Here is a 72089-nt window from a genome sequence, read left to right on the forward strand (position 1 = left end):
GACACAGAGGAGAGGTCCATTGAGCCCACTCCCATACTGCCAGAGTCTTGTCTGGTGGCACCGGTGGTGTGGGAGGTCGATGCGGAAATCGAGCGGGCGTTACGCACCGACCCTACTCCTCCAGAGTGTCCAGTGGGAAAGACGTACGTTCCGCTCGAGATTCGGGATTGTCTCATATATTGGGCTCATACGTCACCCTCCTCTGGACATCCTGGTATTGGCCGGACAGTGCACTGTCTTAGCAAAAAGTACTGGTGGCCAACATTGGCTAAGGACGTGAGGGTTTATGTCTCCCCCTGCTCGGTGTGCGCTCAGTGTAAGGCGCCTAGACACCTGCCCAGGGGGAAGATACAACCCCTTCCCGTTCCACAACGGCCGTGGTCTCACCTCTCGGTAGACTTTGTCACGGACCTTCCCCCCTCCCAGGGGAATACCACCATTCTGGTCGTTGTGGATCGGTTCTCTAAAGCCTGTCGTCTCATCCCAATGCCGGGTCTCCCTACTGCCCTACAGACTGCTGAGGCTTTGTTTACCCACGTCTTCCGGCACTACGGGGTACCCGAGGATATAGTGTCTGATCGGGGTCCCCAATTCACCTCTAGAGTCTGGAGGGCGTTCATGGAACGCTTGGGGGTCTCGGTTAGCCTTACCTCGGGTTTCCACCCTGAGAGTAATGGGCAGGTGGAGAGAATGAACCAGGATGTGGGTAGGTTTCTGAGATCATATTGCCAGGACCGGCAGGAGGAGTGGTCGGGGTATATCCCCTGGGCGGAGATTGCCCAGAATTCTCTTCGCCATTCCTCTACTAATCTGACCCCTTTCCAGTGTGTGTTGGGGTATCAGCCGGTTCTGGCACCATGGCATCAGAGCCAGATCGAGGCTCCTGCGGTGGATGAGTGGTTTCGGCGCTCGGAGGAGACATGGAACGCTGCGCATGTACATCTGCAGCGGGCTATCCGTAGTGAGGGTCCAGTGAGGGTCCAGTGTACGCACCTGGAGATCGAGTCTGGCTCTCGACTCGAAACCTGCCCCTTCGCCTGCCCTGCTGGAAGCTGGGTCGGCGGTTTGTGGGGCCATTTAAAGTCCTGAGGAGATTGAACGAGGTATGTTACAGGTTACAACTGCCTAATGATTATCACATTAACCCCTCGTTCCATGTGTCTCTCCTCAGGCCGTTGGTAGCTGGTCCACTCCAGGACAATGAGATACGGGAGACTCCTCCGCCCCCACTGGACATCGAGGGGGCTCCGGCGTACTCAGTCCGGTCCATCGTGGATTCGAGACGTCGAATGGGGGGTCTGCAGTATCTCGTGGAGTGGGAGGGGTACGGTCCGGAGGAACGGTGCTGGGTGCCGAGGAGGAACATTTTAGATCCCTCCCTCCTGACGGAGTTCCACCGGAGTCATCCCACGCGCCCTGCTCCGCGTCCTCCTGGCCGTCCCCGAGGCCGGGGTCGGCGCACGGCTGGAGCCGCACGTCAAGGGGGGGGTACTGTCACGGATGCCGCCGAGGCTGCTCCTCCTCCTTGCTCGGGCAGGCTTCGGCGTTCGTCATCCCCGGAGTACTAGCTACTACCGTTTGATGTTTTCGATGTTTGTTTTGTCATGTCTAGTTAGTGCACCTGTTTCCTATTCTGTATTGATTATGTCACCTATAAGTTCCCCTATGTTATGTTTGTATTTTGTGTGTTATTGTCCGCCTGTCATGAATGTATAGGTTCGGTACCTTGGCATTTCGTGTGATTTTACGCACTCGCGTATTTGTTTCGCCTCTTGTGTTTTTGAGGTCGTTTATTTGTGTGTACCTATAGAGGTGATTAGTAAAGTCGTCTTGACTTATTCCTCTGTGTCCTGCGCTTGACTTCACCACCACATCCACATCAGCACCTTGACATGGCCATTGTGGAGAGGTTGGAGTCTGTTTGATTGAGGGTGTGGACAGGTGTCTTTTATACAGGTAACGAGTTCAAACAGGTGCAGTTAATACAGGTAATGAGTGGAGAACAGGAGGGCTTCTTAAAGAAAAACTAACAGGTCTGTGAGAGCCGGAATTCTTACTGTGTCACGCCCTGACTCTAGGACTCGTATTTGTTGAGTCAGGGTGTGTATTTTCTGTGTTGTGTTGTGCTATGTTTATTGTCTATGGTTAGATCTAGTATGTATAGATCTATGTTGGCCTAAGGTATGTTGTTTGTATGCTACCTTGGACTTCACGTTTCGTTTGTTATTTTTGTCGTGTGTTTAGTCGTTAATAAACATGAATGCATATCACGCTGCGCCTTGGTCCTTCTCGTTCGTAAACGATCGTGACAGAAGATCCCACCAAAATAGGACCAAGTAGCGTGTTCAGGAGCAAACGCCGGGAATTCAACGGGAGGTTACATTAGTTGATGTCCTCCTCGGTTGGGGGAGAATTACGGAGGAAGAGGCCGTCCGTTACCGGAGGGCGATGAATGAGGATGCCCAGGTAGGAGAGGAGAAACGGCGCCAACAGTGCAGACGACGGAGACCCGAGAGGCAACCCCAATAAAAAAAAAATTGGGGGGGGCACACGGTGTGGACGACGAGGCAGCAGGAGGAAGCGACAGGGCGATTCTGCAGGTTAGGAGAGGAGGCCACCAGGTTATGGGGGCTATTGGTTCAGAGGGAGCAGGAGTTATACGGTCAGAGGGAGGAGCTACAGGAGGCTATAAGGGAGAAGGAGAGTGTAGAGGCACGTCGAGAGGAGCTAGTTAGGCAGCAGAAGGTGCGGGGGTTTATAAGGGAACCCAGTCCCGCTCCTCGCACCAAGCAAGTGGTGCGTGTCGCCAGTCCGGTCCGGCCCGTTCCTGATCCCCGCACTAAGCCAGTGGTGCATGTTCCCAGTACGGCCCGACCCATTCCTGCTTCCCGCACTAAGCCAGTGGTGCGCGTCGCCAGCCCAGTCCGGCCAGTTTCTGTCCCTCGCACCAAGCCTGTGGTGCGCGTCGCCAGCCCGGTCCGGCCTGTTCCTGCCCCTCGCACCAAGCCAGTGGTGCGCGTCGCCAGCCCGGCCCGGCCTATTCCTGCCCCTCGCACCAAGCCTGTGGTGCGCGTCGCCAGCCCGGCCCGGCCTGTTCCTGACCCTCGCACCAAGCCAGTGGTGCGCGTCCCCAGCCCGGTCCGGCCTGTTCCTCTCCCTCACACCAAGCCAGTGGTGCGCGTCGGCAGCCCGGCCCGGCCTGTTCCTGTCCCTCGCACCAAACCTGTGGTGCGCGTCGCCAGCCCGGCCCGGCCTGTTCCTGTCCCTCGCACCAAGCCAGTGGTGCGCGTCGCCAGCCCGGTCCGGCCTGTTCCTGTCCCTCGCACCAAGCCAGTGGTGCGCGTCGCCAGCCCGGTCCGGCCTGTTCCTGTCCCTCGCACCAAGACAGTGGTGCGCGTCGCCAGCCCGGCCCGGCCTGTTCCTGCCCCTCGCACCAAGCCAGTGGTGCGCGTCGCCAGCCCGGTCCGGCCTGTTCCTGCCCCTCGCACCAAGCCAGTGGTGCGCGTTGCCAGCCCAGCCCGGCCCGGCCTGTTCCTGTCCCTCGCACCAAGCCAGTGGTGCACGTCGCCAGCCCGGTCCGGCCTGTTCCTGTCCCTCACACCAAGCCAGTGGTGCGCGTCGCCAGCCAGGTCCGGCCTGTTCCTGCTCCCCGCACCAAGCCAGTGGTGCGCGTCGTCAGCCCGGTCCGGCCCGTTCCTGCTCCTCGCACCAAGCCAGTGGTGCGTGTGTCCAGTCCGGCACGGCAATCCGCTCCACCGGGGTCCAGTCCAGCTCCGGTCAGCTACTCCACTCCGGAGCTAGAGCAATCCGCTCCACCGGTGCCTGATCCAGCTCCGGTCAGCGGCTCCACTCCGGAGCCAGAGCAGTTCGATCCACCGTCGTCGGGTCCAGCTCCAGTCAGCGGTTCCAGTCCAGACCCAGACGTCAGCCCCTCTCCAGGTTTGGGGTCTCCCACACCAGGGTCCAGACAGGGCTTGGTACGTCGTGGGAGGAAGGAGAGGGGAAGCAGCGCGTCGAGGTCCAGACCAGACCAGGGGCGCAACAGGGAGGTGGAGAGTAAGTGGTGGTCACGCCCGGAGCCGGATCCGCCTCCGAGGCGGAATGCCCACCCGGCCCCTACCCTGTTATGTTTATGTGGCGCGGTCGGAGTCCGCACCTTTGGGGGGGGTACCGTCATGCCCTGACTCTAGGACTCGTATTTGTTGAGTCAGGGTGTGTATTTTCTGTGTCGTGTTGTGCTATGTTTATTGTCTATGGTTAGATATAGTACAGGGGTGTCAAACTCATTTTAGCTCAGGGGCCACATGGAGGAAAATCTATTCCCAAGTGGGCAAGACCGGTAAAATCATGGTATATATAACTTAAAACTGTCATGAGCCCTCTCACTCCACCGGGTTACCACCTTAATTTGTTTCCACTATCTTCCACTCTGCTCACCACTCTCTCTACTCAGCCTAACTAGCTCCACCTGTCCCTGCTCTGCTCTGCTCTAATTACTCTGCCAGCTGCGCTGCATTACCCACTAACCTCTCCCAGTATTTAAAGCCCTGTCTTTCAGCTCTCCTTTGTCAGATCGTCTGCAAAGCTCACACCCGGAACCTGTTTGCTCGCGCTTCTGGCTCACCCTGGTTTTGTGACCCCGGACCTGCCTGATTTTTGGATACTCTTCTGCCCCAGGAGATCCAGACCTGCTTCTGCCATTACGACTCCTGACTACTCTTCTATCCCGGTAACTCTGACCAGCCTTCTGCCTTGCTACTACGTATTTTGGATTTCCCTTGAACTGTACTGCTGCCTTGTTTCATTCCGCCCTGTTGTGTCTGTGTCTCCCCCCCCCCAGGACTTCTGGACCACCCACCACCGGCTTCATAGGACGCATCGCTGCCACTGGGGGGGGCACAGACCCAGCACATTGGACGGGATCCCTGTTACCCCTGGAGCCTTCATTCACTCCCTACTTCCCTTTTCCCTTAAGTTTTAATAAACTTTCTGGTGTGACGCAATTGTGGTCCTCTGGTCGTCTGTCTGAACCGTGACAGTACGATCTGACCATTATGGACTCAGCGCACACTTTCCCCGACATGGAAACCGATGAGCATGAGCAGCAGTTCCAGCAGCAGCAACAACAACTCGCCATGATCATTCAACTCCTCACCAACCTTACCCCAGCCAGTCTGCCCACCAGCCCTGCCCCCGAGTTACCTGCCCCGGTCATTGCAGCCGCTGCTCCGGAACCCAAGATTGGAAACCCCGAGCGGTTCAACGGCGATTCAACCCAGGTCCGGCCATTCCTGACTAGCTGCCGACTTCAGTTCTCCTTGCAGCCAAGGACCTTCGCCACGGAGGGGGCTAAAGTTGGGTATGCCATCACTCACCTGACGGGCCGAGCTCGACTCTGGGGAACAGCAGAGTTCGAACGTCAAACCCCCGCATGTGCAACCTTCGACCTGTTTGCTGAGGAGATGCTGAAGGTGTTTGACCTGGATTCACCAACCGCAGAGGCGTCTCGTGAACTGTTCAGTATTCGACAAGGCAGACGTACAGTCGCAGACCATTCCATCGACTTCCGAACCCTGGCTAGACGAAGTTCTTGGAACACACCATCGTTGGTGGACGCGTTCTTCCATAGTTTGGCTGACTATATCAAGGACGAGTTGGTCTCCCATGAACTGCCTTCCACTCTTGATGAAGCCATCGCACTGACTGTCAGGATCGACAGAAGGATACAGACCCGTCGTCGTGAGAGGGGGCGCCAAGTTCCACCTACTACCGGCATTCGGAGAGATCCGACTGGGCTCCTGTCATCTACTGCCACTCACCCAGGTCAGCTTGATCAGTCTGAGCCTATGGAGATTGGGCGAGCCTCTCTCACTCCTGCAGAGCGCCAGCGCCGCTTCACCTCAAACCTCTGCCTCTATTGTGGAGGTGATGGACATCGTGTGGTAACCTGCCCTTTAAAGGGCCGAAGCTCACCGGGCATAGGGGGAGTCCGGTTGAGTTCAATGACCATCCAGTCCTCCGACCGCAAACCCCTGCTGCAAGTTCACCTCCGCCTCTCTGACTCAACTCACACCCTGGCTGCTCTGGTGGATTCTGGCGCCGAAGCCAACATAATGGACATCAAGCTGGCACGCCAACTGGGACTGGAGAACCTCCGTTTGACACCTCCTATTCCTGCCCGGGCACTGGACGGACACTTACTCGGATCGGTCACTCATGTCACGGCCCCGGTCTCGATGGGTCTGTCCGGAAACCATCAAGAAACTATCCAGTTTCACCTGCTCCCCTCTCCAGGCCAACCCCTCATCCTGGGTTACCCATGGCTCCGCCGGCACAACCCTCAGCTCGACTGGGTGACCGGGGTGATCAGGGAGTGGGGAGAGGACTGCCACCGAACCTGCCTGCTTGCTGCCGCACTACCCCCTCGGCCAGTACCTACTAACTCCGCTCCTGACCTCTCCAATGTCCCAGAATGCTACCATGGTCTCAGAGAGGTGTTTAACAAAGCAAGAGCCACATCTCTGCCCCCTCACCGACCGTACGACTGTGCCATCGACCTCCTCCCTGGAACAGCCCCTCCAAAGGGTCGTCTTTATTCGTTGTCTGCTCCTGAAAGAAGGTCCATGGAGGACTACATCAATGGCTCTCTGTCCGCAGGATTAATCCGTTCATCTTCATCTCCTGCTGGTGCTGGCTTCTTCTTTGTGGGGAAGAAGGACGGATCTCTTCGCCCCTGCATCGACTACAGGGGACTCAACGACATCACAGTGAAAAACCGTTACCCTCTGCCTCTGCTCACCTCTGCTTTTGAGTTGCTCCAGGGAGCCACTGTTTTTACCAAGTTGGATCTCAGAAACGCTTACCACCTAGTGCGGATCCGGGAGGGAGATGAATGGAAAACCGCATTCAATACACCAACAGGCCACTACGAGTATCTGGTTATGCCTTTTGGCCTCACCAATGCTCCTGCTGTGTTCCAGGCTCTAGTGAATGATGTACTGCGGGACATGTTAAACAAGTTTGTCTTCGTTTACCTGGATGACATCTTAATCTACTCCAGAAACCTGTCTGAACACACCCGCCATGTCCAGCAAGTCCTTCATCGTCTTCTGGAGAATTCCCTCTACGCCAAGGCAGAGAAATGTGAGTTTCACGTCAAGACAGTGGCCTTCCTGGGGTACATAGTGGCAGAGGGAAGTATCCAAATGGATCCTGCCAAAGTATCAGCAGTCACTTCATGGCCAGTTCCGGAGAACAGAAAGAAGCTGCAACAGTTTCTGGGGTTTGCTAACTTCTATAGAAAGTTTATCCGGAACTACAGTACCGTTGCTGCCCCTCTCACTGCTCTAACCAGCACCAAGCAACCCTTCACCTGGACCCCAGCAGCCGACAAAGCCTTCAGTACCCTCAAGGTGAGGTTCACCTCCGCTCCCATCCTCCAGATGCCTGATGTGGACCGGCAATTCATTGTGGAGGTGGACGCCTCGGATGTGGGAGTTGGTGCTGTGATTTCTCAGTGGGCTGCGGAGGATAGGAAGCTCCATCCCTGTGCCTTTTTCTCACGTCGGTTGTCCCCCTCTGAGTGCAATTACGACATAGGGAACCGTGAGCTGCTGGCTGTGAAGCTTGCCTTGGAGGAGTGGCGTCACTGGCTGGAGGGGTCCACCATTCCATTTCTCGTTTGGACCGATCATAAGAACTTGGAGTACATCCGCACGGCCAAACGGTTGAACTCCAGGCAGTCCCGCTGGGCCCTGTTCTTCACCAGGTTTAATTTCACTCTGTCATACCGGCCTGGATCACGCAACACCAAGCCAGACGCCCTCTCCCGTCAATTCCAGAAGGATGACACCCCCTCCAAGGACCCTGTGTCGATTCTGCCAAGTCCCTGCATCGTTGCAGCTCTGACCTGGGCTGTTGAGGAACAGGTGCTGGAGGCTCTCCGTAACCAGCCAGGTCCCAGCACTTGCCCAGCTGACCGCCTTTTTGTCCCCGAAGACCTGAGGTCCCAGGTCGTTCAGTGGGGACATGACTCCCGCCTAGCTTGTCACCCTGGCTCCACCCGCACTTACAACCTGCTCGCCCAGAGGTTCTGGTGGCCCTCTCTGAGAAAGGATGTACGGGAATTCGTCCAAGCCTGCCCCATCTGCAACCAACACAAGTCGTCCTGCCAGCCCCCAGCCGGATTGCTGCAGCCCCTGCCTGTGCCCAGACGTCCCTGGTCTCACATCGCCCTTGACTTTGTCACGGGGCTGCCCCCTTCAAGTGGCATGACCGTCATTCTCACCATAGTTGACCGTTTCAGCAAGATGGCACACTTCATTCCCCTCCCCAAGCTCCCAACCGCCAAGGAGACCGCCCAGGTGGTCCTGGAACACGTCTTCCGGATCCACGGACTGCCAAAGGATGTAGTTTCTGACCGTGGTCCACAATTCTCCTCCGCTTTTTGGAAGGAGTTCTGTCACCTGCTGGGAGCCACAGTCAGTCTGACTTCCGGATTCCATCCCCAATCCAATGGGCAGTCAGAGCGGGCTAATCAGGAGCTCGAGAAGGCACTGCGATGCATGACTTCACGCAACCCCCACTCCTGGTCGCAGCAATTGACATGGGTGGAGTACGCACACAATTCTCTGACCTGCTCTGCCATCGGTATGTCCCCTTTCCAATGTGTTTATGGATACCAGCCTCCTCTATTTGCCAGCCAGGAAGAGGAGGTTACTTGCCCATCTGCACTTGCTTTTGCCCGTCGATGTCGCCGCACCTGGTCACAAGCCCGAGCCACACTCCTCAGATCCGTTGCCAGCTACACTACCGGGGCCAACCGTCGGAGAATTCCTGCTCCCACCTACCATGTTGGTCAAAGGGTGTGGTTGTCATCGAAGAACCTGCCACTCAGGGTGGAGTCGCAGAAGCTGGCACCTCGGTTCATTGGCCCATTCCCTATCATAAGAGTGATTAGCCCAACTGCTGTCCGGCTCCAACTGCCTAATTCCCTGAGGGTGCACCCCACTTTCCATGTGTCTAAGATTAAGCCCATCCATGAGAGTCCGCTGGTCCCTGCTGCGCCTTGTCCTCCTCCTCCACGGCTCGTCGATGGTGGTCTGGTTTACACCGTCCGCCGCCTGCTTCGGTCCAGACGGAGGGGTAGGGGTCTCCAGTACCTCATTGACTGGGAGGGCTATGGACCTGAGGAAAGGACCTGGGTGCCAGCTAGTCGGATTGTGGATAGGACTCTCATCACCGCCTTCCACCAACGGCATCCTGATCAACCTGCAATCCGTAGGGGCCGCCCCAGAGGGGTCCCTAACCGTCCTGCCCGCTCGGCTTCCTGTCCTGTGCCTGATCCTGTCTCGGGACCTGTCCCATCTCCCGACCACGGCCCTCCGGCTTCCTCCGAGGATGAGGACGTTCACTCGGACCGTTCGGAGGAGTTCTAGCCCTCCTCCGGCTCCCCTCCTCCCGCCCGGCGTGGTGTTGCTCTTGGGACTTCTGGGGCCGTCCCTTGGGGGGGGGGTTCTGTCATGAGCCCTCTCACTCCACCGGGTTACCACCTTAATTTGTTTCCACTATCTTCCACTCTGCTCACCACTCTCTCTACTCAGCCTAACTAGCTCCACCTGTCCCTGCTCTGCTCTGCTCTAATTACTCTGCCAGCTGCGCTGCATTACCCACTAACCTCTCCCAGTATTTAAAGCCCTGTCTTTCAGCTCTCCTTTGTCAGATCGTCTGCAAAGCTCACACCCGGAACCTGTTTGCTCGCGCTTCTGGCTCACCCTGGTTTTGTGACCCCGGACCTGCCTGATTTTTGGATACTCTTCTGCCCCAGGAGATCCAGACCTGCTTCTGCCATTACGACTCCTGACTACTCTTCTATCCCGGTAACTCTGACCAGCCTTCTGCCTTGCTACTACGTATTTTGGATTTCCCTTGAACTGTACTGCTGCCTTGTTTCATTCCGCCCTGTTGTGTCTGTGTCTCCCCCCCCCAGGACTTCTGGACCACCCACCACCGGCTTCATAGGACGCATCGCTGCCACTGGGGGGGGCACAGACCCAGCACATTGGACGGGATCCCTGTTACCCCTGGAGCCTTCATTCACTCCCTACTTCCCTTTTCCCTTAAGTTTTAATAAACTTTCTGGTGTGACGCAATTGTGGTCCTCTGGTCGTCTGTCTGAACCGTGACAAAAACAACTTCAGATTGTTTTCTTTGTTTTAATACTATCAACATAAAACATAAAGCTGGAACCTGAGGACAGTGTGTCCAAAATAGTACAAGCACAACATCACTATTAATCATAAAACACCTCAAGTTTATTTGAAAATTCTAAAGAAAAAGAACACACAAACACACAATGCCTCAGTGATTCACAGAACTGTTTCACAGATCACAGAACTATATCAGGGTGTCATTTCTCAGGCAGAAATGTAGATACAAATAATGAAATCCTGTTCCCCAAACAAGTGCAAGAACCACAGAGTCAAGAATAGGTTAAATATACAAATAAAATAAAAACAATTAAAAACAATAGCACATCAACATAAAAACATATAAACATAAAGCTGGAGCAGATCACAGAACTATATCAGGGTGTCTCATGCAGCACTTTAAGTGGGGTTGCATAGTTTATTTGACTCCTGATACCTGGCATCTTTTAGCTTTCACCAGCGCATCAATATCAGGCGTCACATCCTGAGTGGCAGCCAACTTCAGGATGTGATTCAAGTGCTTGTGCGTGAGCCTTGAGCGCAGCTTTGTTTTATTTATGCTCATTACAGAGAACTTGCTCACAAAGATATGTGGTTCCAAACATGCACAACAGTTTTGCAGCGAGGGCTGTCAAGTTGGGGTAACCTGGCAAGAGATTCTGATAAAATGTGTCCAAGCCAGCTGCGGCAAATTTGCCCTTCAAATCCGAGTCACACTGCAAGTCTATTATTTCAAGTTGGATGCTGACGGGCAGATCAGAGGGATTCACGGTGAATGGCGAACAAAAAACTTTGAAGTCTTTCTCCAGTTCACCAAAAATCTGAAAGCGTTGCTCAAACTCCCTTAACAGTCCCGTTATTTTATCTTTGAACCGCTTCATGTCTGCCACATGTTGGGTCGCGCACACATTTTTCAGACAGGGGAAGTGAGCTGCATCACCACCGGCGAGTTGCGTCTCCCACAATGACAGCTTCAACTTGAAAGAACGTATGCTGTCATAATACTGCGTGGCAACTTTGTTGCGCCCTTGCAGCTGTTTGTTCAAGTTATTCAGGTGCTCTGTAACATGCACCATAAATGCAAGGTCCTGCATCCATTCTGCGGAATGAAATTCTAACACTGGTTTGCCCTTTTCTTCCATGAACTGTTCAATTTCTTCTCGTAAATCAAAGAAACGCCTCAGCACAGCACCTCGGCTTAACCATCTTACCTCCGTGTGGTATGGCAGGCCATAGATGTGGTCTTTCTCTCTGAGAAGGCTGTCAAACTGACGGTGATTCAGGCTTCTGGATCGGATTAAATTAACAGTTTGGATGACCACCTTCATGACGTTATCCATCTTTAATGACTTGCAACACAAAGCCTCCTGGTGCAAAATACAGTGAAAAGTCCAAAAATCACGTCCTCCATTTGCAGATTGCACTTTCTCTCTGAACTTTGTCACAACGCCTGCTTTTTTCCCAATCATTGAGGGCGCACCATCTGTAGCCAGGCTGACAGCGCGGGACCAGTCCACTCCGACCCTGTCCAGCGCACCGACGAGTGCAGTGAAAATATCAGCTGCTGTCGTTGTATCTGTCATCGGCACCAACTCCACGAACTCCTCGGTGACGGTCAATGTGTCATCAACTCCGCGGATGAAAATGGCCAGTTGTGCAACATCTGTAATGTCCGTGCTTTCATCAATTGCAACCGAAAACGCAATAAATGACTTTACTTTTTGCTTCAACTGGCTGTCCAAATCCACTGAAAGATCGGAAATCCTGTCTGCAACTGTGTTTCTTGTCAGGCTGATATTTGCAAAAGCCTGGTGCTTTTCAGGGCACACAATCTCTGCTGCCTTCATCATGCATGTTTTTACAAATTCACCCTCACTAAATGGTTTTGAAGCCACTGCGATTTCATTAGCATTGAGGTAGCTAGCTTTCACTGCAGCGTCACTGATGTCTCGGCTGTGAGTAAACACAGACTGCTGTTTCTTCAGACCCACCAACAGTTCATTCACCTTCTCTCTTCTCCGCTGTCCTTGAAAGTTGTCATATTTGTCGGCATGAAGACTCACATGGTGGCGACAAAGGTTATATTCTTTCAGCACTGCAACATGCTGTGAACACACCAAACATACAGCTTTCCCATTCAATTCCGTGAATAAATAGAAGGATAACCATTTTTCTTGGAACACTCTGCACTTTTTTGACAGAGACATATTGGGGCAATGAGGGTGCCAAAGCACATAATGTTAAAAGTAGAAGCCGTAATAAATATTGCGGGCAAAACAAAGTAGCTCATCCGGACTGGCTGCACTTGCTTGACCTATTTGCTCTGCCCCAGTATAAACAGTTTGCTTGCTTAACACAATTGCTATTGCGCCATCCAGTGGACACAATTGGAACAGCAGTTTCTTTTATTGAAAATTTGCAGCTCACAAAATCATCTCGCGGGCCGGATTAAACCCATTTGCGGGCCTGATCCGGCCCGCGGGCCGGACGTTTGACACCCCTGATCTAGTATGTATAGATCTATGTTGGCCTGAGTGGTTCCCAATCAGAGGCAGCTATTGCTCGTTGTCTCTGATTGGGGCCCATACTTAGGCAGCCTTTTGGCACCTGTTAGTTGTGGGATCTTGTTCCAGTTAAGGTATGTTGTTTGTATGCTACCTTGGACTTCACGTTTCGTTTGTTTAGTCATTAATAAACATGAATGCATATCACGCTGCGCCTTGGTCCTTCTCGTTCGTAAACGATCGTGACATACTGGTTGGTAGATGATCAAATACTTATGTCATTCAATAAAATGCAAATTAATTACTTAAAAATCATACAATGTGATTTTCTAGATTTTTGTTTTAGATTCCGTCTCTCACCGTTGAAGTGTACCTATGATAAAAATTACAGACCTCTACATGCTTTGTAAGTAGGAAAACCTGCAAAATCGGCAGTGTATCAAATACTTGTTCTCCCCACTGTATGTGATGATATTGAAAGTGAAAGTTTCTTCAGTTTAAAATTAAGCTTCCAAACAAATATAAAAAGTCCCTGCTCTGCGCAGTGATTCATTACATGCCGCGATCACGTGCTAGTCGGAACTAGGAAATGCAGAAATGGGAATTCGGTAAAAAATAAAAAACGAGGTCAAATCATGTCATGCATGGCGTCAGTGATCTTCATGGTGGAAAGTGGGAGCTCTAGAAAGAGGCCCAAGTTCGCGACTTGGAATTCCGATATGGATGACCGTTCAAAAAAAATAATCAAGTCGGAGCTCGTCGGAGATTTCAGAGTTTCCTGTTATTTTTTTAAACCAGAGTTTCTAGTTCCGACTACCACGTGAAAGTGGCACTATTCCTAGTTGAACAATAGCCCGATAATTGGCTCAATAACGCAATTCGCAATTGAATGTCTATTGCATTTCCTTCTGATATTTAGAAAGATTTTGTTGATGAATTAAAAAGTAGTTTGCGTCAGTTCCATCTCATATTGGACTGGTGAAAATAAGTGAAGAAAAATATAGCCTAGGCAACTTTCACTTTCTGTATCGCAGCAAATATATAGCTTGCAGGGCGTTGTTTCTCTGCCATTAAACTCAGTTGGGTTGGAGAGGACTTTTGGAGAATTCGTCTATGTAAGTAGGTTATGACCGGCGAATGCTGTACCATAACAGGAAAACAATTACATTTTTGAAGACGAATTTCATAATGAAATTGAAGCTGACATTGGACAATATTTTAACTTCACTTTAACTAAATGTTGTATGCATATGGCTAGGCTGTTTAATTGTGCAGATCTTTTTAATAATATATTGACATAGCCTATGCAGTAGTCCTAGGCTATATTGACATTGTGAGCTTAATTTATAGAAGGAATCGATAATTAACTTATATCAATCATTCACCTGAACTATATTTAATTAATCATTTTATTATAGATTTAATATTTCTGGGAGCTGTAGGCTAATCATCCTGTGAAGCCACTTGACTATGGATTCCCCAATGTGCCTGGTCGAAAACGCAGACGGCGAGCTTCATGTAGTCCCTGGGGCCATCAAGTACCTGATGGGACTGAACCAGCAAGTCGTAGTGGTGGCAGTGGTAGGGCTGTACCGCACTGGCAAGTCCTACCTCATGAACAAGCTGGCTGGAAAGAGAAAGGGTGAGACTGATGCTGAGAGACAAATGAGAATTTGCAAACTGGTTTGGGCATCAGCTGTATCTCAATAGTCAATGCCCAATTCATTAAAAATATATTTTGCAAATGTATTACATTTTTTTCTTCTTAAAATGGTCTTTGAAATATTAATTTAGGTTTTGCCCTGGGAGCCACCATCCAATCCAAGACTAAGGGAATCTGGATGTGGTGTGTGCCTCATCCTGAAAAAAGAGACCACACCCTGGTGCTGCTGGATACAGAGGGGCTGGGGGATGTGGAGAAGGTGGGAGGTCAAAGTTCAGTCTCTTTACATTTCACATGAATAATCCAGCACAGTGAACACATCTAAACACACATATTTTAAATAATTTAATTACATTTAGCCAGATCACCAATACATGTTGCTGTTGTCATACTTGATTCAGGGGGATTCTAAGAATGATGCCTGGATCTTCTCCCTGGCCATTCTGTTAAGCAGTACTCTGGTCTACAACAGTCGAGGGACCATCGACAATCAAGCCGTGGAGAACCTCCAGTATCCTTTAAACCTAAATCAATTTCCCCATGGCAATCCTCCCCTGTTTTCTCTCCTATTGACTTTAACAGGTGTACATGTCACATGTGTGGGGGATATTTCCCCCAACCGGGCCATTTCTTGGAAGTCCCTCTCATATTGAAAGTGAAAGTGCTGTATGTTTGTATATTTATTTGACGCTGAGCAATATGTCCTTATAGACCCGGAGCAATAAATTGTGTTACTGACAGCGTTAATTACATGTTTGCAGAATGTTGGAACACACTGTACTTTGTTGGATCCATTCCCTTAGGGGTCAGTCCGTGCATGTGGACACAGTCCATTCAAAAAGAAACTGAAACTACTCGTATGCTATAACTGTTGTACAGCAAGTCCTTGTACAACTGTAGCAGGCGCATTACAATTCGGACCCACATAGTTTTGTAGCTTTTATCAGTCAATCCTCAACCGGCTCTAAAGATATGTTAGTGAGCTGACAGAGCGGATCAAGGTGAATTCTTCCGGTGCAGCTTCATCCTCTCACGATGAGGAGGAAGGAGGGGACGCCCAGTTTGTGCAGTTCTTTCCAAATTTTGTGTGGGCCATCAGAGATTTCACTCTACTACTCGAGATCGATGGCAGAAACGTCACCGAAGATGGGTATCTGGAGCATTCCCTGGAACTCAGAAAAGGTGACATTAGCACTAGCCACCACCCCAATGATCAACTGTGCACAATGTCTCTCCATTGAATAGTGCACCATGAACAGTTATACAGTTGGAATAATCATTATCTCACAAAGAACATAGGGGTTGAAAAACAAGATGATTGATATTGGCTCTAACGCTTGCTAAATTACACATTATAAAATCATTCCTATGAAAATGTATTCTAGGATTAGACTCATAATCAAACAGACTCATAAACCAAGTGACATAATTATTTTATCCAATTTATTGGTCATAATGTTAATTTAAGCATATCTCTTGATATGCTTTTCTGTTAATGATTGTGTGTTTGGATGGTGAACTCTAAGGGCCTGTCTCCCAGACACAGATTAGGCCTCCCAGACGAGATTCTCCATTGAACACACTTTTTTTTCCAGCCCAGGACAAGGCCTAATCTGTGTCTGGGAAATTGACCCTAAAAATAGAGTAATGTCAACTGTAATGGTGAATGCTGACTATCATTCAGGTGGGGGTAGACAGAACTTGATGTACAACCTCCCACGAGAGTGCATCCGGAACTACTTCCCCTCGCGCAAGTGCTTTGTATTCCCCACCCCTACAACTCCTGCCAACATGCCCCACCTGGATTCCATGGATGAGGCTGACCTCTGTGGAAGCTTCCGAAAGGTTGCAGATACTTTTTGCCGCTTCATTTTCCAGGAGAGCCGTACAAAAACTGTCAAAGGGGGCCACAAAGTAACCGGGAGAAGTAAGTCAAATATCTGAAGATTCTGCACAGATGTATTGAATGTAGCCTATATTATTGTACCACCAAATGTATACACTTATATTTTTCTTCCCGCATCTATCTGATTTCAGTGCTCGGCCACTTGGTTAACACCTATGTGGAGACCATTGCCAAAGGCTCTGTGCCCTGTCTGGAGAATGCAGTGCTGGCCATGGCTCAAATTGAGAACCAGGCTGCTGTGGATGAGGGCCTGGCGGTGTACCAGAAGGGCATGGAGGAGGTAAAGGCCTTATTCCCGGTGGACATGGGTCAGATTTCAAGTCATCACCTCCGCTCCGACCACCAGGCCACACAGGCATTCATGAACCGATCCTTCAAAGACGGAAATGGGGATTTCTTGAAAGCATTGGCGGTAAGGGTCATCATTTGAGATCTGTGCCTGGTACAAACACTGACTTATTTCTTAACTCTGTCAAGGACCACTTTTTACAAATGCTTCCCTAAAAAAGTCTCAACTCTTGCAGGTGGCCATTGCAAAGCACTACGCTGACCTTCTCATCCAGAACGAGGATGCCTCAGAGAAGAAGTGTGCGGCCCTTCTGGAGAAGCTGTCTGCTCCGATGGCCCAGAAGATTAAGGAGGGGATCTACGCCACACCTGGAGGATATGAGCTTTACTGCAATCACCATGACAACATGGTGGCACAGTACCGGGCCGAGCCCGAAAAAGGAGTTAGGGTAAGAGCTTCAAGCTGAAATCTTGCTAGGGCTGAAACATTCATCAAAAAATCCATATTGAACACTGGAGCTGTTCTCATCTTTCAGGCCGATCCACTTAGTTTCAATGTCGTAGATAGGTTGCTGTTTCTATCAACCTCAGTTACTGTTATGATTCACATTAGCTTCCATAAAGTATTTTTAGGCATCTACAGCATCATACCAGAAACACATCCAACCGGTTTTAGATTGCCATCAAACAATGATAAAACATGTAGCCTTTGGGGGGGGGGGTTTCTGCAGGCTGAGGAGATTCTGGAGCAGTTCCTGAAGGAGAAGAGTCTAGAAAAGAATTCCATCCTGCAAGCTGACAAAAAATTGACTGAAAATGAGAAAAAGATCCACGGTAAGTCCAAAATATAGCATGGGATGTTATTTTCTGGTTGAATTCAGGTTTCTGGTTGGAGTGACTTCTCACAATATATTGGTGATAATCTTGCACTAAGTCAACATAGATGTGGGATGTTTGAAAGAGTACGGATGCGGGCTAAAGTTTAACCTAGAACTTAAGGCCTACTCCAGAACTTGGAAAAGATTAGGGGCTGTCTGTTGCGTCAATTTGAGAGAGAACATGAGTAGTCTAGAAGCTAGTGTTTTCCTACCTCAAATGTTCCTTTGGACCATGCAGAGGAGAAGGAGAGATCAGCTGTGCTGGAGCAGGAGAAGAAGGCTGCTGAAGAGAAACGGGTGGAGATGGAGCGCACCATGGAGGACGATCGCAGAAGCAAAGACGAGAAGTTGAGGCAGATGGAAGAGAAGATGAAGGAGGAGATGAAGCAACAGGAACGGGACTTCCACAGGGCCTTGGAGTGCAAGATGCAGGAGCAGAAGGATCTGCTGGAGAAGGGCCACAAGGAGAAGGCTGACTTAATGAGACAGGAGATAGAGGAGTTCAAGAAGAGCAACACACCTGAGAAGGAAGGAGGTGGTTTCCTTGAGTCTACAGTCATGCCTGTTCTTCGATTTGGAATGGACGCTGTCAACACTATCCTTCAATATAAGCTCATGAAGGGAGCTTTTATGAAGTAGAGACAATGTGTATTACTTGAGCATATGTACACATTTTCTAGCAATGTAAAGTGAAAAGTCAAATTGATAGCCATGCTTAGAATCTGTATAAGCTTTATATGCAAGAATGATGTATTATTTTTCTTATACAACATATGTATTTACAGATTTTTTTGTGAAATTAACACTGTTCTAGTATAGCGCTTCAATCTAGGGGCTTTAATACAAACATTTCTGGACTATAACGAAGACTTCTTTAATCATAATATACACTGAACAAAAATATAAACTCAACATGAAACAATTTCAAAGATTTTACTACAGTTACAGTTCATATAAGGAAATCAATCAACTGAAAGAAATCTATGGATTTAACATAACTGGGAATACAGATATGCATCTGTTGGTCACAGATACCTTTTTTTTTTTTAAAGGTAGGGTGTGGATAAAAGAAAAACCAGTTAGTATCTGGTGTGACCACCATTTGCCTCATGCAGCGTGACACATCTCCTTCGCATAGAGTTGATCAGGCCGTTGATTGTGGAATGTTGTCCCACTCTTCAATGGCTGTGCGAAGTTGCTGGATATTGGCGGGAACTAGAACGTGCTGTCGTACACGTCGATCCAGAGCATCCCAAACATGCTCAATGGGTGACATGTCTGGTGATTATGCAGGTCATGGAAAAACAGGGACATTTTCATCTTCCAAGAAATGTGTACAGATCCTTGCGACATGGGGCCATGCATTATCATGCTGAAACATGAGGTGATGGCGGCGGATGAATGGAACGACAATGGGCCTCAGGATCTCGTCATAGTATCTCTGTGCATTCAAATTTTCATAGATAAAATGCAATTGTGTTTGTTGTCAGTAGCTTATGCCGGCCCATACCATAACCCCACCGCCACCATGGGGCACTCTGTTCACAACGTTGACATCAGCAAACCGCTCGCCGACACGATTTATCCGTGAAGAGCACACTTCTCCAGCGTGCCAGTGGCCATCCCTTAAAACTTGATACATCTGTGGCATTGTGTTGTGACAAAACTGCACATTTTAGAGTGGCCTTTTATTGCCCCCAGCACAAAGTGCATCTCTGTAATGATCAGGCTGTTTAATCAGCTTCTTGATATGCCACACCTGTCATGTGGATGGATTATCTTGGAAAAGGAGAAATTCTCACTAACAGGGATGTAAACACATTTGTGCACACAATTTGAGAGAAATAAGATTTTTGTGCATATGGAACATTTCTGGGATCTTTTAATTCAGCTCATGAAATATGGGATCAACACTTTAAATGTTGCGTTCATATTTTTGTTCAGTATACTTTTTATGTCTTATATTCTTTGAGAACGTTGTCTATTGAAGCAAAATATAATGAATATGGATATTATATCATTTGAAAGAATAACCAATCTCTGAAGTTGACTACAAAATGCATATCAGTTTATAAATAAATTGTTTTGAATCCACTTTGAATCTGTTAGTGTTTATGTAAGTAGTAGTAGTCTTACTGACTCGCATCTGGAAAACCCCAATTATGCCTTCGTGGCCTGACGCTTCCCTTTTTGTTATTAAAAAATATATATATATATATATATATTGAATATTAAAACATACAATCTACCTGCAGTGAAGCCACTCAACATTTACATTACATTCAGTCATCTAACAGACTCCCATCCACAGCGACCCACAAAATCAATCAGCGTCAACGCCCTGCCCAAGGGCACGTCGACAGATCTTCCACCAAGTCAAAATGGGGACCCGAACCAGCGACCTATCGGCCACCGGCCCAAGCTCCCAACCGCCAGGCCAACAACCCTCCAAGATTTCCCTTGTTTTTCTCTTTTGTTCATTTTGGTGGTGCATTGGGGGACGGTGGCTTTGGGGGGCAAAGCCACCGTCCCCCAATGCACCACCAAAATGAACAAAAGAGAAAAACAAGGGAAAACAACAGAAAACCTCATTGCAAACACAAAATACATCAAGGACGCTCCTCTTACTTTTATCTCAGATACTGGGCCACATTTTGATGTTCAAATGGTTTTCAGGCCACGAATAAGTTTGCACTTGAGAAATAGCCATTGGCTACTGTCTTTTCTGACACAGAGGAGCAAGAGAAGAGAGCCCTGGCTGAACAGGCTGTGAAGATGGAGGCAGAGAAACAGCACCAGTTAGAGAAACTGATCCAGGAGAGGGAGAGGAGTCATCAGGAGGGCATCCGTCAGCTAGAGGTATGTATGGACACTTTAAACATATTTTTTTTTTGTATACCATGTCTCATAAAATAATAATATTTAATATTTTTAACTATAACCACAGATTGTAGTAACTGAGGGAGGTGAACACAGTAGTCTTTGAGAAAATGCATCTTGCTTGTTATGTTGTCCCTCTGCGATTCTAGGCTAAGATGGTCCAGGAGGCAAAGGAGAAGCAACAGGAGTTGGAGAGAGCGCTGGATAGCAAGCTCCATGAGCAGGAAAAGCTGATGGCTAAGGGCTTCACAGAGAAAGAGGCAGCCATGAAGGAGGAGATACAGAGCCTGAGAGAGAAGGAGGAGGCCAAGCGCGAGGAGAAGGAAGAGCAGTCTCGTAACTTCAGAGCCATAGCACAGGGTGTCATAGAGAGTGTCAGCAATGGCTTAGGTCATTACTATAACTATAGGAAAGCCCGTGAGGAACGCAAAGCGATTGTGTTAAAGGAGTCGGTCAGATCCACTTCCAAACTCAAATCAGGTAGTGTTGGCAGTATCCCTGATATGGAGCGCATGACACTCAAGCAAGACAAGACGACCACGCCCAAACTCAAAATGGGAGCCGTTGGCAACTCTAAAGATAATAAAACTCTGCCCAAAGTCAACACAGGTACAACTAGCAAAAGCCCTGGCTCAGAGTTCTAAAGGATGCGCCAGAGATTAGTTAATGGTCCAGATCAGCAGCCACACCTTTCTCCAGTCTCATCATTAACCAGAAGAGCCCAGGAAAACTACTAGGAAATAGTGCAACAGAAACACTGCTGTGCAACAATGGTACAATGGGGCCAAACCAGCTGTCACTTCACAGAAGTCAGTTCCTCAGTTTATAACCATTAATTTCTCATTCTGATAACCTTTAAATATTATTAAATGTTATTATAGATCAGTCTTAGAATTGGAGAGTTAAGATTTGTGCTTTCTTTTGTTCTTGGATGTAGGGTAAAATAAATGAGCATGCTGAACTTGTCTAGAGGTCAAATTTGTTATATATTACATTTACATTCTACATTTTAGTCATTTAGCAGATGCTCTTATCCAGAGCGACTTACAGTTGGTGAGTGCATAAATTTTTCATACTGGCCCCCCGTGGGAAACGAACCCACAACCCTGGCGTTGCACGCGCCATGCTCTACCAACGCAAGGCTAGAATGGAACTACTCATATTCAATGCGCTTTTCACTTAAGGGTTGACCATTATCTTTTGTAATTGTGATTGTTTGAATAAACCTTGATTCATCTCTATTCGATAACTTTTCACATTTTCTCTGATAGGGTTAAGGATAAAGCTAAACTTGTTTTAATAGAGATATTGATCGATGGGGAGAACTGATGAGCTGAATCTCTACAAGGAAACATAAGCACAAGCATTCACATGAAAAAGAGACATCCTGTCTTTCAGTCACCTATCAATTTAATCAAATACAAACATGAGTACATCAGCAGCAAGACAAGAAGAGGAACTGTAATTATGGAATGATATGAACACATATCTCTACTCAGATCAGCTTTAGGGCCAGGATGATAAATGCAGGAATTATATTCCTATCAGCTAGAGATCTCCAATAGTCTGCTGCTTGGACACACCACACACACACACACTTGAGGCGAATGTCACAAAGCACGATTAAGGAGTTAGCCACCTAACTTTGATAAACAGATATACTGTAGCTCTTGATTTTCTGGTTCCAGATCCGGCTTTGTGATAAACCCCCCTGGAGTTACACACACAGTACAGCAACCTGTAAGAATCATACTACACCACACAGAAGCACTAGTCTGGGAGCCAGACTGACAGTTCCTGCATTAACAACACTGTTGCCAATGACAACACGCTGACATAAGCAGAGAAAGACAGACTGGTATCCAGGCTACAAAAAAGAAAAAAATATGATCAAGTTTATTTCAAATCATAGGGGCAGTCATTCAGATAATGTAAATCAGTCTTGGTGTATGAATCAGCATGTAACTCATACATATTTTTACCTCCAACAATGATAACAGATATTGTTCTTTACTGTACAGAGGGCATTCAATGAGGAAACGGATAGCGATAGTATAATTCTTTAAGCCAGTGGTTGACTACTACTGTAAATAGCATTAGAGCATGATACAGCCATTCTCCACCAGTAGATATGTATTAGCCTAGGCCCAAGATGTGTGGCTTCACTGATTATTAAATCAACATGCTAGTACTCATGAAAAACGACCATGGGTAATTAGGTTATCAACATGCAGACAGATTGTTGTTTTACAATAGTGGTTCCGCCTAAAAACAAATCCAGTGCATGAACTTAACTTGAACTATAGTATATCCATGATGACCCCTATCATAACCATCAATACACTTTGAGAATGTTAAAGCGTAAAAATAATATATATTACACAAAAGTCCTGATTCATTAGCACACTATCAGTCAATGATTATGACCTTGATGACACATGTAGTAGGCTACATGAGAGATGTCTAGCTTTGAGGCAACAGTAACACACTGCAATAAATAAACTCATCATAACACAAATACATTTATGACACACACAGCCACTAACATATCACCAGTTTGGTATACATACACCTCAAAAGAAAATCTCAAATATTTTCAGTCTACAACCCTGTGTCATTTGTAGACAACAACATATTGTAAGTATGTATTGGACAATAAAAAGTGCTTAGCTATGATTTTGTTCTCTTAGAAATCAAACCGTAACAACTGAAGTGCAGAACCTAGAGACTACAGTGGTGAATAATGTTTTAGTCCACCACCAAAGTCCAAAGAGTAGTAAGTGACATTTCAATAGCTCTACAATAGTGTAAAATAAAAATCATAAAAATATGATTGGAATGTACTTGTTCTTTACAATTTATCATTTCAATTGGCAAGCCTAATCAAGAACTTCAGTTTGCAATACAATATTCATAGAAAATAAAAATACTAAATAACTACATTTTTTCCTCCTTGTCTCCTACATCTGTGCTAGTCAACCGTTACCCGACAGTGAGATACCACATGTTGACTTGTTCACCAGTTGTGTGTATGTTTGATGACTCTAGGATCCTATAAGGTACAGGTAACTGCCAAAATAAATGGAAACACTTGAGTAAACGAGGGATACATAGTATATTGAAAGCAGGTGCTTCCACACAGGTGTGGTTCTTGAGTTAATTAAGCAATTAACATCCCATCATGCTTAGGGTCATGTATAAAAATGCTCAGTTGCCCATTATTTTGGCTACCATGGCTAGAAGAGATCTCAGTGCCTTTGAAAGAGGGGTCTCAAATGAGCATATTAAAGTGTGTGTGTCTCAATCCCCAGATCTCAACCCAATTGAACACTTATGGGAGATTCTGGAGCGGCGTCTGAGACAGCGTTTTCCACCACCAGCAACAAAACACAAAATTATGGAATTTCTTGTGGAAGAATGGTGTTGCATCCCTCCAATAGAGTTCTAGACACTTAGAACATGTATAATCTATATCAAGGTGCATTGAAGCTATTCTGGCAGCTTGTTGGCCCAATGCCCTATTAAGACACTGTTGGTGTTTCCTTTATTTTGGCAGTTATCTGTATGTACAGTAGGCTATGACCCTTCTGACACCTCAACTGAAACAGGGTCCACCCAGAGACAGGGCTATTCTGCCCTCCACATGTTGCTGCTATGTCCAGCAGCTAACAAGCAAAGAGACAATCCAAACAACAGGATGAGTGGTATAAACGTTGGGACCTTCTTGAGTTGCATGATTATATTAGAGTCTTCCATCTTGCTACTGTACATACTCCAGGTTACATAGCTCACTGATATTCATAGAACAACCCAGTAAATTGTCAAAAAATGTTATTTTACAATTGGTTTACAAACCTATTTTTTCATGCTTTCCGTTTGCCGTAGTGAAAGCTACAATATGATTACGAGGAAGGCACTTAAATATAATCTTTATAATTGCCCGACTAGCTGTATTTGTTGTTCAGCAGGTAGCCTACACAGAATTCCCTTTACTACGGACCCATTGTTATAAATATAATAAACCAAAGAATATAGGGAATTATGTATGCACAATAACATTTTCGTTCACGTTCTAAAATTGATTTCCAGAGTTTGACATACTGTAGGTAAGGGGGATCCATAAAACAAAAAAAACTGCTCTTTCATAGTCCTGATACAGCATGCACACCTTTGTCCTCTTTAAGGTGTCTCCACTGAAATTCTTTCCATCCATATCAGCAGCCAGTGTAGATCTCTTCCTCTGCACATTTAGTCACCAAGAGGGACAAGGGCAGGCAAGAAAGGCCTGGTATTTCTAGGTTCTGTGGATGTTGCTCAGCTGTTGTTGTAGGTTCTTTAGGTTGTTGTTATTCTTGTGGACATTACCTCCTCCTCTCAGTATGATTGCCACCAGGATGTAAGCGCTCACCTGATAGGTGGATGGAGCTCCATGATGCTCCAATGTCAACGATGACCTTCAGGACACCACTGGAGTCATGTCCCAGAGCTGTAGACACAAGCATAAAGGTGACCGACCGGCTCGATTCGGTTTTATGTAGCAACATTTGAAATTGTGCTTTTTACATTGAATAAAAGTAGAGACTCAGAGCTAGAAAATGGTATATCATACACTACAGTTGAGGAACAATGGGAAAGTAATTATGTCATGAAAGTTGATAAACTTGTAACCTCACTTTTGAGAAAATGGCCTTTGAATCTGCAGGTAGCTAACCAACCAGGTTCAATGTTAGCTAGCTAACATTAGACTATAACTAGCCAAGCAAATGGCTCTGAGATACGAATAATAAGATCATACACGTAACATTACCTAGTGAGCCAGCCAGCTAACGTTAGCTAGCTATCTAACAGTACACTTTAACATGAAATGAAAACGACTGTCAAAATCAGAAACGTGTAATATCTGAAAATGTAGCTAGCTAGACTATCTTACCCGTATACATCATGGTTGGATGCTTCTCCCTGTCACGGATGCCATGGTTGCCCTTAGTTTGAAGATGTAATCCGGAGACAGGTGTCTCCTTAGCTATCATACCCTAATTCCACTGATTTCAAAACTCGGTCCTCCAGAAAGTGGAGAGCAACACTTATGCAGTTCTAGTAAGCAATATTTTTTTTTTAAGCCACATCAGACATAATTACCTACACATACTGACCAGCTCAAATAGACAGAAGCATGCTATATGGCAGACCAATCTGAACTCATCTCTCTGCATGTCCAGGTCACTCATTATCTCAGCCAATCATGGCTAGCAGGAAGGTTGCTGTCTTTTTCTGTGGCTAAACCAACTAGGCTCGTAATTTAACCATTTTATTAGTATTTACAGATGGCATACAAGTCTGTTATTAAGGCACATTAAAGTTCACGTTCCAGAAGGCATTTCTGCCAATAAACACATTTTGATAAAAATAAAAAAAAGTTTCCTGTGAAGTAGTGACCCGCGACATACGCCTAGTTTCCTGAAACTAAGGTGTACAAAAAAAACACTGCCTCCTTCATACACGTATACGCACTGTCATTAAAGGTCATTGTATCAATGCATCCCATTTCCTGTATTAGGCTACGTTTACACAGGCAATTCCAATTCTGATATTTTCTTCACTAATTGGCCTTTAGACCAATCAGCTCAACTCAAAAAAATATATCTGATGTGAAAAGATCTGTGATTGGTCAAAAGACCAGTTAGTGGAAAAAACATCAGAATTGGGCTGCCTTGTCTAAACGCTGCCTTAAAGACATAGTGTCTGTCTCACCTTGACAACCTTGTCTGCCCCAGAGGTCAGCAGCCAGCCTGTGGTAGGCTCGTAGTGCATGTAAACTATGCTATGTTTGCTGTCATGGAATGTCGCCGTGGGCGCCCGGCTGTAAGACAGGGGGTGGGGGGGAAAACACTTATCACCATGGGAACAAACTATAGGAAAAGATGTGATGACCAGAGGATGTTATTTGAGGATTTTTTGTGCAGTCGTGTGTGCGTGCGTGTTACTCACTCCTCGTCCGTGATGGACTCGTGGCAGCTGTCACACACCCGCACCTCGAACTCGAAGCCCATGAGAGGGATGGTGGAGCGCTTGGCCGAGCACTTCCCACACACTGCCTGCCCACACTTCCTGCAGTGGTGCTGGGGGAGAGGAGATAGGAGACACTGAGCCTTGGGTTCGGCCTACTCGGCTTGCAGATAAGGCCATTGTGCATCCATCTCACTTGCCCTCACTCATGTAGTCAATCAGCGGAGGCCACACCAGGGCTATATTTCTGCATTTCACACTGCCATAGAGGGTTTGGTTGTTTAGCAACAAAACTGACGAGTGTGCGCAATTATGGGGCAAAACAGGCGGGGTTGGCTTAGATTGTTCACAACATGTAAACTATATTTTGTCTCCAATATTTATTGAAAACAAATTCATTTGCACAATGAGCACTTGTTGTCTTTCAAATACATCGTTACGGTTGTTGGTTTGCTAGCAAATGTTTTGCCATATTAGCATAGACATGACATCAGTCAAAACAAGACATGGTATCAAGAACAAGATAAAACTAGCTGAAACAAGCCATGATTCCCCGCATGGCAGCTTATTGTCATTGTTGCTAGTCATCTGGCCATCCAGAATCACAACAACAAACTTGTGCCCCATTGAAGCATGAGCATTGTTTTCGTGATGTTCTCAGCTAACCCATTTACAGGAACAACATTAACTATGTTTTTTTCCTGCCCTCTTGTGGACAATAGGTGAACTACACCCCACAGTGACAGTATGGAGCCCACTGTACCTGGCGCAGGCCGATCGTCTTACTGTCCCACATCTGTTTGAAGTTCCAGAAGAATGGCTGCTCACACTTCTGACACGAGTCACTGTCCAGCCACTCTGGGGTCTGAGGGAAGACAGACAGGTTGAAAACAGACCATAAATACTGCTCTAGAGTCAGCTTCTCCTTTCTCAATCCTACCTTTAACCATCAGGAGTTTTAAAAGGAAAGTAACACAGATTCAGTGCTTCGGTATAACCTAAGTGAGAGAAAGAGCCATAGGTAGTCTACACGGAACACTAATTTAATTCAGAGTTTGTCATACTCTCTCTGTACGTGTTCCTATGGCTGTGGTTTAAATCAGTCTATTTCAGGTACCCCTCCATTGTGACAGAAACAGCCCGACAAAGCACTCTTCCATACCATGTGGTCAATGACAGAGGTGACATTGCACTCACAGAGCTGTGACTGGCCCATATCTAGGGCTAGACAGATTCTATGGAAGAAAGGTGTGCATGTGTCTGAGGGACACAACGCTGCCCTGTGCTCCAGCTAATCCTATACACAGCCCTGCCCAACACTCAGGCCTCACTGCAGACTTAGCTCCATAGCACATACATTATGCCGCTCATTCTCCTTCCCTCACCCACTCTCTCCCTGAAAGTCCTATTGCATCCAAGCTCCTTAAGGTTTGTGGGGTGTGAACCTTTGAACCTTTCTACTTCACACACATCTCACTGCCTTGAGGTTTTGTCTTCCTCCCTCCTTTTTCTCCATCCCTCCATCTTTATCAGTCCATTCCTCCCTCACCTCCTGTCGGGTCAAGTCCATGTTCCAGATGACGATGCCTCCATCTGAGCTGCAGGAGATCAGCTGACGTGTGTGTGGCGCGTAGCATAGGCCCTGGACCTTCTCACTGCATTGTTAACACACACACAGGCAGTGGAACACGCCTAAGAGTATGTGGTACACAAACATTGTAGATTCTCCCCACCACCGCAATGACATCCCTGGTTGTGACATGAGTCACTTTACCCCTACTTTACAACTCTCCAACAACATGACTGAACGTTAAACAGCCTGGAGTTATGGATAATGACTGAACAGAAGCGCCCCAAAAGGAGACTACTAGGGGCATTTCAACAGTTTCTAAGACCGTATCATATAGATTAAAGGCCCATGTTTTTTTTATACATTTCCACACTATGAAGTTGGAATAATACTGTGAAAATTATGATAATGCCCTTTGAGTGTAAGAGCTGTTTGACAAGACCGCCTGAAATTTCTGCCTGTTTTGGTGGGATGGATTTTGGCCTGCCTGGTGAGATCACCAGGCGGTAAATTAATTAACAGACCAATAAGAAGGAGAGTTCCAAACCTCTGTCAATAACAGCTACTTTTCCCTTTTCTCCTCCCCACTCAGACCACTCCCAGACAGTCCTAGCTAAATTCTTTCTTGATAAATTGGTCTTTGCTAAGAAGCTATTTTTGCTTCTTTTTGACCATTTTAATTGAAAACAATTACAGTAAGGTACGTCATTGTTACCCAGAAATGATTTGATATTGAGATAAAAACTGCTGCATTGGGCCTTTAATACACTGCTCAAAAAAATAAAGGAACACTAAAATAACACATCCTAGATCTGAATGAATGAAATAATCTTATTAAATATTTTTTTCTTTACATAGTTGAGAATGTGCTGACAACAAAATCACACAATAATTATCAATGGAAATCTGGAGGTTTGGATTTGGAGTCACCCTCAAAATTAAAGTGAAAACCACACTACAGGCTGATCCAACTTTGATGTAATGTCCTTAAAACAAGTCAAAATGAGGCTCAGTAGTGTGTGTGGCCTCCACGTGCCTGTATGACCTCCCTACAACGCCTGGGCATGCTCCTGATGAGGTGGCGGATGGTCTTCTGAGGGATCTCCTCCCAGACCTGGACTAAAGCATCCGCCAACTCCTGGACAGTCTGTGTTGCAACGTGGCGTTGGTGGATGGAGTGAGACATGATGTCCCAGATGTGCTCAATTGGATTCAGGTCTGGGGAACGGGCAGGCCAGTCCATAGCATCAATGCCTTCCTCTTGCAGGAACTGCTGACACACTCCAGCCACATGAGGTCTAGCATTGTCTTGCATTAGGAGGAACCCAGGGCCAACCGCACCAGCATATGGTCTCACAAGGGGTCTGAGGATCTCATCTCGGTACCTAATGGCAGTCAGGCTACCTCTGGCGAGCACATGGAGGGCTGTGCGGCCCCCCAAAGAAATGTCACCCCACACCATGACTGACCCACCGCCAAACCGGTCATGCTGGAGGATGTTGCAGGCAGCAGAACGTTCTCCACGGCGTCTCCAGACTCTGTCACGTCTGTCACATGTGCTCAGTGTGAACCTGCTTTCATCTGTGAAGAGCACAGGGCGCCAGTGGCGAATTTGCCAATCTTGGTGTTCTCTGGCAAATGCCAAACGTCCTGCACGGTGTTGGGCTGTAAGCACAACCCCCACCTGTGGACGTCGGGCCCTCATACCACCCTCATGGAGTCTGTTTCTGACCGTTTGAGCAGACACATGCACATTTGTGGCCTGCTGGAGGTCATTTTGCAGGGCTCTGGCAGTGCTCCTCCTGCTCCTCCTTGCACAAAGGCGGAGGTAGCAGTCCTGCTGCTGGGTTGTTGCCTTCCTACGGCCTCCTCCACGTCTCCTGGTGTACTGGCCTGTCTCCTGGTAGCGCCTCCATGCTCTGGACACTACGCTGACAGACACAGCAAACCTTCTTGCCACAGCTCGCATTGATGTGCCATCCTGGATGAGCTGCACTACCTGAGCCACTTGTGTGGGTTGTAGACTCCGTCTCATGCTACCACTAGAGTGAAAGCACCGCCAGCATTCAAAAGTGACCAAAACATCAGCCAGGAAGCATAGGAACTGAGAAGTGGTCTGTGGTCATCACCTGCAAAACCAGTCCTTTATTGGGGGTGTCTTGCTAATTGCCTATAATTTCCACCTGTTGTCTATTCCATTTGCACAACAGCATGTGACATTTATTGTCAATCAGTGTTGCTTCCTAAGTGGACAGTTTGATTTCACAGAAGTGTGATTGACTTGGAGTTACATTGTGTTATTTAAGTGTTCCCTTTATTTTTTTGAGCAGTGTATATTGGGGTTTTAATACTACAATGGAGACTACATTTGAAGACTGTATTGGATGACTCTGTTGAGGTTCAGTGTGTGAATCTTACTTGTGTCCCTGAAGTTCGATGGCGGTACCTTTGCGTCCCCCGATGTCCCACATGATGATGGAGTGATCGGAGCTGCCGGAAAACAACACTCTCTGGACCGGGTCCCAACACAGCGCTGTCACATTGCCTAAAGAGAGCAGAACACATAACACACATTCCATCACTGGATCTTAAACTTGACCTGGTCAAGTGGAACAAACACAAGAAACTAAAAGGCCTCAATGATTAGAAAGTGGACAAAAGTGACTCTGAGCAAATTCAAGTTGATTTAGACAAAGTTGAATTTTAAGAAAGCAAATTCAATAAACAGACTTTCTCAATAATTGCCAAGTCTTTTGCTTTTAATGAACCACAATTCATCCCTCTTGAGCCATGCTAGAGCACCCCCTTATGTCTAATTCAAAGGGAAATATGTTCCAGTGCTTTTCACAGGCAGATATTTGCATAATGACAAACATTTGTAACCCTACTGATAACAGACAGGCCTGGAATAGTGGTGATGTCAGCAACATTGTCAGTCACACGCTCTTCTGTCAATATAGGAAGTAGAGGAGATGTGAGAGTGCTAAAACAACTGACCCCAGATCAGAACAGAGGGTTTATAAATAGCTGTGAGGGTTGTCCTCTGGAGTGTACAATGTCCCACACTACACCTCTGTCACTGCTGGCGAGTGGCCGAGTGGCCAGGAGGGACAATCAGTTGGGGTGAAAACATGGAAATAAATAAAGTGGGTAATAGACCGATTTATAAAATCTCCATGATTTTTGAAGACCTGGGTCTAAAATAGTATGTGTTTTCTTTCAAATATTTAGGGGCTTTATTTTGCTTCCTCTGCGTATTGGAACCAATGGAGTAGTCCCAAAAGGTGGTGTTTCGAGGATGGGGTACTATGGGGTACTATAGGTAGGGGACGAGTGTTGTTTTGTAACATGGGGCGTAGTAGTAGTACCCGTGTGTCCTTTGAAGGTGGTGACCAGACTACAGCTGTCCTGCTCCAGCTTTAGGATGGTCACCTGACCAGAGTAGTCACCCACAAAGGCGTGCCTCGTCTCCACGTCGAACCTGGGAGGGGCACGGTCAAGGATGGTCTGCAGCAAAAACATGATAGTGGCAATGACCGTTTAACTCAACTGTTTGCATCTGAGCAACTTGACGGATTTGCACACACTGTATTTATTCTATTCAATCAGTGTTAACTGGTTGAAACCTACTCGTATCTGATCTGTATGTGGTTCATTCTATTCAGTGAAGGACTGACTGCATTATACTTCTTAATTTCCAACAAAAACAATCCACATCAGTAAACTTACCACCACAGTTAGCTGTTCATTAGCTACAAAATCATATGTATTTAGTCTCAGATCTCAAGAGAGACCTTTCAGTGAGAGGCCAGAATGATAACAAAGCAATCAACAGAGAGAAAAAAATAAGACAAATCTTTTCACAGAGCATAATCTAATTTCTCCTCCTTCTGAAAAGGGTTGCTGTACTAATCTGATTCCAGGCTAACTCAGAACTGTGGTTGTTTAGACAAATTTGCTGGATGATATACTAAAGAAAATACACATTCCAAGTAGTTCTTTCATTTCAACAATTTTGAATAACATACAATGACTGCTCTGGGTTTGTAAAAAGGCATACAAAGCCAAAACAAACAAGATGGCTGCCATATGTCCGAACATCGTTTTGTTTGTTGTATTTAACATTGGAATTGTTTATCCCTGTCTTTGAAGCATAAGTCAGTCTTAAGACCTCACATAGCTAGTTGGTATTGAGAGCCCTCCACAGCGGAGTGGACCCAAACCTTTTATCTCGACCATTACAGAAATCTCCCGGACCATTGCCTTGGACTGCATGACTGAAGGCTATCGTTAGCCTCCCCCATTAAGAAAAGCTACTGGGACGCTTATCTGGCTCCCTCTCTGGTCTACTGCATCGTGGGAGAAAGCGGCAGAGGGCCATGTCCCCCCATAGCGCCTTGTTGTCATAAAAAAATACACTTGTTTGAGGTGAAGGAGACACAGTCAAGTGCTGTTATCACTTGAAATATTGTCTGTGGCTTTACACTTCACACACAGGTAGTATTTGTTAAGATATTTGTGACATAGCAACTACGGCTGGAATTGCCAGGGACCTCACGATACAATATTATCACGATACTTGGGTGCCGATACGATATTTTATTGCGACTTGATGTTCCAAACATATTGCTCACTATACGTCTTCTGCAGAGAGACAAGAGAGAGCACGAGAAAACTAGTTTTGATCAGTCAGGGAAATAAAAAAGTGCTGAAATCATGTTGGCTCAGTATTTAAAAAGAAGGGATGAAAAATACCTGAATTTTTCATACAGCCGACTAGCGCTAGCTAACGCTACCTACAGTAGCATATTATTCAAAAAAAAAAAAAAAAATAATATTATTTTTGACAAATCGATACTTGGAATCAAATATCATTCAAAACTCATATTGCGATATGTAACTGTAATGATTTCCCCCCCAATCACTAATAGCAACAGCATGTGAATAGAACAGAATGAATAGAATAAAATAGAATAGAGAAATATGGTTTGTAACAGCCGAAGGATACTGTAGTCCAGAGACCCAGGCGGTGGTGCGGTATAACCCAAGCTGTGTTCCACTCTCAGAGCAGTGCCAGGTGAAGTTCTTGTCCTGTCCTGTACTGAGGACCCACTCCATCTCCAACACAAACAGCACCACTGTCACTCTGCCCTGGTGGGCTGACACAGAACACACACAATGTCATGTTAATAAACAAAAGATACTGGTGTAAATATGACCATAGACTGTCATATACTGTACATAGTATAACAGTAGACAGATTGGTGTTCTTCGCATCCTTTAAAATTGATCAAAACAGACAAGATTGCAGTCGTACAGTAGAACTGTTGGCAGCAAGCTCAATCTTAGTATATTGCTTTTAGAGGCCTTGTAGCTAAAACCAACCAAAGCACCATGAATAGAAAAAACATCCATTATTTTGCCAGGTTTCATCCCTTCCTGCCATTGACCAGAGTCAGCTGAGTCACACAAAGAACACAGCCTGTGCCCACACTTCCCATCTCACCCAGATAGGTCTGTGCCGGGGTCATCTTGTTGTAGTCTTCTGACAGGATGAACTCCTGAAACACAAGAAGTATGTCACTCACTGGTTTTCCCAAGAAAAAGCACAATATTTATTTGATATGGACATACTTTTAGGTCAAAGTTACACAATGCTTGAAATTACCTTCTGATGCAAAAGGAAGTGCTTAGGTTTAGCAAAGTATATCCATGTTAATTTTAGGCTATTTAGCCAATTAATAAAAAATGAATGCAATTATTCTATAATAACCCATCTAGACTCAATTTCACAGTGCAACTGCCTGGGTGACCAAGCCATTCCAGTAGATTAGACATATTTAGTATCCCTGTGTTGATTGATCCACCTAACTGCTTAGCCAATCATGCGGAAGATTAGGCTACTCAGAGACGCAACCCCTTTGGCAGTATCGATCAGTGCTGGTGTCTGGAGAAGCAAAGATTCAGAGCGAGAGAGTAAGAGAGACAGTAGCTAGCTACTCAGTGACCCACTAAATGTTAAACATGAAATCATGAATTGAACCAGCCCAACCAGCCCCCAATCTGGCCCTGGGGTATGGGCTTTGGTATGTGTATCAAGGTTGACTGTGGGATAAGGCTGGATGCTTGGTATAAAAGTATGTCACGCCCAATCATGAGTGTATCTTAGACAACAGAAACAGTCACTTACAGAGATGGTTCCATTCTCCATCCCCACAGACAGCCTCCTGGTCTCTGGGTTAAAGGACATACAGGAGCAAGAAGCTAAGAAGAGAAAGGAAATGACAAGTCTAAGAAAATGTGTGCAACGTATACGAGTGTGGGGTGTCTCCACTCTCCAGTGCCATTGCAATGTGCTTTGAGGGGAAAATCACTGACTGGGCTAGTGACTACATGATGGAATGTCTTGCACAACATGCAGAGAGAAAACACAAGGGAAGTAGGGAACATGTCAAAAGGAAGATGATTACTTGCAGTACACTTTAGGAAATGAAACTGAAGAGGGTGGTGACTTTATGAATGACTGAAGACAGCCTTTCCAGACAGGCACATGCATTTCTATTGGAATCACAATGTGGAATGCATTTAAAACGTAAAAGCCTGCCAGGTACAATAAACCCAGCAGTAAAGATGCATCAGTTATTCATTAAAGGCCCAGTAAGTCAAAAGTGATTTTCCTGTGTTTTATACATTTCCACACTATGGAGGTTGGAATAGCCTAATACTGTGAAATTGTGAACATTATGATAATGTCCGATTAGTGTAAGAGCTGTTTGAAAAGACCGTCTGAAATGTCAGCCAGTTTTGTTGGGATGGAGATTTGGCCTGGCTGGTGACTAGAGCTAGGACGATAAACCGAAAATGATCGACACCAACCAAACCGACCACTTACAGTGCATTCGGAAAGTATTCAGACCCCTTGACTTTTTCCACATTTTGTTACGTTACAGTCTTACTCTAAAATGGACTTCAATTTTTTTCCTCATCAATCTACACACAATACCCCATAATGACAAAGCAAAAACAGGTTTTTAGAAATTTTTGCAAATGTATTACAAATAAAAAACTGAAATACCTTTTTTACATAAGTATTCAGACCCTTTGCAATGAGACTTGAAATTGAGCTCAGGTGCATGCTGCTTCCATTGATCATCCTTGAGATGTTTTTACAACTTGATTGGAGTCCACCTGTGGTAAATTCAATTGATTGGACATGATTTGGAAAGGCACACACCTGTCTATATAAAGGTTGCACAGTTGACAGTGCATGTCAGAGCAAAAACCAAGCCATGAGGTCGAGGGGAACTGTCCGTAGAGCTCCGAGACAGGATTGTGTCGAGGCACAGATCTGTGGAAGGGTACCAAAACATTTCTGCAGCATTGAAGGTCCCCAAGAACACAGTGGCCTCCATCATTCTTAAATTGAAGAAGTTTGGAACCACCAAGACTCTTCCTATAGCTGGCCGCCCAACCAAACTTAGCAATCGGGGGAGAAGGGCCTTGGTCAGGGAGGTGACCAAGAACCCGATGGTTCTGACAGAGCTCCAGAGTGCCTCTGTGGAGATGGGAGAACCTTCCAGAAGGACAACCATCTCTGCAGCACTCCACCAATCAGGCCTTTATGGTAGAATGGCCAGACATAAGCCACTCCTCAGTAAAAGGCACATGATAGCCTGAATGCCAATCATCACGTCTGGAGGAAACCTGGCACCATCCCTACGGTGAAGTATGGTGGTGGCAGCATCATGCTGTGGGGATGTTTTTCAGCGGCAGGGACTGGGAGACTAGTCAGGATCGAGGGAAAGATTAACGGAGCAAAGTACAGAGAGATCCTTGATGAAAACCTGCTCCAGAGCGCACAGGACCTCAGACTAGGGCGAAGGTTCACCTTCCAACAGGACAACGACCCTAAGCACACAGCCAAGACAATGCAGGAGTGGCTTCGGGACAAGTCCTTGAGTGGCCCAGCCAGAGCCCGGACTTGAACCCGATCTAACATTTCTGGAGAGACCTGAAAATAGCTGTGAAGCGACACTCCTCATCCAACCTGACAGAGCTTGAGAGGATCTGCATAGAAGAATGGGAGAAACTCCCCAAATACAGGTGTGCCAAGTTTGTAGCGTCATACCCAAGAAGACTATAGGCTGTAATCACTACCAAAGGTGCTTTAACAAAGTACTGAGTAAAAGGTCTGAATACTATCTGTTTTTACTGTATTTTTTATTTTTTTGCAAAGAAGAAAATTAAAAAAACAGTTTTTGCCTTGTCATTATGGGGTATTGTGTGTAGATTGATGAGCAAACATTTTTTTAAATCAATTTTAGAATAAGGCTGTAATTAACAAAATGTGGAAAAAGTCAAGAGGTCTGAATACTTTATGAATGCACTGTATCGTGGATATTTTGCTGATATTGTTCATTACGATAAATAACCTATAGGGCCCTACTAGAGATATGTGAAGCTCGAAATGAAATAAGTTAGCTAATATGGGTGATTGTTAATGGGACAATTAATAGCTGCAACATTCAAAGTAGTAGTAGTTTTAAGGGTAATATACAAAATTAAAAAACTATGGTGCACATTAATGTTATAAACATATTGTTAAATGTATCGTTATCGTGATATTCAGTCAATTTAACTTGATATGGATTTCTGTCCATATTGCCCAGCTCTACCAGGCAGTAAATGAGTTAATAGACCAATAAGAAAGAGTTCCAAACCTCTCTGCCAATAACAGCTACTTTTATTCTCCCCATGCAGACCACTACCAGACAGTCCTAGCAAAATTATTGCTTGAGAAATTGCTCTTTGCTAAGAATATTTATTTTTTGACTATTTTAATTTATTTAGAATTACTTGATTGAATTACTCTGAAATTATTTGATAGAGATAAATACGGCTGCATTGGACCTTTAAACATTGGGTCAAACTGAAATATAGACTAAATGGTTGTTTACCTCATTCAAACTGGAACAGATGTTAAAACAGATTCCATACAGGCAGAAGAGCTGACTGTTCACAAAATGAGGCCAATGGAATAGCTAGGCCTAGGTGCCTAACTCTTTTATAAGCATTTTGCTACACCAGCGATAACATCTGCAAAATATGTGTACGCGACTAATCATTTTTTATAAGTAGGGCGAATCCATGCCAGCGTAGGCAGAAAATATTTTGGTATCTCAGATTGTTCTAGCAATTCTCACATAGAAACTTCACTGGGAGGAAGTATGTTTAACATCCTTTTTACATTTGTATCACAAACCATTTTTGAGAAAATCATGATAAAAGTGGCCATACAGTACCACAGTATGAGTCATAATACCCACAAAACAGGGAAATGGTTCCAATTGTTTTCCCACCATTCATTTTTCCCCATGGGGGATTTTCGAAACACTTCAAATAAGAGCTGTCTTTCATGTAGGCTTACCCTGGTGTGACGTTTTGATAACCGTGTAAATCTCTAGGACAAGTTGACTTTTATCAATATATTTGCTGGTAAATTCCCTCCTCACCCCAAAAAAAATGCTAATTGCTAATGTGGCAATCAAGAACTACAAATACCATGGTGATCTGGACGAGACAGCCGAATCGAGGCAAAGGTAAGAATCTCTGGATTAACTACAGTGGGGAAAAAAAGTATTTAGTCAGCCACCAATTGTGCAAGTTCTCCCACTTAAAAAGATGAGAGAGGCCTGTAATTTTCATCATAGGTACACGTCAACTATGACAGACAAAATGAGAAAAGAAAATCCAGAAAATCACATTGTAGGATTTTTAATGAATTTATTTGCATATTATGGTGGAAAATAAGTATTTGGTCAATAACAAAAGTTTCTCAATACTTTGTTATATACCCTTTGTTGGCAATGACACAGGTCAAACGTTTTCTGTAAGTCTTCACAAGGTTTTCACACACTGTTGCTGGTATTTTGGCCCATTCCTCCATGCAGATCTCCTCTAGAGCAGTGATGTTTTGGGGCTATCGCTGGGCAACACAGACTTTCAACTCCCTCCAAAGAGACTGGCTAGGCCACTCCAGGACCTTGAAATGCTTCTTACGAAGCCACTCCTTCGTTGCCCGGGCGGTGTGTTTGGGATCATTGTCATGCTGAAAGACCCAGCCACGTTTCATCTTCAATGCCCTTGCTGATGGAAGGAGGTTTTCACTCAAAATCTCACGATACATGGCCCCATTCATTCTTTCCTTTACACGGATCAGTCGTCCTGGTCCCTTTGCAGAAAAACAGCCCCGAAGCATGATGTTTCCACCCCTATGCTTCACAGTAGGTATGGTGTTCTTTGGATGCAACTCAGCATTCTTTGTCCTCCAAACACGACGAGTTGAGTTTTTACCAAAAAGTTCTATTTTGGTTTCATCTGACCATATGACATTCTCCCAATCCTCTTCTGGATCATCCAAATGCACTCTAGCAAACTTCAGACGGGCCTGGACATGTACTGGCTTAAGCAGGGGGACACGTCTTGCACTGCAGGATTTGAGTCCCTGGCGGCGTAGTGTGTTACTGATGGTAGGCTTTGTTACTTTGGTCCCAGCTCTCTGCAGGTCATTCACTAGGTCCCCCCGTGTGGTTCTGGGATTTTTGCTCACCGTTCTTGTGATCATTTTGACCCCACGGGGTGAGATCTTGCGTGGAGCCCCAGATCGAGGGAGATTATCAGTGGTCTTGTATGTCTTCCATTTCCTAATAATTGCTCCCACAGTTGATTTCTTCAAACCAAGCTGCTTACCTATTGCAGATTCAGTCTTCCCAGCCTGGTGCAGGTCTACAATTTTGTTTCTGGTGTCCTTTGACAGCTCTTTGGTCTTGGCCATAGTGGAGTTTGGAGTGTGACTGTTTGAGGTTGTGGACAGGTGTCTTTTATACTGATAACAAGTTCAAACAGGTGCCATTAATACAGGTAACGAGTGGAGGACAGAGGAGCCTCTTAAAGAAGAAGTTACAGGTCTGTGAGAGCCAGAAATCTTGCTTGTTTGTAGGTGACCAAATACTTATTTTCCACCATAATTTGCAAATAAATTCATTAAAAATCCTACAATGTGATTTTCTGGAGAAAAAAATTCTCAATTTGTCTGTCATAGTTGACGTGTACCTATGATGAAAATTACAGGCCTCTCTCATATTTTTAAGTGGGAGAACTTGCACAATTGGTGGCTGACTAAATACTTTTTTCCCCACTGTATCTAATGTTAGCTAAATGTAGTAATGAATAAATTAGCTACATTTCTTTAAAATGTACAATTCCGTGAACTGTCTTGTGCAAATTTTAAATTGACACAATACCTGTTTAGCAAAGGTTTCAGCTAGAGATGATGTGCAGGATCTTGCAGGGATTTGTAGTCTTGCATGTCTACTTTGATGCTAATTAGCATTTTCGAATATGAGAATAAATAGAGTCGAATATATTGATAAAAGTCACCTTGTCCGAGAGAGATTTACATGGTTATCAAAACATCACAAGGGTAAGCCTCCATAAAACACAGCCCTTATTTTAAGTGTTTCTAAAATCCCCAATGGGAAAAATGAATGGTGGAAAAACGATTGGAACCATTTCCCAGTTTGACCGCTAGGTTTTATGGGTATTATGACACCTCCACTGTGGGGCTCTATTTTAGGTCCTTTTTACACCTATACATGCCTCCTGTAAGACCCTATGATGCGTGATTTGTACATGATACAGACAACATCCTGGTGTCATTATACTCCTTATAGTGTGCTCTGAAATATGGAGTAGGTCTAGATTCTTAAATACACATTATTTTATTGAACAAGTCTTACAGGAGGCATGTATAGGTCTAAAACGGGCCTAAAATGGCACATTTCATTATGATTCCCCCCCCAAAAAAAATGTGGGATACAAATGTGACTCCCAATTAAGTTATTATGTGAGAATTGCCAGAACAATCGGAGATCCCAAACATATTTTCCGCTCTGCTCCTGTAGGTAATTGGGCCTCCTGTAGCTCCGTTGGTAGAGCATGGCGCTTGCAACGCCAGGGTTGTGGGTTCGATTCCCACGGGGGGGGCAGTATGAAAAATGTATGCACTCACTAAATGTAAGTCGCTCTGGATAAGAGCGTCTGCTAAATTACTCAAATGTAAATATAAATGTAATGAGAGGTGATGACTCACCTGGCATTGTGTGGTAAACGCTGGGCCAGTACTGGCCACTGTCTCTCTTCAGCCATATCCGGATCGTCCTGCGGGTCACATAAAGCCATTCTGGTTATGTATGGGTCGGGACTATCAAACTGCCATGACTGGAATCAGCCTGTGGGTGAGAATTTTACTGCGCACTAACAGAGAGATTACCAGTGGGATTTTATGTCAGCTGACTTTGACAAGCCTAGCTGTTTTTATGTAGTCTGCATGACAGTATATCAGTGTAGTCGATAGACAGACGATGTGGAAGTCAGCGATCTTTGCCGATTAAATTCAACTCCATATAAAACTACGTTTTATCAAAAACTACTGATTGTATTACAATGTATTACAAATAAAAAACTGAAATACCTTTTTTACATAAGTATTCAGACCCTTTGCAATGAGACTTGAAATTGAGCTCAGGTGCATGCTGCTTCCATTGATCATCCTTGAGATTCCTTCATCCTTGATGGCAGCACCCAAAGAATAGCCCGCAATTACACAAGACATTGTTCTGTAACGACATTGTTTTATGTGATGTCGGAGCTCAAATCCGCCCACACTAGTTGCCACTCAACTCCATCGTAAATGGCGAGTTGAGTTTAGTTGATAAGATATCTCTGCGTATTTTAGTTAAGAGAAACTATTTTCACACCACTTCGATACCTTAGTGACTTTTTCGTAACAGGTTATGAGAACTTATGCAGCAGGTTAGAAGATAGGTGAGGAACGCTCAACTCCGTTATCGTATATCGAGGCGGAGTTGAGTATTGATAATTGGTCGCGCGATTTGCTAGCAACAACATTGAGTCAGCATCAGTTGATACTTGTAAAAATGTACATTCTGAAAACTCTTGTACATATATATGCTTGTCCTGTACAACTGCGGGGGTTCTAAAATTCATACTTTTAGCGAATAAAACCACGGACTTTTTCCTCATAAGTCGGTGGTTGTATTTGATAAAAGTTGTTATTAAAAGTATGAATTTCAGAACCCCGCGGAAAGACCGCAATTGTAGGTACAGGCAGGCCTAACAGTTTTCAGAATTGACATTTTTACAAGTATCGACTGGTGGTGACGCAATGTTGTTGTTAGTAAATGGCGCGACCAGTTATCAATACTCAACTCCGCCTCGATGTAAGAACAGAGTTGAGCGTTGCTCGGCTAGTTAGAAGACTGAGGTTATGTTTAGGGAAATGGTTAGGTTTAGGCCTAGCGAAAATCCTCTCCTAACCTGCTACGAAAATGATTTAGTATCTTAGTGGCGTGAAAAGACTGTGACTTAGTTTTAACGCGGGGTGACAACGACCAGCCAGCCATGACGACCGTAACGTAAATACAACAAACTCGAGCAATGACAAAAGCCACTTATTAGCGATAGGGAGCTTATAGTGCAAAATCTATGTAATATTATATTTTACCTACTGTAGTCACGTATTTGACAACATGGTCTCAAACAGTATCATCCTACCTGTCCTCGGAGACGCTGATCACCCCGTCCTCCTTTGGAATTATGACCGCCGTGTTCACAACATCTTGGGAAGCCTCGATTTTGTTGAGCAGAACAGGCGTCCGAGTCTGCGGTTTGGGTTGTATTTCTGCCGCCATGCCGGAGGTATAGCCCTAGCTCCTTCGCCGGTTTTGGCTATCCGTAACATAACACCCTAGTCGAGCCGCATAGGTATTCGAGATTGTAACAGCACTTTGAACACAGCACACCGTGTGTTGTGACAGCCAAAGATGCTGCTAGTCAGCTGACCACTGAGTTCTTCTTCTTCTTTAGGATTGGGTTTGCGGATCGCATCCAACTTTTATGGGGCAAACACCGCCACCTATTGTACTGGAGTGTGAGGCCAGTCATACCTACATTAAATTATCTTCATTATTCCTGTTCCTCTAAGAAAGTGAAATAGAGCCCTAGACACCACTTCCCTCCCCCCACTACACCACACAAACCCCAACCCCGTCCAGCCTATCAAACCCTTTCACACAATCTCTCCCTATCTAAGTCATACAGTTCACAAAATATCAACACATGCTCCACCTTTTCCTCCACTTAACACTCATCACACAGACCTGTTTCATGTGTCCCTATCATCCACAACGTGGCATTCAAACCTGTGTGCCCAAACCGTAGTCTACTCCACACAACTTCCTCTCTCCTACATCCCATACTCCCCACCTCTTCCTTTACTGACCGGTGCAAGCGATAAAATTGCCTCCCCTTACTACTAGCATCCCACTCCCTTTGCCAAAGATCGAACCCTTTTGCCCGGATCAAGGACTTGACTTCCCTGCGGCCCAGCGGGACATGAATATCTACCCCCTCTCTCCTCACAGCACTCTTAGCCACCACATTGGCCTTCTCATTACCCTCCACACCCACATAGGCTAGAACCCAGCAAAAGCTTACCACCACTCCCATCCTCTACAATCACATTAACAGCACCACCATCTCCACAAACAAGTCTCCCCTATCCAACCTGCCCGTCTTCACACTACTCAACACTGCAGCCAAATCAGAACAGATCACCACTCTGAGTGGTTTCACCTCCTCCACCCATCTCAAACCTACAATCATGGCCATCAACTCGGCTTACATACTCTAACATTGAAATCTGGGATATACACCCCTGCCTCCACCCTACCACTGACTGGATCCTTTGAACCATCTGTATATATCCTTAAAAACAAATAATCACGATTATCTATATACACTATACAGTGGGGGAAAAAAGTATTCAGTCAGCCACCAATTGTGCAAGTTCTCCCACTTAAAAAGATGAGAGAAGCCTGTAATTTTCATCATAGGTACACGTCAACTATGACAGACAAATTTAGATATTTTTTTCCAGAAAATCACATTGTAGGATTTTTTATGAATTTATTTGCAAATTATGGTGGAAAATAAGTATTTGGTCACCTACAAACAAGCAAGATTTCTGGCTCTCACAGACCTGTAACTTCTTCTTTAAGAGGCTCCTCTGTCCTCTACTCGTTACTGATCACAAGAACGGTGAACAAAAATCCCAGAACCACACGGGGGACCTAGTGAATGACCTGCAGAGAGCTGGGACCAAAGTAACAAAGCCTACCATCAGTAACACACTACGCCGCCAGGGACTCAAATCCTGCAGTGCCAGACGTGTCCCCCTGCTTAAGCCAGTACATGTCCAGGCCCGTCTGAAGTTTGCTAGAGTGCATTTGGATGATCCAGAAGAGGATTGGGAGAATGTCATATGGTCAGATGAAACCAAAATAGAACTTTTTGGTAAAAACTCAACTCGTCGTGTTTGGAGGACAAAGAATGCTGAGTTGCATCCAAAGAACACCATACCTACTGTGAAGCATGGGGGTGGAAACATCATGCTTCGGGGCTGTTTTTCTGCAAAGGGACCAGGACGACTGATCCGTGTAAAGGAAAGAATGAATGGGGCCATGTATCGTGAGATTTTGAGTGAAAACCTCCTTCCATCAGCAAGGACATTGAAGATGAAACGTGGCTGGGTCTTTCAGCATGACAATGATCCCAAACACACCGCCCGGGCAACGAAGGAGTGGCTTCGTAAGAAGCATTTCAAGGTCCTGGAGTGGCCTAGCCAGTCTCCAGATCTCAACCCCATAGAAAATCTTTGGAGGGAGTTGAAAGTCTGTGTTGCCCAGCGACAGCCCCAAAACATCACTGCTCTAGAGGAGATCTGCATGGAGGAATGGGCCAAAATACCAGCAACAGTGTGTGAAAACCTTGTGAAGACTTACAGAAAACGTTTGACATGTGTCATTGCCAACAAAGGGTATATAACAAAGTATTGAGAAACTTTTGTTATTGACCAAATACTTATTTTCCACCATAATTTGCAAATAAATTCATTAAAAATCCTACAATGTGATTTTCTGGATATTTTTTTCTAATTTTGTCTGTCATAGTTGACGTGTACCTATGATGAAAATTACAGGCCTCTCTCATCTTTTTAAGTGGGAGAACTTGCACAATTGGTGGCTGACTAAATACTTTTTTTCCCCACTGTATATACACAACAATATGTGGACATCCCTTCAAATTATTTGATTCAGCTATTTCAGCCACACCCGTTGCTGAGAGGTCTATAAAATTGAGCACACAGCCATGCAATCTCCATAGACAAACATTGGCAGTAGAATGGCTTTACTGAAGAGCTCAGTGACTTTCAACGTGGCACCGTCATAGGATGCCACCTTTCCAACAAGTCAGTTCGTCAAATTTCTGCCCTGCTAGAGCTGCCCTGGTCAACTGTAAGTGCTGTTACTGTGAAGTGGAAACCTCTAGGAGCAACAATGGCTCAGCCACAAAGTTGTAGGCCACACAAGCTCACAGAACGGGACCGCCGAGTGCTGAAGCACGTAGCGCATAAAAATCGCCTGTCCTCGGTTGCAACACTCACTACCGAGTTCCAAACTGCCTCTGGAAACAATGTCAGCACAAGAACTGTTCATCGGGAGCTTCTTGAAATGGGTTTCCATGGCCAAGCAGCCGCACACAAGCCTAAGATCACCATGCACAATGCCAAGCGTCGGCTGGAGTGGTATAAAGCTCGCCACCCTTGGACTCTGGAGCAGTGTAAACTCATTCTCTGGAGGGATAAATCACGCTTCACCATCTGGCAGTCTGACAGACAAATCTGGGTTTGGTGGAGGAGGAAGAGTGGTCTGGGGCTGTTTTTCATGGTTCGGGCTAGGCTCTTTAATTCAAGTGAAGGGAAATCTTAACGCTACAGCATACAATGACATTCTAGACGATTCTGTGCCTCCAACTTTGTGGCAACAGTTTGGGCAAGGCCCTTTCCTGTTTCAACATGACGATACCCCGTGCACAAAGCGAGGTCCATACAGAAATGGTTTGTCGAGATCGGTGTGGAAGAACTTGACTGGCCTGCACAGAACCCTGACCTCAACCCCATCGAACACCTTTGGGATTAATTGGAGCGTTGACTGCGAGCCAGGCCTAATCGCCCAACATCAGTGCCTGACCTCACTAATGCTCTTGTGGCTAAATGGAAGCAAGTCCCCGCAGCAATGTTCCAACATCTATTGGAAAGCCTTTCCAGAAGAATGAAGGCTGTTATAGAAGCAAAGGGGGTACCAACTCCATATTAATACCCATGATTTTGAAATTAGATGTTTGACGAGCAGGTGTCTACATACACTACATGACCAAAAGTATCTCTCCACACACCATCTCACGTCCTCTTCCCATTCTCTCCTGCCCTCAATCATGTCCACATCTACACTTGGTTTCGAAAACAGCCACAGAGGAATGTTCCCCAATGCAATTGCCGGCCCTATCTCTCTCTCCCCCAGTCCATATTCTACCACCTTCTGCCCGATTGTCCACCCATACGCCCTCTGCTTACCCACTCCTCGCTCCCAGCATTTCCCAGTTACCCTGACTGTAGGATGTCCTTCTGAACTCCCTTTCAACCTCGCCCAGTACGCTAATGCAAGTTTGTCCTGCCTTATACTCAGTAGCAGTTCCTCACTATCCACCTGCAACGCCTCAACAGGTGTTGTCCTGAAGGCACCCACACACAATCTCAGGGCCCTTGACTGTATTCTATCCAGGACCTGTAGTACCGTTTTGGCTGCCGATCCATATACAAAGCACCCATAATCCAAAAATGATCTGATCAATGCCTGGTACATAGACAACTGTGTTTGTCTATCCGACCCCTAATCATATCCTGCCACTGCCCTCATGAGGTTCAGACCTTCCTACACTTAATTTCAATATGCTCAACATGTCTCTTCCACGTAAGCCTCTCATCAAACCACATACATAAATACTTAAACTCAGACACCCTACCTAGATCCTGACCGTATATTTGCAGCCTAACATCTTTAACCTCTTAAATGTAATGGCAAAATGTAGATTTCCGCCTAAATATGCATACCCAAAGGTAACTGCTATTCATGTGTAATTACATGATTCTGACACGCAAAAACTAGGTATATTTGGAAAGAAGACATCTGGGATATTATGGGGAACTTATCAGAAGATAGATAGGAGTTACATAGTTCAGAATACACAAGATCAAGCACACACAAAATAACAGTTTTCTTATTTTGAAAGTCATCTTTCATTGTACAAGCTATAAGTGAATTATTTATGACTAGAGCTGGAAACACATCAGATGGCTTCCACAACATGTGAGCAATATCAGAAAAAAAATGAGATTGATAGACCTAACAACTAGAAATGGGCAGATATTTTCATAAGTGATGTCAGGTGTGGTCACGGGATGTTTCCAAGTGTCCCTAAACCTCTCCAAAGTGGCATATGTCTGTAAATGAGATAATTCCAGTGCTATTACATATTTGCAATCCCTAAATGCTATTTGTTCAGTATAAAAACACAATATCTACCATATCAACCTCACTCAAACATTGTGGTGGTGTTATGGGGTATCCAGGGTACATTCAAGTGTCCTTTCAACCTCTCCAAAGTGTCCGAATGTGGTAATTGCACTGTTTTGCACACTGGATGTGCCTAAAAGTTATTGTTCACTATAAAAACTACATTTCTACAACACCAACCTCTCTCAAACATTGTGGTGGTGTCGGGGGAAATACAGGGGATAGTGTTTCTTCAACCTCTCCAAAGTGCCTGAACGTTTAGCCTAGGCATATCCAATGTATTGGTCCCACATACAAATGAACTGTTTACAAAAACAATATAAAAGCAACAGATACACATTAAAAATATATTAAAATGTCTTATCAAACACAAACTTGGTTACACACGTGTCCTTCACTAAAAAAGGTGCAAAATATTTTGCTGCGAAGAGACAGAGTCATTAGATCATTTATTTTGGTACTGTCCATATGTAGCTTGTTTTGGTCACAGGTCCAGGAATGGCTGAAGAATTGCAACATTTAGCTGGAGCTAATGCTGCAGATAGCAATACTGGGTGATTTGAAAAGTCATGGTCAATCGATCAATAATATAATTCAACCTTTAGCAAAAATGTTTATCTTTAATTTACAATCTGTAGAAACTATGAGAATAGAAAGGTTCAGAACATTTGTGAAGCATCACAGCACAGTTGAAAAAGATATTGCAAATAGAAATCCAATATGGATTGTGTTAAGAGATAGATGGGAGGAGTTGAATGGAGCTCAAGGGTGGGACTAATAACAAATGTAAATTATACTGTGTCTGTATAATGTATATAGGTTCAGAACTTTTGTGAAACAGCACAGTTAAAAATATATGGCAAATAGAAATCAAACTGGATGGACATCAGAAATAGATGGGAGAGGTTGAAGGTAGAGGAAGGACAGGAAAACATATTTTTTTTGTAAAATAGATTGTGTCCGTAAAAGGTATATAGTGTGTATAAGCTGGAAGTAAAAGCCTAAGTGTTGTTGTTTATGTATGTGTATTTGTAAGTAAGTATGTACAGTTGAAGTCGGAAGTTTACATACACCTTAGCCAAATACATTTAAACTCAGTTTTTCACAATTCCTGACATTTAATCCTAGTAAAAATTCCCTGTCTTAGGTCAGTTAGGATGACCACTATATTTTAAGAATGTGAAATGTCAGAATAATAGTAGAGAGAATTATATATTTCAGCTTATATTTCTTTCATCACATTCCCAGTGGGTCAGAAGTTTACATACACTCAATTAGTATTTGGTAGCATTGCCTTTACATTTTTTTAACTTGGGTCAAATGTTTCGAGTAGCCTTCCACAAGCTTCCCACAATAAGTTGGGTGAATTTTGGCCCATTCCTCCTGACAGAGCTGGTGTAACTGAGTCAGGTTTGTAGGCCTCCTTGCTCGCACACGCTTTTTCAGTTCTGCCCACACATTTTCTATAGGATTGAGGTCAGGGCTTTGTGATGGCCACTCCAATACCTTGACTTTGTTGTCCTTAAGCCATGTTGCCAAAACATTGGAAGTATGCTTGGGGTCCATTTGGAACAGCCATTTGCGACCAAGCTTTAACTTCCTGACTGATGTCTTGATATGTTGCTTCAATATATCCACATCATTTTCCTTCCTCATGATGCCATCTATTTTGTGAAGTGCACCAGTCCCTCCTGCAGCAAAGCACCCCCACAGCATGATGTTGCCACCCCTGTGCTTCTTGGTTGGGATGGTGTTCTTCGGCTTGCAAGCAACCCCCTTTGTCCTCCAAACATAACGATGGTCATTATGGCCAAAGAGTCTATTTTTGTTTCATCAGAACAGAGGATATTTCTCCAAAAAGTACGATCTTTGTCCCCATGTGCAGTTGCAAACCGTAGTCTGGCTTATTTATGGCGGTTTTGGAGTAGTGGCTTCTTCCTTGCTGAGCGGCCTTTCAGGTTATGTCGATATAGGACTCGTTTTACTGTGGATATAGATACTTTTGTACCTGTTTCCTCCAGCATCTTCACAAAGTCCTTTGCTGTTGTTCTGGGATTGATTTGCACTTTTCGCACCAAAGTATGTTCATCTCTAGGAGACAGAACACATCTCCTTCCTGAGCGGTATGACGGCTGCGTGGTCCCATGGTGTTTATACTTGCGTACTATTGTTTGTACAGATGAACGTGGTACCTTCAGGCGTTTGGAAATTGCTCCCAAGGATGAACCAGACTTGTGGAGGTCTGCAATTTCTTTTCTGAGGTCTTGGCTGATTTCTTTTGATTTTCCCATGATGTTAAGCAAAGTTAGGCCTTGAAATACATCCACAGGTACAACTCCAATTGACTCAAATGATGTCAATTAGCCTATCAAAAGCTTCTAAAGCCATGACATCATTTTCTGGAATTTTCCAAGCTGTTTAAAGGCACAGTCAACTTAGTGTACAGTGGGGGAAAAAAGTATTTAGTCAGCCACCAATTGTGCAAGTTCTCCCACTTAAAAAGATGAGAGAGGCCTGTAATTTTCATCATAGGTACACGTCAACTATGACAGACAAATAGAGAATTTTTTTTCCAGAAAATCACATTGTAGGATTTTTAATGAATTTATTTGCAAATTATGGTGGAAAAGAAGTATTTGGTCACCTACAAACAAGCAAGATTTCTGGCTCTCACAGACCTGTAACTTCTTCTTTAAGAGGCTCCTCTGTCCTCCACTCGTTACCTGTATTAATGACACCTGTTTGAACTTGTTATCAGTATAAAAGACACCTGTCCACAACCTCAAACAGTCACACTCCAAACTCCACTATGGCCAAGACCAAAGAGCTGTCAAAGGACACCAGAAACAAAATTGTAGACCTGCACCAGGCTGGGAAGACTGAATCTGCAATAGGTAAGCAGCTTGGTTTGAAGAAATCAACTGTGGGAGCAATTATTAGGAAATGGAAGACATACAAGACCACTGATAATCTCCCTCGATCTGGGGCTCCACGCAAGATCTCACCCCGTGGGGTCAAAATGATCACAAGAACGGTGAGCAAAAATCCCAGAACCACACGGGGGGACCTAGTGAATGACCTGCAGAGAGCTGGGACCAAAGTAACAAAGCCTACCATCAGTAACACACTACGCCGCCAGGGACTCAAATCCTGCAGTGCCAGACGTGACCCCTGCTTAAGCCAGTACATGTCCAGGCCCGTCTGATGTTTGCTGGAGAGCATTTGGATGATCCAGAAGAGGATTGGGAGAATGTCATATGGTCAGATGAAACCTAAATATAACTTTTTGGTAAAAACTCAACTCGTCGTGTTTGGAGGACAAAGAATGCTGAGTTGCATCCAAAGAACACCATACCTACTGTGAAGCATGGGGGTGGAAACATCATGCTTTTTGCATGTTTCAGTGTTACTTGCCTCGAAGCGAGCATATAAGTAATTTAGCTCGTCTGGTAGGCTCGTGTCATTGGGCAGCACGCAACTGTGCTTCCCTTTGTAGTCTGTAATAGTTTGCAAGCCCTGCCACATCCGACGAGCGTCGGAGCCGGTGTAGTACGATTCGATCTTTGTCCTGTATTGACGCTTTGCCTGTTTGATGGTTTGTCGGAGGGCATAGCGGGATTTCTTCTAAGCTTCCGGGTTAGTCCCGCTCCTTGAAAGCGGCAGCTCTACCCTTTAGCTTAGTGCAGATGTTGCCTGTAATCCATGGCTTCTGGTTGGGGTATGTGCGTACAGTCACTGTGGGGACTGTGACGAGGTGTGAAGGAAGGAGTCAGGCGCAGGAGGTAAAATTCCGAAGTCCAGAGTTTATTCTGTTTACATAAATCAAACGCTCCAAGCGTCAAAACGAAACTAACAAGGGAACACATCCACCTTGGCATAAACACTAAGAATAGTAGCTCAACCGAGCTACACGCTCTTACAACAAACAATCACTCACAAAGACAAGGGGAACAGAGGGAACACTTATACACATACTAATTAGGGGAATGAGCACCAAGGTGTGTGTGATTGACAAGACATGACAAGTGGAGTGATGAGAATGGGATCGGCAGTAGCTAGTACTCCGGTGAAGACGAACACCGAAGCCTGCCCGAACCAGGAGGGGGACATCCTCGATCCCTCCCTGTTGAGGGATTTCCACCGTCACCATCTGACTTGCCCTGCTCCGCATAGTCCTGGCCGTCCCCGAGGCCGGGGTCGATGCACTGATGGAGCCGCGCGTCAGGAGGGGGGGCCCGGGTCGAGAGCCAGACCCGATCCCCCGGTACGAACACCGGGGCCTCCCTGCGGTGGCGGTCAGCGTTGGCCTTCTAACGACGTACGGCGCGCTGGAGGCAAATGTGGGCAGCGTCCCACGTCTCCTCCGCGCGCCGAATCCAGTCATCCACCGCAGGAGCCTCGGTCTGGCTCTGGTGCCACGGTGCCAGGACCGGTTGGTAACCGAAAACACATTGGACGGGTGTTAAGTTAGTGGAGGAGTGGCGGAGAGAGTTCTGAGCATATTCTGCCCATGGCAGGAACAACGACCACTCCCCCGGGCGGTCCTGACAGTAGGTCTGCAGGAACCTACCCACATCTTGATTCACCCTCTCCACCTGCCCATTACTCTCGGGGTGAAATCCAGAGGTCAGGCTGACCGAGACCCCCAGACGTTCCATGAACGCCTTCCAGACTCTAGACGTGAACTGGGGACCTCGGTCGGACACTATATCCTCTGGTACCCCATAGTGCCGGAAGACGTGAGTAAACAGAGCCTCTGCAGTTTGTAGGGCCATGGGGAGACCGGGCAGAGGAAGGAGGCGGCAGGACTTTGAAAAGTGGTCCACAACGACCAGGATAGTGGTGTTACCTTGGATGGGGGGAAGATCAGTGAGAAAATCTATACTCAGGTGAGACCATGGTCGTTGTGGAACTGGTAGAGGTTGTAGCTTACCCGCTGGGAGGTGCCTAGGTGCCTTACTCTGGGCGCACACTGAGCAGGAGGAAACATACACCCTCACGTCCTTAGCCAAGGTAGGCCACCAGTACTTCTCGGTCAGGCAGCGCATTGTACGACCGATACCTGGATGACCAGAGGAGGGTGACGTGTGTGCCCAATAGATTAGACGATCACGGATAAGCGCAGGCACGTACTGCAGGCCAGCTGGACACTGCGGTGGAGATGGATCTGTGCGTAATACCTGCACTATATATGTGTCCATCGCCCATACTACCGGCGCCACAACGCATGAGGCCGGGAGTATGGGGGTGTTGTCTCTGGGCCTCTCCTCTGTGTCATACAGTCGAGACAGTGCGTCTGCCTTCACGTTCTTCGTACCCGGAATGTATGAGTGTGTGAAATCAAACCGGGTGAAGAAGATGGCCCATCTGGCCTGGCGAGGATTCAGCCTCTTCGCTGCCCGAATGTACTCCAGGTTACGGTGGTCTGTCCAGATGAGGTGTTTCGCCCCTTCGAGCCAATGTCTCCACACCGTCAAAGCTCGGAAAACAGCCAACAGCTCCCGATCACCAACGCCGTAGTTCTGCTCCGCCGAGCTGAGCTTATTGGAAAAGAAGGCACAGGGTCGGAGCTTGGGTGGCGTGCCCGAGCGTTGGGATAAGACAGCTCCAGTCCCTACCTCGGACGCATCCACCTCCACTACGAACGGTAGTGATGGATCGGGGTGAGCCAGTACCGGGGCTGAGGTGAACAGACCCCGCAATCTACTGAATGCCAAATCAGCCTCAGCAGACCAGCGGAGCCAGGACAGCCCACCCTTCAACAAGGAGGTAATGGGAGCTGCGACCTTGCCAACACCCCGAATAAACCTTCGATAGTAGTTGGCAAAGCCAAGGAAGCGTTGCACCTCCTTTACCGTGGTTGGAGTCTGCCAATTACCCACGGCTGCAATGCGGTCTCCCTCCATACTCCACACCTGTGGTGGTAATGCGATATGCGAGGAAGGAGATTGATTGCTGGAAAAACTCACACTTCTCTGCCTTGGCATAAAGATCATTTTCCAGCAGTCCGACCAGTACTTTGCGAACCAGGGACACATGCTCGGCGCGTGTAGCGGAATACACCAGGATGTCATCGATGTAGACCACCACACCACGACCAAGCATGTCCCGAAACACCTCGTTCACAAAGGACTGGAAAACGGATGGAGCATTCATCAAACCGTAGGGCATCACCAGGTATTCATAATGCTCTGAGGTTGTGCTGAATGCTGTTTTCCACTCATCCCCTTCCCGAATACCCACCAGGTTGTAATTTGGTGAAAAAACGGGCCCCATGCATTGACTCAATCACTGAAGGAATGAGGGGAAGAGGATAACTAAATCGTTCCGTCACATTATTCAGTGGTCGATAATCAATGCACAGGCGTAAAACACCATCTTTCTTCTTCATAAAGAAGAAACTCGAGGAGGCAGGTGAAGTGGAGGGACGTATATACCTCTGGCGCAGGGACTCGGTGACGTATATTTCCATAGCCTCCGTTCCAGCCTGCGACAGGGGATACACATGACTCCTGGGAGGTACAGCATCTACCCTAAGGTTTATCGCGCAATCCCCCTCCCGATGAGGTGGTAATTTAGTCACTTGCATCTTGGAAAACGCGAGCGCCAGATCATGGTATTCGGGGGGAATGCGCACGGTGGGGGTACCGTCTGGACATTCCATCGTGGTCGCACCAACGGAAACACCTAGACACCTATCCGGACACTCACGCGACCACCCCATTAGAACCCTCTGCGGCCATGAGAAATTGGGGTTGTGAAGGGCTAACCACAGGATACCCAAGACTACAGGGTAAGCAGGAGACTCAATAATCATAAAGGTGATCTGCTCAACATGTGTCTCCTGCGTAACCATGGTGACTGGTACAGAAACTTCCTTCACCAACCCGTACCCTAATGGTCGACTATCTAGTGCTCTGATAGGGAGTGAAATGGTTAGGGGAACCAATGAAACGCCTTGACGGTGTGCAAATGCCCTGTCCATAAAATTCCCAGCTGCACCTGAATCGACTAGTGCCTTACACTGGGAACCTACCAAGTGATCTGGAAAGGAGGTAGATAAAGTACAGTGCACCGCAAAGGGTTCTGAACATGTTTGGGTGTTCGTTACCTGGGGTGATGCGTGAGTACCCTGCCTACCGCCTCCAGACCCAAAAGAACGTTGACTGCGACGTGAGGTGGATTGTCCCTTCGTGCCACCAGAGTGGCACTGTCGCTGTCCTCCTGCGCTCTCTCGATCGGCGGCTCCTCCCAGCTCCATCGGCTCGGGGTCAGAGTCGTCCGGAGTGGGAACGGGGAGACCCCTACCAGGACGTCCTCTGGCTGCTAGCAGATTGTCCAGCTGGATGGCCATGTCCACCAGTTGGGAGAACAATAGCATGGCATCCCGGCAGGCTAGCTCCCGTCGGACGTCCTCCCTTAGGTGGCACCGGAAATGGTCGATCAGGGCCAGCTCGTTCCACCCGGACCCCGCTGCCAGCGTCCGGAACTCCAGCGCGTAGTCCTGAGCGGTCCTCAGATGAACCAGTCTTTCGCCCGCCTCTCGACCCTCAGGCGTGTGATCAAAAACTGCCCGAAAGAGGCGAGCAAACTCCCCGTAGTCCTCCAACGCGGTACCACCCAGGAAACGAGGACGGATACCTTCTCCCGCTCCCGGGGTGCCGGCCTGATGCTGGAGAAATACAGCTCGAGTTGGAGCATAAATCCCTTACATCGTGCAGCAGTCCCATCAAACGCCGGTGGCCGGGATATTTGGATCCCTCCATGGGCTGGGGTGTAGGTGGCTGGATCCGGCTGACCAGCTGGTCTCGATAGATCGGGTCCTCTCCTCTCCAGGCGTTCTACTACCTGAAGAACCCGATCCATCGCTTCCCCCAAGCTGGCCAGCATCGAGGAGTGCTCCTGGACCCTTGCCACAACTCCAGGCATGCGGTCTTCTCCTGCTGACTCCATTCAGTGGGTGAGTGATTCTGTGACGAGGTGTGAAGGAAGGAGTCAGGCGCAGGAGGTAAAATACCGAAGTCCAGAGTGTCACGATCGTCATATGGAACAGACCAAGGCGCAGCGTGATGAACAAACATACTTTAATTAGTTAAAGTTTAAACATGAATACAAAACAAGAAACGACTCGTGACGTCCACGGTATCAATGACCGAACACGGAACAAAAACCCACAAACCCAAAGGGAAAAACATACAGTTTAAATATGGCTCCCAATCAGAGACAACCAGCCAACAGCTGACACTCGTTGCCTCTGATTGGGAGTCACTCAGGCAAACATAGAATTAAGCACAACAGAATTACCAACATAGAAATACACACATAGAATGAACACACCCTGGCTCAACATAATGAGTCCCAGAGCCAGGGTGTGACAGTACCCCCCCCTAAAGGCGCGGACTGCGACCGCGCCTCAACTGAACAAAACAGGGGAGGGCTGGGCGGGCATACCTCCTCGGCGGCGGTTCTGGCTCCGGCCTTGACCACCACCCTCCAATACAACCCCCATAGCGCCCCTGGTCCAGTCTGGCCCCGCTGGCTGGAGCCGAACTGGACTTAGCAGGAGCGGTTAGCTTCAGCTCCATAGTGGAGCAGTTGACCGGTACCTTACCAGGCACCGGTGACCCAGGCACGGGTTGTGCTGGACTGACGACGCGCACCCCTGGCTTGGTGCGTGGAGGAGGAACGTGCCTTACCAGGCTGACGACGCGCACCCCTGGCTTGGTGCGTGGAGGAGGGACGGGCCTTACCAGGCTGACGACTCGCACCCCTGGCTTGGTGCGTGGAGGAGGGACGGGCCTTACCAGGCTGACGACTCGCACCCCTGGCTTGGTGCGAGTGGCAGGAACAGGCCGGGCCGGGCTGGCGACGCGCACCGTAGACTTGGTGCGAGTGGCAGGAACAGGCCGGGCCGGGCTGGCGACGCGCACCGTATACTTGGTGCGAGTGGCAGGAACAGGCCGGGCCGGGCTGGCGACGCGCACCGTATACTTGGTGCGAGTGGCAGGAACAGGCCGGGCCGGGCTGGCGACGCGCACCGTAGAATTGGTGCGAGTGGCAGGAACAGGCCGGGCTGGCGACGCGCACCGTATACTTGGTGCGAGTGGCAGGAACAGGCCGGGCCGGGCTGGCAACGCGCACCGTATACTTGGTGCGAGTGGCAGGAACAGGCCGGGCCGGGCTGGCGACGCGCACCGTAGACTTGGTGCGAGTGGCAGGAACAGGCCGGGCCGGGCTGGCGACGCGCACCGTATACTTGGTGCGAGTGGCAGGAACAGGCCGGGCCGGGCTGGCGACGCGCACCGTAGACTTGGTGCGTGGAGCAGGGACTGGCCGGACTGGGCTGGCGACGCACACCGTAGGCTTGGTGCGTGGAGCAGGGACAGGCCGGACTGGGCTGGCGACGCACACCGTAGGCTTGGTGCGTGGAGCAGGGACTGGCCGGACTGGGCTGGCGACGCACACCGTAGGCTTGGTGCGTGGAGCAGGGACAGGCCGAACCGGGCTGTGGAGACGGATAGGAGCCCTGGAGTGAAGAGCGGCCACAACCCGTCCTGGCTGAATGCCTACCCTCACACACTCTGTGTGAGGCATCCGCACAGGACGTACAGGGCGGTGTATCCGTAACCTGGTGGCCTCCAGAATCCGCCCCTCTTTTGCCTCCGTCAGCCCCGTCGTCCATGCCGTGTGCCCCCCCCTAAAAAATTTCTGGGGTTGCCTCTCGACCGCCCGACGACGACCCTGATCACGCCGTTGCTCCTCTCTACGGCGCGCCTCCACCGTCTCTTCTCCCGGCGCTTCCTCCCATGTCCAGCCCAAGAGCTGCCCCTGGACACGCTGCTTGGTCGTTGCATGGTGGGTTTTTCTGTCACGATCGTCATATGGAACAGACCAAGGCGCAGCGTGATGAACAAACATACTTTAATTAGTTAAAGTTTAAACTCAATACAAAACAAGAAACGACTCGTGACGTCCAACGGTATCAAAGACCGAACACGGAACAAGAACCCACAAACACAAAGGGAAAATAGACAGTATAAATATGGCTCCCAATCAGAGACAACCAACGACAGCTGACACTCGTTGCCTCTGATTGGGAGTCACTCTAGCCAACATAGAAATAAACACAACAGAATTACCAACATAGAAATACACACATAGAATGAACACACCCTGGCTCAACATAATGAGTCCCAGAGCCAGGGTGTGACACAGAGTTTATTCCGTTTACATAAATCAAACGCTCCAAGCGTCAAAACAAAACTTACAAGGGAAATAGATCCACCTTGGCATAAACACTAATAATAGTAGCTCAACCGAGCTACACGCTCTCACAACAAACAATCACTCACAAAGACAAGGGGAACAGAGGGAACACTTATACACATACTAATTAGGGGAATGAGCACCAGGTGTGTGTGATTGACAAGACATGACAAGTGGAGTGATGAGAATGGGATCGGCAGTAGCTAGTACTCCGGTGATGACGAACACCGAAGCCTGCCCGAACCAGGAGGGGGGCAGCCTCGGCGGAAGTCGTGACAGGGACGATGTCGTCGATGCACTTATTGATGAAGCCAGTGACTGATGTGGTGTACTCTTCAATGCCATTGGAAGAATCCCGGAACATATTCCAGTCTGTGCTAGCAAAACAGTCCTGTACCTTAGCATCTGCTTCATCTGACCACTTTTTTATTGACCGAGTCACTGGTGCTTCCTGCTTTAGTTTTTGCTTGTAAGCAGGAATCAGGAGGATAGAATTATGGTCAAATTTTCCAAATGGAGGGTGAGGGAGAGCTTTGTACGTGTCTCTGTGTGTGGAGTAAAGGTGGTGTAGAGTTTTTTTCCCTCTGGTTGCACATTTAACATGCTGGTAGAAATGAGGTAAAACATTTTTAAGTTTCCCTGCATTAAAGTCCCCAGCCACAAGGAGCGCCGCCTCTGGATGAGCGTTTTCCTGTTTGCTTATGGCCGTATACAGTTCATTGAGTGCGGTCTTAGTGCCAGCATCAGTTTGTGGTGGTAAATAGACAGCTACGAAGAATATAGATGAAAACTCTCTTGGTAGATAGTGTGGTCTACAGCTTATTATGAGATACTCTACCTCAGGCAAGCAAAACCTTGAGACTTCCTTAGATATCGTGCACCAGCTGTTGTTTACAAATATACATAGACCACTACACCTTGTCTTACCAGAGGCTGCTGTTCTATCCTGCCGATACAGTGTATAACCCGCCAGCTGTATGTTATTCATGTCATCATTCAGCCACGACTCGGTGAAACATAAGATATTACAGTTTTTAATGTCCCGTTGGTAGTATTTTCGTGCCTGTAGTTCGTCCATTTTATTATCAAGCGATTGTAAGTTGGCCAATAGTATCGATGGCAAAGGCAGATTAGCCACTCGTCGCCGGCTCCTTACCAAGCACCCCGATTTCCTTCCGCTATACAGTGGGGAAAAAAAGTATTTAGTCAGCCACCAATTGTGCAAGTTCTCCCACTTAAAAAGATGAGAGAGGCCTGTAATTTTCATCATAGGTACTCGTCAACTATGAGAGACAAAATGAGAATTTTTTTTCCAGAAAATCATATTGTAGGATTTTTTATGAATTTATTTGCAAATTATGGTGGAAAATAAGTATTTGGTCAATAACAAAAGTTTCTCAATACTTTGTTATATACCCTTTGTTGGCAATGACACAGGTCAAACGTTTTCTGTAAGTCTTCACAAGGTTTTCACACACTGTTGCTGGTATTTTGGCCCATTCCTCCATGCAGATCTCCTCTAGAGCCGTGATGTTTTGGGGCTGTCGCTGGGCAACACGGACTTTCAACTCCCTCCAAAGATTTTCTATGGGGTTGAGATCTGGAGACTGGCTAGGCCACTCCAGGACCTTGAAATGCTTCTTACGAAGCCACTCCTTCGTTGCCCGGGCGGTGTGTTTGGGATCATTGTCATGCTGAAAGACCCAGCCACGTTTCATCTTCAATGCTCTTGCTGATGGAAGGAGGTTTTCACTCAAAATCTCACGATACATGGCCCCATTCATTCTTTCCTTTACACGGATCAGTCGTCCTGGTCCCTTTGCAGAAAAACAGCCCCAAAGCATGATGTTTCCACCCCCATGCTTCACAGTAGGTATGGTGTTCTTTGGATGCAACTCAGCATTCTTTGTCCTCCAAACACGACGAGTTGAGTTTTTATCAAAAAGTTATATTTTGGTTTCATCTGACCATATGACATTCTCCCAATCCTCTTCTGGATCATCCAAATGCACTCTAGCAAACTTCAGACGGGCCTGGACATGTACTGGCTTAAGCAGGGGGCACTGCAGGATTTGAGTCCCTGGCGGCGTAGTGTGTTACTGATGGTAGGCTTTGTTACTTTGGTCCCAGCTCTCTGCAGGTCATTCACTAGGTCCCCCCGTGTGGTTCTGGGATTTTTGCTCACCGTTCTTGTGATCATTTTGACCCCATGGGGTGAGATCTTGCATGGAGCCCCAGATCGAGGGAGATTATCAGTGGTCTCGAATGTCTTCCATTTCCTAATAATTGCTCCCACAGTTGATTTCTTCAAACCAAGCTGCTTACCTATTGCAGATTCAGTCTTCCCAGCCTGGTGCAGGTCTACAATTTTGTTTCTGGTTTCCTTTGACAGCTCTTTGGTCTTGGCCATAGTGGAGTTTGGAGTGTGACTGTTTGAGGTTGTGGACAGGTGTCTTTTATACTGATAACAAGTTCAAACAGGTGCCATTAATACAGGTAACGAGTGGAGGACAGAGGAGCCTCTTAAAGAAGAAGTTACAGGTCTGTGAGAGCCAGAAATCTTGCTTGTTTGTAGGTGACCAAATACTTATTTTCCACCATAATTTGCAAATTAATTCATAAAAAATCCTACAATGTGATTTTCTGGATTTTTTTTTCTCAATTTGTCTGTCATAGTTGACGTGTACCTATGATGAAAATTACAGGCCTCTCTCATCTTTTTAAGTGGGAGAACGTGCACATTTGATGGCTGACTAAATACTTTTTTTCCCCACTGTATCTCTTTTTTTTCTACTGCGAATGACGGCGATGAGGGCCCTGTCAGGTGTCTGGAGCAAATTCCTCTCGTCCGACTCATAAAATAAAGATTATTCATCCAGTTCAAGGTGAGTACTCGCTGTTCTGATGTCCAGAAGCTCTTTTTGGTCATAAGAGACGGTAGCAGCAGCATTATGTACAAAATAAGTTACAAACAATACGAAAAAACACACAAAATAGCACGGTTGGTTAAGAGTCCATAGAACGGCAGCCATCCTCTCCGGCGCCAATAACGCTAGGTCACAGGCAGACAAATATGATATCCTCATGATCTGTGGAGTCCCGGCTTTCGGTGTGTATCAACGTATTCCATGTTTATTTAGTTTATGCTTCACAACGCTAACCAGAACGTAGGTAGCAGCCATCTTGAAATGAGGTCATCGGCTCGGCCTTCCCTTATAAAGTCTTATGCCCATATATGGTAGTAAGACACACCAAAGATTTGAAGGCGCCAATCAATAACCAAGATACTCAGCTTTCTGCAGACACCCTGCTTTTGCAGATAGGGGCTACCGTTCTCAGACCAGACTGAATTGAATAAAAAAAATCTAATAGGGTCTCCAAATATGGGGAATTTTTACCTTCCTCCTAGAATACACCATAAAGCAAGACTTGGCCACAGACATCATAAACCCCCATGTTAGAAAGCAATCTTCCACAACTTCCACAGCTTCTTGCATCTTCCTCATCACATATTTCACATTCCCACCTCTCTTCCATACAGCCCCATCATCAGCATACAAGGCCACACTTACATCCTTAAATATGTAATCTATCATCAGGGTGAACAACACCAGACTAACCACACTTCCCTGAGGAGTAACATTGTCCACTTCAAACCGCATTGACAATTCTGACCCCACCCTCACCCGTATGACTAGATCAAACAGGAATTTCATGATCCAGTTACACAGACGTCCCTAATGCCCAATGCACTCAACTTGACCAACAACCCTTCCCTCCACATGGTATCGTAAGCCTTCTCAATGTAAAAAAAAAATACCACACTCATCACCTTTTTTATTGTCAGGGCCTTGGCTATCTCTGTACTAACTGTCACCAGGCATCCAGGGCAGACCTCCCTTTCCTGAACCTACTCTGTGCTACGCTCATCAAACCCCTAACTTCCAAGAGATACATCATCCTGCTCACTATAGTCTTTTACATCAATTTACACATGTTGGATGTCAGCGCTATAGGCCTATAACTGCAGCTCAGTTTCCACCTCATTTTATGGGCAGTGTGCACATAACCTGTCTTCTCTTGAGAGCCTAAGGCGACCTTTCTCAATAGCAAGGCTATGCTCACTGAGTCTGTACATAGTCAAAGCTTTCCTTAATTTTGGGTCAGTCACAAACATACATCCTACCTCCTCTCCTCCCCCATCTGATAATTAGCAGAGAGGCAGCAGGCTGTCTACACTCATTGAGAGCGGGCTCCTGAATCCTCCTGTGGTTGGCGGTTGCAGTAAAAATATATAACATATATATTACATATATAATATATACAATATATACTGTATATATTTCCTTTTATTTATTTATTTTTTGCTGCCTCTTGGGCCTCCCACAGGCCTGGGCCCAGCGGCTTCAGCCCCGGTAAGCCCCTGAATTAATCCGGCCCTGAATGTAAACACACATATGATTTCAGTTTGCAAGTGTGTGATATGGGGTTGGAGACATGTTTATTTAGACATTATAAAGAAATACTTTCATAAACAATGGCAATACTGCCATGTTGATCTGAACCTTGCTGTTGGAAAACTACTTTAGTGTCCGACTTTCGGCTGTCGCAGATGCAGCTCCCCCGACTTCACTCCTCTACTTTTGGTTGCTTTAACCTTACCACTCAAACAAACCCATTATCACCTTCTTCTTCATGTAAATGTCCAGCAGACTAGATGCTTTGTTGCGTATTGCTGCCTTTCACAGTTCGGAAAGTGCATTGTTCACAAAAAAGGGAAAAGGGAAATTGGGGAAAATAGGAAATTGCACCACCATCTAACACTACACTGAGTATACCAAACATTAGGAACACCTTCTTAATATTGAGTTGCACCACATTCTTTTGCCCTCGGAACAGCCTCAATTTGTAGGGGCATGGACTTTACAAGGTGTCGAAAGAGTTCCACAGCGATGCTGGCCCATGTTGTCTCCATGCTTCCCACAGTTGTGTAAAGTTGGCTGGATGTTAGGTGGTGGAACATTCTTGATGCACACGAGAAACTGTTGATTGTGAAAATACACTGAGTGTAGAAAACATTAAGAACACCTGCTCTTTCCATGGCAGACTGACCAGGTGAAAGCTATGATCCCTTATTGGTGTCACTTGTTAAATCCACTTCAATCAGCGTAGATGAAGGGGAGGAGACAGGTTAAAGAAGGATTTTTAAGCCTTGAGACATGGATTGTGTATGAGTGCCATTCAGAGGGTGATTGGGCAAGACAAAATATTTAAGTACCTTTGAACGGGGTATGGTAGTAGGTGCCAGGTGCACCGGTTTATGTCAAGAACTGCAATGCTGCTGAGTTTTTCATGCTCAACAGTTTCCTGTGTGTATCAAGAATGGTCCACCACCCAAAGGACATTGTAGTGTCGAGATAACGATGCTGAGATGCTGTGATGACAAGAAATCCGCTGACACTGTCCTTGATTATAATAATTTATTACATCAAAGATTTCAGCGTCAATTTACAGATTTCTGCAGACATCTGGAGAACAACTGACCCAATCTCTAATATGTTGTTCCTCCCCGTCCTTTGTTTCAACCATGGTATTTATAATCTGCAACATGATATGGGTGGTTTCCCCCTAAACCAATCCCAGGACGCCACATAACAGACTTCTTCTGTTTTAGGGTGCCCCTATAGTAATGCTCTCCAGATGCTTCCACAAGCTGAGTCAACTTCCTCTAACACACCATTTGCAAACATCAGCAAAGTCATAAATTGTTTAGACACTACAACATCCATCCAACTTGACACAACTGTGGGAAGCATTGGAGTCAACGTGGGCCAGCATCCCTGTGAAATGCTTTCGACATCTTGTAGAGTCCATGTCCCGACGAATTTAGGCTGATCTGAGGGCAAAAGAGGGGGGCTGCAACTCAATATTAGGAAGGTGTTCCTAATGTTTGGTATAGTCAGTGTATATACCCTCACATGACATTATCCAGCAAACACTCTGCATCAAAACTCAAAAGGACAGACAGGGTCTCCTCAGTCTGTTGCAACATTATTGCGGAAGTTATCATAAATACATTTACATTTACGTCATTTAGCAGACGCTCTTATCAGGAGCGACTTACAGTTAGTAAGTGCATACATTTTTCATACTGGCCCCCCGTGGGAAACAAACCCACAACCCTGGCGTTGCAAGCGTGCAAGCGCCATGCTCGACCAACTGTAGACAGGAGGCCTTATAGCGCTTGGTATTCCCAGGTTTTGTCTAGAAGAGCTTTTGTTAAAATTGACTTTTCGTAGCAGGTTTAGGAGAACTTACGCAGCAGGTTAGGATAATTAATGTAGCAGGTTAGAATAATTAGGTTAAGGTTAGGAAAAGGGTTAGGGTTAGCTAAAATGCAAAAACAAACACACTTTTGTTGTCACTTTTACAAAAGCTGTATCCCATCTAGACATTGCCTTATTCCAAGACGATATTGATTACAATTTCCAGTGCCCGGTTTCCCAAAAGCATCTTAAGGCTAAGTTCATCGTTAGAACCTTTGTAGGAGCATCGTTAAATCTCGGAGCTTTTTCTCAAAACCATCGTCATTAACGTTACACTTGAAAACGCTCGTAATCTAACGCCTGCCTCAGACCGTTCGGAACTGCTAAGTGCGTCGTTAGAAGCTTTTTTGCTCTGCCGCGTTAGAACCAATTGTAATGTTTTGTGTTAGTTTGTGGCTCAGAGTTTCTTTAATGTTCTGAGTTAGTTTTTTTCTCAGGTTTTTGTTGTTGAACCAGTTTGTGCTATTTTTGAATAATTTGTTCCCAAGGGGGGAAGGGGAAGGCACCTAGGGAGTGCTTAGGCAAGAGGCCCGCGGGCATACATTACCCGTAGAAGTTGACTGTCTATGCACACTAGGAAAGAGCTGGGCGGACCATCCCTTGTATTTTGGTTAGTGCACCAGGTGGTGCTAGATAAGTAAGTAGTGGGTAGGCAGGTAAGGTAGGAGAGGGGGCTTTGATATTTACTTTCTTTGCTTTGGTTCCGTCCAGCCCCTTTTCCCCAAACTTACCGTGCGAAGGAATAAATTCCCTGTTAACGGTATTCTCTGCCTTTTGTCATCCTTACTCACACCTACAGTCCCATACCTCTTTCACACCACGGAGAGTTGAGTTGTAGCAGGGTGTTGCGTTCCCTCTTCCGAGAGGCGTGCGTAACACCTACCATCAGTAACACACTACGCCGCTAGGGACTCAAATCCTGCAGTGCCAGACGTGTCCCCCTGCTTAAGCCAGTACATGTCCAGGCCCGTCTGAAGTTTGCTAGAGTGCATTTGGATGATCCAGAAGAGGATTGGGAGAATGTCATATGGTCAGATGAAACCAAAATATAACTTTTTGGTAAAAACTCAACTCGTCGTGTTTGGAGGACAAAGAATGCTGAGTTGCATCCAAAGAACACCATACCTACTGTGAAGCATGGGGGTGGAAACATCATGCTTTGGGGCTGTTTTTCTGCAAAGGGACCAGGACGACTGATCCGTGTAAAGGAAAGAATGAATGGGGCCATGTATCGTGAGATTTTGAGTGAAAACCTCCTTCCATCAGCAAGGGCATTGAAGATGAAACGTGGCTGGGTCTTTCAGCATGACAATGATCCCAAACACACCGCCCGGGCAACGAAGGAGTGGCTTCGTAAGAAGCATTTCAAGGTCCTGGAGTGGCCTAGCCAGTCTCCAGATCTCAACCCCATAGAAAATCTTTGGAGGGAATTGAAAGTCTGTGTTGCCCAGCGACAGCCCCAAAACATCACTGCTCTAGAGGAGATCTGCATGGAGGAATGGGCCAAAATACCAGCAACAGTGTGTGAAAACCTTGTGAAGACTTACAGAAAACGTTTGACCTGTGTCATTGCCAACAAAGGGTATATAACAAAGTATTGAGAAACTTTTGTTATTGACCAAATACTTATTTTCCACCATAATTTGCTAATAAATTCATTAAAAATCCTACAATGTGATTTTCCGGAAAAAAAAATCTCGTTTTGTCTGTCATTGTTGACGTGTACCTATGATGAAAATTACAGGCCTCTCTCATATTTTTAAGTGGGAGAACTTGCACAATCGGTGGCTTCCCCACTGTACAAAGTTACCAATATCTTTGCAATTGTTACAAACAAACAACGTCTAAAATATGCTTCAAATTAAAACAGAGATGACTGCAATAAATATAAATAGCCTACAGTTGGCTATAGGCCTATTTATTTCAAATTGAAATAGCCTAGATTTCACGTTCAATCAATTGAGTTCTATTTTGCGACTTTTATGCTACTGTAATTTGTCTCCATATATTTCACGATTTAGCTTAACTTGCGCAATGATGTGCCAAATCTTGATTTAAGTAAGCACATGCCGCCTCAATATTTGCAGCCATAGGTGATAATATCGTTCTAGAAGCTGGTCCGTCATCAGTATTATGGAATAATTCTACTGTTAAAGTAAGATTTGAATGGAGAAAGCTGATCCGAGAGCAGCCTTGCCTTTCTTTCGATCCTATCAGTATCGACACATGCCTCAACGACGCACTTAGCTCTGCGTGGTGTTTTGGGAAATGTTACATCTTCGGCCGTTGTAGAAAAGATGCATCGTTAAAACACTCGTAAACCTAAGTTCCATCGCTATCGGAAACAGAGCCCATGTCAATTTATTTGTATTAGCCACATTTTTTATATACAAATGTAGATTTTTGAAGACTACCCACTTATTATTGATTTTTGAAAGAGAGCTTCATATTTTGGTGCAATCATTAAGATTTGTTAAAAACAAACTCATTGCTGCCTTTGAAACATACAACCTGTTATACCATGGCATTGTTGAATACTCGTTTCTGATTGGCTTGAAGGGTATTCTAGAGCGTGCATTTTCACTATAATGCATGGTATATCGGCATGGTAGAATTCAATGGCTATAGAATTCTATGATTCATTCAAAAGAACACATCAAAGAAACTGTTGATTGGAATAAAAACCATAGCTAACAGTAGCTGGTAAGATGGAGGATTTTGATATATCTTTTGATTTATTTTGCGAGGATGATGATCAACCTTCATCCAAGAGACATTAAACTGTCAGTGATGCTGAAGTTGATGAGAGGATTGAAGACATGAAAAAAACACAACAAACAATACAACATGGGCAATCGGTGTCCTGAAAGACTGGCTGTGTAAGAATCGACAAAACTGCACTTTTGCCTGCTGTGCATTTTGGCAAATGTCCAGTCACTTGAGAATAAGATAGATGAGTTTTGTTCGAGAGTCTCCTAACAGAGAGACTTGAAAAGCTGCAATATTATATGCCTTGCAGAGACGTGGCTGGATGACTCTATCTACAGTTGAAGTCGGAAGTTTACATTCACATTTAAACTCAGTCTTTCACAATTCCTGACATTTAATCCTAGTAAAAATTCCCTGTCTTAGGTCAGTTAGGATCACCACTTCATTTTAAGAATGTGAAATGTCAGAATAATAGTAGAGAGAATGATTTATTTAATATTTTCTTACTTTCATCACATTCCCAGTGGGTCAGAAGTTTACATACACTCAATTAGTATTTGGTAGCATTGCCTTTAAATTGTTTAACTTGGGTCAAACGTTTCGGGTAGCCTTCCACAAGCTTCCCACAATAAGTTGGGTGAATTTTGGCCCATTCCTCCTGACAGAGCTGGTGTAACTGGAGTCAGGTTTGTAGGCCTCCTTGCTCGCACACGCTTTTTCAGTTCTGCCCACACATTTTCTATAGGATTGAGGTCAGGGCTTTGTGATGGCCACTCCAATACCTTGACTTTGTTGTCCTTAAGGCATTTTGCCACAACTTTGGAAGTATGCTTGGGGTCATTGTCCATTTGGAAGACCCATTTGCGACCAAGCTTTAACTTCCTGACTGACGTCTTGAGATGTTGCTTCAATATATCCACATAATCTTTCTTCCTCATGATGCCATCTATTTTGTGAAGTGCACCAGTCCCTCCTGCAGCAAAGCACCCCCACAGCATGATGCTGCCACCCCCGTGCCTCACGGTTGGGATGGTGTTCTTCGGCTTGCAAGCCTTGATCTTTTTCCTCCAAACATAACGATGGTCATTATGGGCAAACAGTTCTGTTTAATCAGACCAGAGGACATTTCTCCAAAAAGTACGATCTTTGTCCCCATGTGCAGTTGCAAACCATAGTCTGGCTTTTTTATGACGGTTTTGGAGCAGTGGCTTCTTCCTTGCTGAGCGGCCTTTCAGGTTATGTCGATATAGGACTCGTTTTACTGTGGATATAGATACTTTTGTACTTGTTTCCTCCAGCATCTTCACAAGGTCCTTTGCTGTTGTTCTGGGATTGATTTGCACTTTTCGCACCAAAGTACATTTATCTCTAGGAGACAGAACGCGTCTCCTTCCTGAGCGGTATGACAGCTGCGTGGTCCCATGGTGTTTATAATTGCGTACTATTGTTTGTACAGATGAACGTGGTACCTTCAGGCATTTGGAAATTGCTCCCAAGGATGAACCAGACTTGTGGAGATCTACAATTTATTTTCTGAGGTCTTGGCTGATTTCTCTTGATTTTCCCATGATGTCAAGCAAAGAGGCACTGAGTTTGAAGGTAGGCCTTGAAATACATCCACAGGTACACCTCCAATTGACTCAAATTATGTCAATTAGCCTATCAGAAGCTTCTAAAGCCATGACATCATTTTCTGGAATTTTCCAAGCTGTTTAAAGGCACAGTCAACTTAGTGTATGTAAACTTCTGACCCACTGGAATTGTGATACAGTGAATTATAAGTGAAATAATCTGTCTGTAAACAATTGTTGGAAAAATTACTTGTGTCATGCACAAAGTAGATATCCTAACCGACTTGCCAAAACTATAGTTTGTTAACAAGACATTTGTGGAGTGGTTGAAAAACGAGTTTTAATGACTCCAACCTAAGTGTATGTAAACTTCCGACTTCAACTGTATGTAGAACTCAGTAGTTTCTCCATGCAGCGGCACAATCGGACAAAGGTGGCCTCGGGCAAGTCCAAGAGGGAGGGGTGTGCCCCTTCATAAACAACAACTGGTGCACTGCTTCCAGTGTGAATGAAATCTCTAGCCTTTTCTCACCTGATATAGAATACCTTGTGGTAAGCTGCAGATCTTTTTATCTACCAAGATAGTTCTCATCCGTAATTATCACGGCTGTCTACATCCCTTCACAAACCAACACCACTTCGGCACTCTACGAACTGTATGGGGCCATAAACAAACAAGAAACCGCTCAGGCAGCGTTTCTGGTGTGCGGAGACTTTAACGCGGGCAGACTTAAAACCATTCGACTTCACTTTTAACAACATGTCTCCTGCGCCACTAGGGGTGCTAAAACTCTAGACCACTTTTATTCTACCCACAGAAACGCATTCAAGGCCCTTCCTCATTCTCCCTTCGGCAAATCTGACTATGGCTCTATTCTCCCTCTTCCTGTTTACAAACAAAAGCTCAAACAGGAAGTACCAGTGACACGCTCAATACAGAAGTGGTCCGATGAAGCAGACGCGAGACTACAAGATTGTTTTTCTAGTACAGACTTGGATACGTTCTAGGATTCATCTGATAGCATTGAGGAGTTTACCATATCAGTCACGGTCTTCATCAATAAGTGATTATCCAAACCAAAAACCATGGATTACAGGCAATATCCGCACTGGGCTAAAGGCTAGAGCTACCACTTAAAAGGAAAAGGACACGGACATGGACGCATACAAGAAAGCCTGCTACGACCTCCGACGAGACATCAAACATGCAAAAGGACAATATAGGAGGAAGGTGGAATCCTATTACACCGGTTCCTATACTCATCGTATGTGGCAGGGCTTGCAGACAATAATTAATTACAAATGGAAACCCAGCTGTGAGATGCCTAGTGAATCAGAACTCCCAAACGAGCTAAATGCCTTTTATGCTCGCTTCGACGAATACAAAACTGAGTCTTGCGTGAAAGCCGCTGTTGTTCCGGATCACTGTGTGATCTCGCTCTCCGTGGCCGATGTGAGTAAAACTTTTAAACGGGTTAACACTTGCAAGTCCTGCCAGGCCAGATGGAATAAATGACTATCGCTCTGTAGCAATCACATCTGTAATTATGAAATGCTTTGAAAGGCTGGTCATGATGACACCCATCAACACCATCATCCCAGACACCCTGGACCCTCTCCAATTCACATACCACCCCAACAGATCCACAGATGACGCAATCTCAATTGCACTTCACTCTGCCCTCTCCCACCTGGACAAGAGGGGAAATAACTATGTGAGAATGCTGTTCATGGACTACAACTCAGCGTTCAACACCATAGACCCCTCCAAGCTTATCACCAAGCTGGGGACACTGGGACTGAACACCTCCCTCTGCAACTGGATCCTGGACTTCGTGACGGGCCGGCACCAGGCGGTGAGGGTAGACAACAACACCTCTGCCACACTGACCGTCAGCACGGGGGCCCCTCAGGGGTGTGTGCTTAGTCCCCCCCTGTACTCCCTATTCACCCACGACTGCGTGGCCACGTTCGACTCCAACACCATCATCAAGTTTGCTGACGACACGACGGTGGTAGGCCTGATCACCGGCGGAGATGAGACAGCCTATAGGGAGGAGGTCAGAGACTTATCAGTGTGGTGCCAGGACAACAACCTCTCCCTCAACGTCAGTAAGACCAAGGAGCTGATCGTGGACTACAGGAGAAAAAGGGGAGAGCACGCCCCCATCCACATCACCATGGCTGTAGTGGAGCGCGTCTAGAGCTTCAAGTTCCTTGGCGCCCACATCACTAAGGACTTAACATGGTCTACACATACCCGCACAGTCGTGAAGAGGGCACAACAGCGCCTCTTCCTCAGCATGAGGATGAAAAGCTTTGGCATGGGCCCTCGGATCCTCAAAATGTTCTACAGCTGCACCATCGAGAGCATATTGTAGCCTCCTTTAGCTCAGTTGGTAGAGCATGGCGCTTGCAACGCCAGGATTGTGGGTTCGATTCCCACGGGGGGCCAGTATGAAAAATGAATGCACTCACTAAAACTGTAAGTCGCTCTGGATAAGAGCGTCTGCTAAATGACAAAAATAAATAAAAAGAAAAAAATATCTTGATTGGCTGCATCACTGCTTGGTATGGCAAATGCACCACTCTCGACCGCAAAGCGCTACAGAGGGTGGTGCAGACATCCCAGTACATCACTGGGGCTGAGGTCCCTGCCATCCAGGACCTATATATCAGGTGCCAGAGGAGGGCCCGAAAAAAAATACTTCTGCCACCCTAGCCATAGACTGTTCACTCTGCTATCATCCAGCAAATGGTAGCCAAGAATCGGCTCTCGGACCAACAGGCTCCTAAACAGCTTCTACCCCCAAGCAATGAGACTGCTAAATAGCCATAAGACTGCTAAATAGTTAATTAAATGGTTACCCGGACGATCTGCACTGACTCTATGCTCACTCACAAGACTATATATACACACTATATACTCACACACACTACATACTCGGCCTTGTCTCAGGATTGTAAGTTGGTGGTTGGGGATATCCCTCTAGTGGTGCGGGGGCTGTGCTTTGGCGGAGTGGGTGGGGTTATATCCTTCCTGTTTGGCCCTGTCCGGGGGTTTCTTCGGATGGGGCCACAGTGTCTCCGGACCGCTCCTGTCTCAGCCTCCAGTATTTATGCTGCAGTAGTTTATGTGTCGGGGGGCTGGGGTTAGTTGGTTATACCTGGAGTACTTCTCCTGTTTTATCCAGTGTCCTGTGTGAATTTAAGTATGCTCTCTCTAATTCTCTCGTTCTCTCTTTCTCTCTGAGAACCTGAGCCCTAGGACCATACGTCAGGACTACCGGGCATGATGACACCCTGCTGCCCCCAGTCCGCCTGGCCTTGCTGCTATTCCAGTTTCAACTGTTCTGCCTGCGGCTACGAAACCCCTACCTGTCCCAGACCTGCTGTTTTCAACTCTAAATGATCGGCTATGAAAAGCCAACTGAGAGACCTGAGCCCTAGGACCATACGTCGGGACTACCGGCCGTGGTGACTCCTTGCTATCCCCAGTCCGCCTGGCCTTGCTGCTATTCCAGTTTAAACTGTTCTGCCTGCGGTTATGGAACCCCTACCTGTCCCAGACCTGCTGTTTTAAACTCTAATGATCGGCTATGAAAAGCCAACTGAGATTTATTCCTGATTATTATTTGACCATGCTTGTCACTTATGAACATTTTTGAACATCTTGGCATGGTTCTGTTATAATCTCCACCCGGCACAGCCAGAAGAGGACTGGCCACCCCTCATAGCCTGGTTCCTCTCTAGGTTTCTTCCTAGGTTTTGCCTTTCTAGGGAGTTTTTCCTAGCCACCGTGCTTCTACACCTGCATTACTAGCTGTTTGGGGTTTTAGGCTGGGTTTCTGTACAGCACTTCGAGATATTAGCTGATGTAAGAAGGGCTATATAAAATAAAATTGATTGATTGATTGATTGACACTCTCACACAAACCTACACACATTCACATACACTACAAACACACACATACACACTTATATGCTCGCTTCGAGGCAAGCAACACTGAAGCATGCATGAGAGCACCAGCTGTTCCGGATGACTATGTGATCACGCTCTCTGTAGCCAATGTGAGTAAGACTTTTAAGCAGGTCAACATTCACAAGGCCACAGGTCCAGACGGATTACCAGGACGTGTACTCCGAGCATGTGCTGACCAACTGGCAAGTGTCTTCACTGACATTTTCAACATGTCCCTGACTGAGTCTGTAATCCCAACATGTTTCAAGCAGACCAACATAGTCCCCTAGCCCAAGGACACTAAGATAACCTGCCTAAATGACTACCGACCCGTAGCACTGACGTCTGTAGCCATGAAGTGCTTTGAAAGGCTGGTCATGGCTCACATCAACACCATTATCCCAGAAACCCTAGACCCACTCCAATTTGCATACCGCCCCAACAGATCCACAGATGATGCAATCTCTATTGCACTCCACACTGCCCTTTCCCACCTGGACATGAGGAACACCTACGTGAGAATGCTATTCATTGACTACAGCTCAGCATTCAACACCATAGTGCCCTCAAAGCTCATCACTAAGCTAAGGATCCTGGGACTAAACACCTCCCTCTGCAACTGGATCCTGGACTTCCTGACGGGCCGCCCCCAGGTGGTAAGGGTAGGTAACAACACATCTGCCACACTGATCATCAACACGGGGGCCCCTCAGGGGTGCGTGCTCAGTCCCCTCCTGTACTCCCTGTTCACTCATGACTGCATGACCAGGCACGACTCCAACATCATCATTAAGTTTGC

At 46.2% G+C, this 72089-nt stretch overlaps 2 protein-coding genes across 4 annotated transcripts; one reads left to right on the top strand and one right to left on the bottom strand.

Annotated features, from left to right (window-relative positions):
• The first annotated feature begins 13347 nt into the window (after positions 1-13347).
• Positions 13348-21568, top strand: LOC311129767 (guanylate-binding protein 1-like). Of its 3 annotated transcripts, none has more exons than XM_084162201.1 (11): positions 13348-13827; positions 14131-14354; positions 14507-14634; positions 14777-14886; positions 15346-15557; positions 16060-16302; positions 16413-16693; positions 16806-17018; positions 17301-17403; positions 20182-20306; positions 20477-21568. In XM_084162201.1, the coding sequence occupies exons 2-11, from the start codon at positions 14183-14185 to the stop codon at positions 20969-20971; spliced, it is 2082 nt and encodes a 693-aa protein (XP_084018327.1). In that variant the 5' UTR covers positions 13348-13827; positions 14131-14182; the 3' UTR covers positions 20972-21568. The 3 variants fall into 3 exon arrangements, with proteins under 3 accessions (XP_084018327.1, XP_084018329.1, XP_084018328.1); XM_084162202.1 differs by having other exon boundaries at positions 13766-13827; positions 14217-14354; XM_084162203.1 differs by lacking the exons at positions 20182-20306; positions 20477-21568 and adding an exon at positions 17686-19541.
• A 149-nt stretch (positions 21569-21717) lies between these two features.
• On the bottom strand, positions 21718-41794 carry LOC311130001 (WD repeat and FYVE domain-containing protein 2). Its single transcript, XM_084162589.1, has 12 exons — positions 41539-41794; positions 40055-40122; positions 34094-34167; positions 33410-33464; positions 32912-33062; positions 31272-31384; positions 30322-30448; positions 27883-27988; positions 27097-27198; positions 26316-26446; positions 26079-26187; positions 21718-24813 (listed from the first exon to the last, which is right to left on the bottom strand). Exons 1-12 carry the CDS (start codon positions 41673-41675, stop codon positions 24784-24786), a joined length of 1203 nt encoding a protein of 400 aa, XP_084018715.1. The 5' UTR covers positions 41676-41794; the 3' UTR covers positions 21718-24783.
• Positions 41795-72089: the final 30295 nt, after the last annotated feature.

This window comes from Coregonus lavaretus (genome assembly GCF_964263955.1).
Source record: "Coregonus lavaretus genome assembly, chromosome: 5".
Classification (NCBI taxonomy): Eukaryota; Metazoa; Chordata; class Actinopteri; order Salmoniformes; family Salmonidae; genus Coregonus; species Coregonus lavaretus.

Bases quoted from the DNA above. Each gene is read 5' to 3' on its own strand.
- LOC311130001 (XM_084162589.1), bottom strand. From the start codon at position 41,675: ATGGCGGCAGAAATACAACCCAAACCGCAGACTCGGACGCCTGTTCTG. The intron at 40,123-41,538 runs GTAGGATGATAC...TGTGACCCGCAG, and splicing joins ATCAGCGTCTCCGAGGACAG to GACGATCCGGATATGGCTGA. The intron at 27,989-30,321 runs GTAAGATTCACA...TTAACAATGCAG, and splicing joins ATCGAACTTCAGGGACACAA to TGAGAAGGTCCAGGGCCTAT.
- LOC311129767 (XM_084162201.1), top strand. From the start codon at position 14,183: ATGGATTCCCCAATGTGCCTGGTCGAAAACGCAGACGGCGAGCTTCAT. The intron at 14,355-14,506 runs GTGAGACTGATG...ATATTAATTTAG, and splicing joins GCTGGCTGGAAAGAGAAAGG to GTTTTGCCCTGGGAGCCACC. The intron at 14,887-15,345 runs GTATCCTTTAAA...CCGGCTCTAAAG, and splicing joins CAAGCCGTGGAGAACCTCCA to ATATGTTAGTGAGCTGACAG.